This window comes from Manacus vitellinus, unplaced genomic scaffold, assembly GCF_001715985.3.
Source record: "Manacus vitellinus isolate BGI_N305 unplaced genomic scaffold, ASM171598v3 scaffold_2_pilon, whole genome shotgun sequence".
Taxonomy (NCBI): Eukaryota; Metazoa; Chordata; class Aves; order Passeriformes; family Pipridae; genus Manacus; species Manacus vitellinus.
In genome coordinates, this window is record NW_021940208.1 from 31,433,931 (window position 1) to 31,506,019 (window position 72,089).

The 72,089-nt window shown below is 39.6% G+C and overlaps 2 protein-coding genes and 1 long non-coding RNA gene across 4 annotated transcripts in view; 2 read left to right on the top strand and 1 right to left on the bottom strand.

Annotated features, from left to right (window-relative positions):
- Positions 1-20,823: 20,823 nt before the first annotated feature.
- TRIM13 (tripartite motif containing 13) lies at positions 20,824-32,070 on the top strand. The gene is made up of 2 exons (XM_008929088.3): positions 20,824-20,970; positions 30,897-32,070. Exon 2 carries the CDS (start codon positions 30,900-30,902, stop codon positions 32,049-32,051), a length of 1,152 nt encoding a protein of 383 aa, XP_008927336.1. The 5' UTR covers positions 20,824-20,970; positions 30,897-30,899; the 3' UTR covers positions 32,052-32,070.
- A 1,063-nt stretch (positions 32,071-33,133) lies between these two features.
- Positions 33,134-37,151, top strand: KCNRG (potassium channel regulator). Its single transcript, XM_008929087.3, has 2 exons — positions 33,134-34,265; positions 36,118-37,151. Exons 1-2 carry the CDS (start codon positions 33,688-33,690, stop codon positions 36,368-36,370), a joined length of 831 nt encoding a protein of 276 aa, XP_008927335.1. The 5' UTR covers positions 33,134-33,687; the 3' UTR covers positions 36,371-37,151.
- A 26,579-nt stretch (positions 37,152-63,730) lies between these two features.
- LOC108639415 overlaps positions 63,731-72,089 on the bottom strand; it is a 35,572-nt gene continuing 27,213 nt past the window's right edge. For both annotated transcript variants that reach the window (XR_003915904.1, XR_001920453.1), the window contains exons 2-3: positions 71,161-71,251; positions 63,731-63,965 (exon numbers count right to left, since the gene is read on the bottom strand). This is a non-coding gene — a long non-coding RNA (uncharacterized LOC108639415). The remainder of the gene's footprint in view (positions 63,966-71,160; positions 71,252-72,089) is intronic.

The following is a 72,089-nucleotide window of genomic DNA, read 5'->3' on the forward strand; positions in this document are numbered from 1 at the left end:
AGGCTCATTGTGGAGCGACGGATGCAGAGCTGAATTGACAGCCAAACATGGGGGATCTGGCTGTTGCCCCGGGATGGATCTGACATCCCTGGCTCTTAGGGAGAAGACAAGGCATGAGGGAGCAGAAATATGATTGCCATTCTGAAGGGGAGAAGGAGTAGCAGCAGTGTTAGGGCTATCTGCACGACAGGGCAGCTTTATCAGCACCGGAATAGCAGTGTGCTCTCCTGCAAAGCACGTCTAGCAAGGACAGAGCTATTTCAGTAAAACTGGAATATTTTTTTTTTAGCAGCGTAAAACCCTCCTGAATGCAGTGAGGAGCGATGCAGCTACAAGCAACATTTTTGACAGTTTAACACTCACTAGCCCAGAAGCTCCTTCCCACTTGCACAGCTGTGTTAGCAGGGAATATCAGCCCTTCCCTCTCCTCACAGACAGACCTGGCCTGGTTCACCTGATTCAGCGTTTCTGTGTGAGCCGTGACAAAATATTTAGGGTAGAGCTGTACAAGAGCCCTGATGGAATGGGAGAGGTGTACTTTTCCACCAGTTACAGCCACTGCCTCTTTCTTTCCCACCCCTCTGCAAATGCAGAGGATTTTGGTTTTGCCCTCACTGTTTGGTCCAGGTCTGGCTCCTCTCCCTGGGGCCCCAACTTTCAATGTGCTGATGCTGTTGAGAAGTGTCCAGCAAGCTCTGGTTTTTTCCTTATTCCAACCAGCAAGAAAAGCTAAAAAGGCCATCTGTCACTACTGCTCACTCTGTCTGAGGAAATAATTCAAGCAGCAGCAGCAGAGATCTTTTGCTGTGTGACATGCATCCCCCACAGGGGCTTTAGCTGACAGGATTATGTTGACCATTGCTTTTTAAGTAGAGACTAAGTTTCCCAGAATTTGGAATTGTCAGCCTGCAACAAAAAAATGACTGGCGCATCACTTGTTTTAATACTAGTGGGAAAATTGGCATTTAGGGCAGATGAAAAAAAGATCATGAATTGGGTGAGAAGTGAATTGAGTGAGAAGTGAACAGGCTATAAGCAGTCCAATCCTCTTCTCAAGAAATCTCTGGGAAAATACAGACTCTTAAATAATTAGATGGCCCTCCCTTTACTGTAACTTCTGAAGGCGTGTTCACACTCCCTACTCAGGGAGCTTAATTTAGGAGTTATAACTACTACATTCAAATTAGTCATGAGTGATTCAGACTGCTCAGACTTGATTCCTCAGACAATGGAGAGATGGAGTTGTGACAGGCACTAGGGTACAAGCAGTCTGAGCATGGTCTTGGCTGCCTCACGTTCCTTCCATGCGTTCTCCTGACATCGCTTCATAGTGGGAAACACTGTTTCCATCCTACACACAGGAAAAGATGACTTTGTCTGGAACAAGCTACCAAGCTACCAACTTGCATGAAAAATGCCTGTTTCACCAGCTTATCTCAATTTTGCCAGTGTTTGCTTTGGCCAGGAGTAGCACTTTTTCCATACAAAATCCTCACTGAATTACTGCAGTCATTATTCACTTATGAAAAGGTCATGAGTCCTCTTATACTGAGTGCAGATATTTTAAGGCAAAAGGGAATTTAGATTTCTCAACAATGGGGATTTTAACATGTACTGCTTGCCAATATAATGAGCACATCCAAGAAAAATGACTCAAGTCTTCATGTTTCCTGAAGCTAGGAAGTGTCTTATCTGCTAAACATGCCAGAGTTTTCCATGGATGTGACTTGGCTTCTATTTTTGCTCTCCTTATATTATTTTGAATTAAATTGCAGGCACAATGCAACCTAAATACTTATACACAAAGATATAAACCTTTTTCTTGACATGTTCTGGAATTAAGGAATAGTGATCTTAGTTTTATTTATGCACTTCATACTGAATTTCTGGCATTTTAGCAATGACTCTCCACAAGAACGTTCTTTCAATCTCATTTAATCCCCAGCCCACCTCTCTGGCTGCAGCAAAGGAAATTCCAGTGTCTAAGAAATTATTCCTCTTCCCAGGAAGTGTCAGTTGTTTGGACTGTGTGGAGGGATAAAGAGCTCTTCTGCTGACTCATCTTGGCAGCCAGGTCAGGTGAGCTTTCTTAGGACCAACACAGGGCTAGAAAAAGAGCTTGGAAAAGCTAAAATGTCCAGGTGAGGAAACTAAAAAGAAGTAAATAAATAAAGGGCTCTAACACAAGCCAGGTGGGGTAGGAATTCATCCTTCCAATTCTTGATTCTCACAAATATTCAACACATAAAAATTCAACATTCAAGCCACCAAGATTTGCCTCAACAGAGAGCTTACATGAAAGACTCAAGGAAAGCAAAGGTCTGACACAGTACATCTGAGAGCTGTCCCTAATCCTTTGCATTTTGTCTAGAAATCTGTATCAGTGAGGAGCTGGGATGTGTCCAAAGAAGGGCAGGTGACAAAGCTAGCGAAGGGTCTAGAGCACAAGGCTTATGAGGAGCATCTAAGGCAGCTGGGGTTGTTTAGCCTGGAGAAAAATAGGCTAATGGGAGTCCTTACCATTCTCTTGGAACTACCTGAAAGGAGGTTGTAGCCAGGAGGGGGTTGGCTTCTCCTAGGTAACAAGTCATAGGACAAGAGGAAATGGCCCCCAGTTGGGTCAGGGAAGGTATAGATTGGATATTAAGAAAAATTTCTTCACTGAAAGGACTGTCAAGCATTTGAAAAGGCTGCCCAGGGAAGTGACTGAATTTCCACGCCTAGAGGTATTTAAAAGACGTGTAGATGTGGCACTTAGGGGCATGATTTAGGGGTGGACTTGGCAATGATTAGACTTGAGGATCTCAGAGTTCTTTTCCAACCTAAGTAATTCTATAATTCTATGACATCCAAGATGTCTATAACCTGAGAAGTATTTTATTGAGGAACCATGCAAGGGAAGGAACAGTGGAAAGAAGTGAAGAGCCACTTAGATTTGTTCCAAATCTTCTGTCACAGGCTTCCTGCAAATACCTTAGTGGCATAGTTTTGGAAACGTTTATGCAAGCAGTTCCTCACTAAGCAAGAGGTAATAGTTAATCCCATTTTGATATGCAACAGTGGAACAGTGGCTCTGAATACCTTAAGTATCCTGGGGGGCTGGATCCTTGAGCCTTAAACCTGGATTCAGAGAGACAGGTAAGAAAAAATGTTTTGCTGATTCACTTGTGGATCTTTGTGAAACCTTATCTCAGCCATGAGCTTGACTGGTTGTCAGTATGCAAAGCAGCATCGACACAAACTGATAACAAAGATGAGTGAGTGTGCAACAATAATCTAAGAACTCAGATAAAGTTAAGAAATTCCCATCAATTACTAGAATCTGGTTCCTCCTTTTGTTTTTGCACACAGCTGAATGCATGGCAGTGCACTCACAAGAAAGCCCACAGAAAGGAAAAACAGTGTGAATACTCATGGAAGTCTGTATTCTCATGAACATTTGCACCTGAATAGCATGTCCTGCCATCTCTGAATGCTCTTTGCAGCCTGGGATTAGAACTGGGCTGAATAGCATTTAAGGGATCCAATGCACACCATGAAGTTTCTCTTTGCTGAGCATCTATGGTACTGTATTCTGATTCTTTTGTGGAAGAGCACCTTTTCAGGCAACTCTTGACAGGTGTTTCTAGCCTTTCAGTATCTAATTAGGATTTTAATCTTGCTGGAATAGTACCACCTGATTTCATCTATCCCTGATGCACCATAAACACTTCCAGTAATATAAAATAACAACTCTACTGATCTATATGCAACTGGTATTATGTGCCCTGCTACTTCTATCAATTTGTGGATGTGAAAATGAAGTCTGGTTTAGACTTCATATCTTGCTGCCACAGTATAATGTGAAAAGGACTCAGAAAACGTACATATTTAGTCAATACAAAGTTTTGCAATCAAGGACACAGGGTCAAAACTGTAACATCCAAAGACTAAGAAAACATTTAGGTACAATTAGTGGAAATACCTCAACCATTTCACTGGGAAGTATGATTCATTCTCATTAAAATGAATTTGCTACTAGTAAATATATTGCCGAATTTTAACTGAAAATTACGTTCTAATGCAATTTTTCGAAATGAGTATTGCATCTCATTTCTTTGGGCAAAGTTGGGACTAGGAACACATCTGGGAAAACATCTAGATTTATTGCCAGATGCTGAAGTGAAGTGCCGAGACACAGGTTAACTCACATTCTATTTCTGTGGCCAAGGGATTTAACCGTACTCTTGCTTCTCTTATGAACTATCACCACAAAACTTACTTTCATTTCACTCCTTCCATTTTTTGTCCCGGTTCTGGCCAGGACAGAGTTCATTTTTTACAGTAGCTGTGAGAGGGCAGAGCCTGAAGCTGTGTGGGCATGGCAAATAGGTTATTCTATACCACCTCAGTTCATTGCCAGGGATGGGAGTAAGGGATTTTCTCAATTCTGCAAAGAAGGGTGTTCCTTCTGGTGGGGAGAAAATGTGGTGGGGAAGAGCCGATCCCAATTGGTATTGTTGCAGACTTTCTGTGTAAATTAATTTTTTGTGTTATACCTTTTGTCTTACACATTTTGTTACTAATATTGTTGCTGTTATCATTCATTTTCTTATCTCATTGGTGTTTCCAGTAAATTGTTTTTATCTCAATCTGCAATCTTTGCCTTTTGTGCTTCCAATTGGAGGAGGAGAGGGAAGTGAGCAGTGCTGTGGTTTTAGTGGGACTACTAAACTCCTAACCCATGACATTTTAATAAATAGATTATAATAGTCTTTTATTTATCCCTCCCTTATTTTGTAGTTTCCCTGTGTCACTTACTATAAAACAAGAAGTTTTCTGATTTTTAAAGAAGAGATGTAGTTACATTGCACAGTATTACAAATGCATCTTACTCGGTTTAAGATGAGAAATGAGTAACTTTGAGTTATAAAAGCAGGTTCTTTCCATATTTTTGGTGAATGTAGCAGCTATTTTGAGTATTTTATATTTACCAAAATGTTTTCCATTTCAAACATCAGCTTTGATGAAGATAGCCTTCTCTGTATTTGAAATCAAGTCTACATTAAGCTCAAGGTGTCAGCTTTTACTGTTAAATATTCTTAATCACAGCAGTCTTCAAAAAAAGTTGTTTGCTGGATGCAATTAGATAGAGTGATAAGAATTCTTTTAAATACTTCCTCCTTTCCCCATGAAGGTGAGAAATATAATTCCATAAGAAGCACTTTCATCTCAGCAGTCTTTCATGGTAAAGAACCTCTGTTGAAGGCATTATTGAAAGATATCAAAAGGAAAAAGGACACATGCCTTCCCTTTCCTTTTAGCCTTCCCTTTCCTTTTATTTATATGTATATATATATATAATCAAGTTTCAAGAGCTGACAAACTTCATTACAGAAACATTATCATATGTGTCAACTAGCATAGCAGTGTCACCTATGTCACCTCAGGGAAGAGTCACAGAATGGTTGAGTTGGGAAGGGACTTCCAGTTGTCATCTGCTCCAACCCTTCTGCTCAAGCAGGGCCACCTGGACCCAGTTTCCCAGGAGCACAACCAGTTGGCTTTTGAGTATCTCCAAGGATGGAGACTCTACAACCAGTCTGGCCAAGCTGTGCCACTGCTCAGTCACCCTGACTAAAAAAAATGTTCCCTGATATTCAGAGGGCACCTCCTGCATTTTTTTCTGCCCATTGCCTCTAGTCCTGGGAACCTCCTGCATTTCAGGTTTGTGCCCATTGCCTCTAGTCTTGTCACTGTGCGACACTGGAGAGAGCCTGGCTCCACATTCTTTTCACTCTCCCTTCAGGTATCTAAATGCATTGGTCAGACTCTCCTGAGCCTTCTCTTCTCCAGGCTAAAGTCCAACCTTTCCCAGCCTTTCCTCATAGCAGAGATACTTCAGTCCCTTGATCATTTGTGGCAATTCTTCAATCTCTCTCCAGTATGTCCATGTCTCTCTTGTACCGAAAAGCCCAGAACTGAACACAGCACTCCGAGTGTGGCCTCACCAGGGCTGAGGAGAGACTAAGGATCAACTCCTGCTGGCAATATTTTGTCTAATGCAGCCCAGGATACCATTTGCTTTCTTTGCTGCAAGGGCACATTGCTGTCTCATGTTCAAATCGTTGTCCACCAGAGCCCATAGGTCCTTTTCTGCCAAGCTGCTTCCCAGATGGATAGCCCTCAGTATGTACTGGTGCCTGGGGTTGTTTCTCCCCAAATGCAGGACTTTGCACTTCTTGTTGAACTTCACAAGGTTCCTGTCAGCCCATTTCTCCAGCCTGCTGTGGTCCCTCTGAATGGCAGGACAACCCTCTGGAATAACAGCCAATCCTCCCAGGTCTGTGTCCTCTGCAAACTTGCTGAGGGTACGCTCTGCTTCATCTTCCAGAACGTTAATGAGGTTGTTAAAGAGGACGGGTCCCAGTACTGACCCTGGGGTACACCACTAGTTACTGGACTCCAACTCAACTTTATGCCAGTGACCACCCTCTGGGCCTGGCCTTCAGACAGTTTTCAGTCCACCTCACTGTCTGCTTTTCCAGCAACTTGCCTATAAGGATCTTATGGCACGTTGTCCACACTAGTTCTGCAGTCACTTATTGACTTGTCCTATTTGTCCCCTCTCCTTCTTACTCCCTTCCCTCACTGGCAAGACTGAGTTCACCACCTGTGCCCCCATGCCTGTGACTACTGCCCTCACAGCTCTGTAGTCATTTCTGATACCGTACAGGTTCTTTGCTTGAGGGCTCATCCAGCTCCTTTTCAACTAAGAAGGCAGTGAACCTGTTTTGCAGCTGTAAGCCCTTAGGTGTGGCAGGAACTTTCTTCTTAGTGCCAGAAGTCACCAGCTTCTATCCAGCCCCTTCTCCAGAGGTTTTGGTTACCTTGATAGTGTGAGATAGTAATTTCTGTCTTCCCTGTTGCAGATGGGGCCTGAGGCTCTTCAAGCTGTTAAGTCTCAGAGAAGATCCTATCTGTCTCCCTTTCATGTTCTCTGATGTGCAACCTGCTCACAGTCCTGAACTCCTCCAGTTGGCCGCACAAGTTCTCCAAGACAGCACATCTCTGAAAGGGCAGAGGGCAATTCTTCCCAGCCTCAGAGAGAGGTCCCAGGCAATCTCTGTAACCTAGGACTTAGAGGGCTGCATCAGACATCTGAAGCTCAGGCTGTGTGGAAGCTGTATTGGGTTTACAAGCTTTTGGTAGCAGGGAGCTACAGGGGTGGCTGCCATGGGAAGATGCCAGAAGTTTCCCCTGTCTGACACAGCCAATGCCAGCTGGCACCAAGACAAACACACCGCTGTCCAAGGCCGAGCCTAGCAGGGACAGTGGTAGTGCCTCTGGGATAACAGATTAAGAAGGTGGGAGGGAAAAAACTGCACCAGTTCTGCCAGAGAGAGGAGTGAGAATATGTGAGAGCAACAGCCCTGCAGACACCAAGGTCAGTGAAGAAGGAGGGGCAGGAGATGCTCCAAAAGCCAGAGCAGAGATTCCCCTGCAGCCTGTGGTGCAGACCATGGTGAGGCAGCTGTGCCCCTGCAGTCCATGGGGGTCCATGGTGGAGAAGAGATCCACCTGCAGCCTGTGGAGAAGCCCGCTGTGGAGCAGGTCGATGCCCAAAGGAGGTTATGACCCAGAACAAGCTCCTGGCAGGGCCTATGGACCCAGTGCTGGAGCAGTCTGCTCCTGAAGGACTGTACCCTGTGGAAGGTACTCACACTGCAGCAGTTCATGAAGAACTGCAGCCCATGGGAAGGACTCACGTTGGAGAAGTTTGTCGAGAACTGTCTCCCATGGGAGGGACCCACGCTGGTGCATGGGAGGAGTATGAGGAGTCCTCTCCATGAGAAGGAAGGCGCAGCAGAGACATGTCTGACCACAGCCTCCGTTCCCCGTCCCTCTGTGCCGCTGGAGGTAGAGCAAATAGGGAATAAATTTAAGCCTAGGAAGAAGGGAGGGGTAGGGGGAAGGTGTTTTAGGATTTAGGTTTTATTTCTCATTCTCTACTCTGATTTGAGTAGATTTCAAGGGGAGTGATAAAACTGCAGCCTAATCTCCTGAGCTTTTTATCATAATGCTGACAAGGGCATCATTCCTTTCAGGCTGAAAAGTTCTACTCAACACTGTCATGTGACAGCAAGGCTAAAAGGAAGGAGAACATGGGCCACAGAATTAAGAACAGATGCAGTAAATCCTAAGGTGAAAGGCTTTGAGAAAGCCGTTTGTATTTGAAAATTTCAGAATAAGGTAATTTCTAAAAATATTTAAATAAAATTATTTATGCAAATGCATTAACCCAGGAAGAGCCAAACCCAAAACACAAACATTCAGTATGAAGATTTTTTTTTTTACAATAAAAATTCTTTTAGGAAGTATATTAAACATGACAAGAGCGGAAGAAAAGCATCTCACAATGTATATTCAAGGGCATCACATTTTAGAACAATGTCTTAGCCATTTATAAATGATTCACAAAGAAATTAAATATGCTATTCCAGAAAAGAATAATCTAATTTACAGTTCAGATGTAAGGCTTCACCATAACATCTCATACCCTTCACCTGGCTCTTTGCATACCCAAGTTGAGTTGATCTGTACTTATACTCTCCTACCAGAGTAACCACAGCATGGTGGTCCTCAAAAACACAGGTAGTGTTTAGGTTTACTTTTTAAGGTTCAACAAAAAAGTATTACTAGAAAATATTCTAATTTTTTTTTTTGTCAGAATAAAAGCAAATTAAAAGCTAGGAGAAATAGGTAAATTGTATTTGCTGGTCTAAGATTGAGGGAATGGATTAATCTATACCTTGCAAAACAAAAGTATCTAGCTGCTAGTTATGCCATTGTATTATTAGTCATTATGCACAACTGGGACACTCCAGATCACAGGCTAGAAACACAGTGTGTCCTTTAAACAGATTACATAATTTCTGTGAGAAAAAAGTTGGCGGAAAAACGAATCATGAGAACTATACATCTCCGTAGCTATCATATGCATAAGAACTATTTGTCTTACAGAGCTCCAGTTCATTCAAAATGCCAAATGTAATATTGACGACAGTAATATCCCTTAGTATCCTTATGCATCAAGTACAAATCGGAGAAAAACCCTGCCCCAAAACACTCATTTTCAATCACGAAACATTGCCAGCAAACTCACATTTGCAACACATTTACCTGGTGTTGCAGTTAACATATTTATTCTGCAGACAACAGTCACAAATATTTACTAAAAATACAGATATGTTTCCAGAAAGTAAAGTGGAGCTTTAAGATGACAAAGCTTTTGTAACAGTGCAGGGTGCAAATTTTCAGTATGAAGACATTCAGAAGATTTGCTGCTCAAAGAGGATCTTCTCAAACCCTGGTGGAGGTGTATGATAAAATTCACTGAACTGACAATCCAGAATGGCACTGTCATCAACTGCAGAAAAGAACCAAAAAGAAGGAATTAGGGAAGGAACACTTACAGTTTGATCCTCTATTACACCATCTTATTAGATTGTATCCTGAGAATTTCTTCAATACATTCATTCCATATGTACAACTGAAAGAAATCTCTTCAATGAATTTGCTAGAGCCCTACACATATCCCAGGAGAACAAACCATCTCTTTTTTCTGTTGTTTACTTTAGTCTGTAATGGTCCTTGGTGAAGTCAACAAGAATGCTATGTCTGATTTCACTGGGAGTGTTAGCAGGACTTCAGGCTACTCTTTCCAAATTTTCTACTCTATTTCTCCAGAAGTCTACAGAGTAAGGACACTACCAGATACATGCTGCAGGGATGTCATCTCATCAGGTGCATATTTTTCTCTCCACTTCCTGATTCTGCTGGAGTTTCAGTTGTCTACAGTGGCGTTTTTGGAGGTTTACAAGGTTTCAGATGTCTGCAGTGGTTGGTGTTAGACCACCTGTTTTAACATGTGATCCAAAGAGAGCTTCTTCAACTGCTTCTTAAAAGCTGGAAGTTAATGTTTTTTTTTTACAAAACTTCTCCTAGCTTTGGACTCCCTGCAAAATCTATCTATCTGCAACATTACTTTCAACGTAGAATATAAAAAAGAAGCGGATGAGAATTTTCAGAGCAAAGCTTTGCTGTATTTCAACAGCAAACTGAAATAGTCAGAAAAGCAAGATCCCTTTCAAAGACAACTTCTGAGATGAACCTGGCACACTAGCAACATTAGTTCAAAGCAGAAAAGCTTCATCTCTATATTTTGGAATTTAGCTATCTCAGAGCCAAGGTCAGAATTTTTCCCTCCTAGACTCAGTTAAAATTCATCTCTGAATATTTGTACAGTTCTGTAGTACTTACACAGTGTTGGCATCTTGCTTCCATGAAAGTGCCTGAGGTACAGCAGCATAACCTTTAAGTCCATTTTTCTGTTTTACATGCTCAAGCTCGACGCCGCCTTTGCCTGATCTACCATGTTTCTTTTAAAAACGTATTTATAGCTCTAGTCTGAATAGGGTAAATGCTTCTCTATGGCCAAATCCTTTCATGTGACTAGAAGCTGTTCATTCACATTAAATTAAGGACATTTATAGTTAAAGTAAGTACTGCACAAAGGCAATCTGCAGGCTTCAGTTGTTACAGCTATACGTAGGACATATGATAATTATGATGAAATTATGTCCACTTGTGCAAGATGATAATAAGAGTCTGGCAATAAAAGGTCACTGTATTCCCCAGGCATGGAACTTCCTTAGTCTGAGGGAAAAAAGTTTACAGCAGGCTAAACCTACATACTACCAAATGTTTTCTGAAAGCAACCTTCATTCTTCATGCTGTGTAACACCCCTACCAAAATACAGGGAAGATGCAATAATCAGTTGCAACACAGCAACTCTCCTGCTGCTCGTGAAGATTTTGCACAAGGAGATCCGGCAGAGCTGCCACAGCATTTTAGCAGCGCCATCACGTGGCTTAAGAAAACATCACAACATGACCACATAAAACAATTTCCACTCTAATGGCTTGGAAATAATTGGTCAGCTACATTTATAGACTTCAAAGGCTCTACAATGCATCTGGAGTATTTTCTTCCTGTTCAAAAAATTCAGCATTACAAATGTATCAAGATGTAAATGGGAACAAGCCAACAGTTCATTAGAAAGGCACCATGAAATTAAAAAATTATCCCCAGCACATAGCTAATGGTATGTCAATAACAAAATTATTTTGGAAGAGGTTACTACTTAGATGAAACTCCCACAGGAATAAAGATAAACTGAAGATGCAGCTCCTGGAGTGGGTCCAGCAGAGGCCTATGAAGAGGATTAAGGGCCTGGAGTGTCTCTTACAGGGAAAGGCTGAGGGAGCTGGGCCTGTTCAGCCTCAAGAAGAGACAACTGAGAGGACCTCATCAATGTCTGTAAGTATTTGAAGGGAGGGTGCCAGGAGGATGAAGCCAGGCTTTTCTCAGTTGTGCCAAGCAATAGGAGAAGAGACAAGAAGAAACTGATGCAGAGGAAGTTCCACCTGGACATGAGGAAGAACTTTACTGTGTGGGTGACTGAGCACTGGAACAGGTTGCCCAGAGAGATTGTGGAGTCTCCCTCACTGAAGATATTCAAGAGCCGTCTGGACACAATCCTGAGTAATGTGCTCTAGGGGACCCTACTGAGCAGAGAGGCTGGATCAGACGACCTCCAGTGAGATCCCTTCCAACCTGACCCATTCTGTAACTCTGTCATGGCTGTAGGTGTAATAGAGGGAACATGGTGAGCAATTATCAGTTTCTGTAACTTACATGTCAACCCGGAGTGTAGCACTGATTATGCACTGAGCTAAGGGAAGTGCTGCCTTCCAGGTGAGATGTTAAATTCTGACTGCTTGGGAACTACAAAATCACCACCAGCTTCTGGAAGAGTAAAATTTTAATATGACTTCGCCAAATTCCAGCTTCCATCATTTATAATTTTTTTTAAAGTGCCTAGGCAGTGATTAATTGGGTATGGTATTTGTTTCCTGTTCTAAATTGCTGTGTTATATTCATGGTTGCTTGCAAAACAGCTACCATAAGTTGCTCACTAATTGCTGGATTTCAAAACTGGGCATCAATTTGGTGTAGCAGCAAAGAGCTGCACCACCACACAGCAAGCAGCTGTACCAGCACTACATTAAAGTTATTACTGTTGTAAGAAAATACAACCAGCAATTCTATTCCTATGTAACACTGAATGCATTTATAAAGTATGTGAAATTAAAAGGGACAAATGACAAGCTTCAGAGATAAATCAGATTAAACCACAAGTCTATATTAGTTCAAATTTGTTGTTTTTCTTTTTTTTTAAATCCGCTTCACAGTTTTTTTTACCTGGCAACTTTTAGACTGAGTGCAGCAACTCCCCAGCTTGCTGAATGTGGACACTCTAAGTGCTTTTTTCCCTATTAAGCAGTGCATTTTTTCCTATTAAGCAGCATTAAGAATGAGGTGCAAATATACTTTTCTAATTTCCTAGGTTTGCATTTTCATGTAATTAATTGCTGTCATTGCCAAGAATAAACAATCGATGTGTGTGTTCCACTGAAGTGAGAAGAAGACATGGCTCAGAAGACAGAATACTGTCCATACTGTGAAACAGATTGAAAATCTCTGACTTACCATAGACCACTGGATAGACAGTCCCCCTGATTCCTGAAGCTGGACAATGCATGTTCTTCCCATTTAAATACACATTTAATTCTACATGGTCATATGTAATGCCCTACAAAATAAAGAAAATGAACAAAAAAAAAAAAGCATCAACAAGTTTATATGCATAAGACTGCTACTTAATTTAGCTATCTTAGCCACAGGCAAATCTTAACACCGTTATGAAAGCCACAGCATCCTAGAAAATCTCACTTCATTCCTGCAAACAATTAGAAGTTAATAAATGACTTATAACATTTGTATTTTCAAATACTCGGGATTCCTTAACACCCATTCAATTTGGAGGCAGCACAGTACTGCACACTGCACATTGCATCTTACTAGGTTTACAAAACACATTTCTAAAGTGTTCTTCATCATGTTAGAGAAACACAAGATTTTCAATGATTTTGAATATTAGGCAGTTTGTTTATATCTTCTCATGGAAATAACTTTAAGAAATAGTGATGCTATGAGTCAAGTTTATCTTTTCATGTTTCCATATAGAAACATCTCTCAGATCATTTACTCTGCTGGCAGCAACAGACCCTGTTTTCATACACAACACTATAAATATGCTGACTACAGAGCAGCATGCAAACACTAACAAGGTAATAACTTACTTATCTGTTAGCTAAAGGATTTTTCTCACTGCTTTGGTATGGCTGAGTGTGACAATTTGTGCTGTCATTCAGAACTTCAGAAATCTATTTTCGTGACAGAAAATAAATTATAAATAAAATAAATTGAAATTTATGGAAACTGGGGAGTTAGCAGTAACACATCAGCTACTTTTCTGTGATTAGTTGAAGCTACACAAGTTGACCAAACCCTGAAGCAGTACGCAACCCTCCAAAAAACAATTTCAGAAGGGGATTAAAAGAACAGTATAGTGTCTGAGGGTAAAGCATGGGGATGTCAACCTTAGCTGTTTGGGGTTTCTAAAGATGACATTTCTAACCATTGCTACATAGAGGCAAGGCTACACAGCACAAAAAAGTAGTGGTGATAAATGGTCTAAATTTCACTGCATTGCTCCCATGTACTTTTGAAAATAGTCACTTTAAGATTTTTTTTTAATAGTAAGGTACAAAAAAAAAAAAAAGGATTCTCCATTTTCCCTCATTTTTAATAATTTTCCCAGTGAACATTACCATCCTCCCCATTTAATATCTCTTTTATCCCTACAAAAGTTTGGCTAAAAAAACCAATCTCTGCTCTGTCCTTCTAATCATTAACCAGTTAGCTATGAGTTCAGCTGGGCATGGTGCATAGCCATGTAATGCATTCCAGCACAGTACTTGTTCAGGGAGGTCCTGTCTCAAACACTACAGGATCCTTGTGATGGGAGTCATCTGTCAGTAGATACTGCAAATGAGCATTAAAGGCTACTTCTCAAACCCTGGTCAAGTCCATCCCTCACTCAGAACATATCAGTACCAACAAATCAATCAGTGAAGTCCACCAATATCCAGGCAGCTGCCCCACTCAAAGACAACGGGAGTTTATATCGGCACTTTCCAAACGGAGAGATGCAAGCTGAACAGTTTGACTGAAACAGTCAGTATGATCACAGAGCTGTAAATAAGAGGCATTTAGTAGCAGCTGAGGAAGTAACAAAGCCTTAAGAAACTCACCACCACATCGCCCTCCTGAGGAAGGTTGTTTGCTGGTAGCCTATTTTTCTCCTCATTGTTATAGTAGAGAGCTCCATCATTTCTCATCACCAGGCTGTGGACATCCCGACCAAGCGGAATTTGATTCAAGTTTGCTTTCTGGGTTGCAACTCCAATACCCCAAATCCCTAAAATGTGACATTAACACGATAAGGAAAAAACAAAATCCTTTTGAAGACTGTCTGATTGAAGCAGGACACCATAAAGAATTTAACCAGTATGATGGTACTACCAGTAAGTATCTCCTGGAAATACCAGAACTGTTGTGGGTTAGCCCTGGTAGGCAGCTAAGCACCACCCAGCCAGTCATTCCCTTCTCCCCACAGGCCCCGGTGGAACGAAGGAAGAGGAAAGGAAGAGTAAAAGTGAGAAAATTTATCGCTAAAGATAAAAACTGTTTAATAAGCAAAAGAAAAAGAAATCAAAACAAAGCGATGCTATGGCAATCACTCACTACCTCCCACGGGTAGACCAATGCCTAGCCAATTCCCAAGCAAAAGATGGCTAGCCTCCCTAAATTCCCTTCTCTCCCATTTTTATCTGAGCATGACAGTACCTGGGATGGAATATCTCTTTGGCTAGTTTGGGCCATCAGCCTACTTATGTCCCCTCTCAACCTCTTGTGCAATCCTAATCTTATTCACTGGAGGGGCAGGGTGAGAAACAGAGAGAAACAGCCTTGATGCTGTGCAAACACTGCTCAGCAATAGCTGGTGTGTTATCAGCATTGTTTTGGTCACAGATCTAGAACACAGCACCACAGCAGCTGCTATGAAGAAAATTAACTCCATCCTGGCCAGACCCAGTACAAGGTGGCCACAAGGGTGGCATCTATCCTGAAAAAGAAGGATCCAGAGAACTGCAGCTAGCTAGCTAGACCAGTCTTACAGAAAAAGAAGAAAGTGTTAGAAAGTATGATAGATCTCAATTTGGTAATGTTTTTGAAACTCATACAACACTGAAATAGTCAAATGACGAAAATATGGTCTAGACAGTTACAGCAATATAAAGGCACGAGTGGTTAGAAAACTATTCCAGGATTACTCATCAGTAGCACCCTGTCAAATCAAAAATGATGACTCAAGTGGGGTTTGAGGTTTTGCATTGAATGCACAAGGTCAGATAGTGTTGTGTATTCACACCAATTACTTGGATAACATAACGATGTGCTTATTAAAGATGCTGCCAATCCCAATCTGACAGGACTTCAAGCTCTTCAGAGGACCCTCAAATTTAAAATGATCCTGACGAAGTGGTTAAGAGGCCTGAAATAAGGGAAGTGCATCAGCTTTTTATGAATTACGAAGAAGAGCAGGTAAGTAGGAACAGTAAGTGGCACAAATACAGCAGTGGCTTGGCAACCAGTTCACAGAATATGGTTTGGGGGTTATCATAGAGCATGTGCTGAGCATGAGTCTGGGCCCTACCGCCACGAAAAACTGGATGTGTGGCACATGCAAAGCAGACGTATTGTATGTATAGCAGATCAAGGACATCAACTGCTGCTGCAGCTGGAGCAGAGCATCCATTTTAAGCATCATATCTCAAGACAAATTAGGGCAATTAGAGATATTGCAGAAGAAACAACAAAACCACTCAAAAGTGTAAAAATTTCATCTAGAAGATGACAACGAAAAAACCCAACAAACTGGAACTGTTTAATCTACAGAAGACTAAAATGAAGCAAAAATGTAAGAAAATTAATTTAAAAAGACAAAAATTGCAGAACAATTTATTCTAACACTTATATGCCCAGAATGAAAAGGACAAGAGTGTGATTATCCTTCAGAAAATTTTCCAGTAGTCAGAGTGACCCCACAGACAATCCCTAGTAGATTCAGGGACATTTCTGGAAATCAAAGATTTTCATTAAGTCATCTACAGTTCTCCTGCCTTGGGCTACAGGAATAGATGAGACATGGCTCACAGTGACCAGGAGAGTTTATTGCCCATGTTTCTCAAGTGTAAGAACATGGATACTGTATCTGTGTGGATAAAGACCATATACGAACAACAGCTGCAATGGATTCTTCCCCTGACATAAAGGATCTAAAAATTGCCAAGTTAATACTGATATGGGGTTACATGTAGCTTAACACTAAACAACTCATTTGATTGCAAGTTGTTGTGGACAGACTTGTGTTCATGCTGCCTGCACCCTAATCCCAACTGAATGTAAACAACGCTTACCCAAAATGTGTCGGCATCAAGCTCTAGCTGGTATCAAAAGGCCTGCCTCTGGACTAACATTTCTCTTTTTCTTCCCTCCCACTACATACTTAGGGAGAGAACAGCTTCGTTTTCATGCTGCCTGTTGTTTTTAAAAATACAGACTGATTTTTAATGCTAGAGTACAGGCAAGCCTGCAATGCTCTCTATACTAGTGAGGCTGACTGCATTAGTAAAAGGAAAAAGAAACAGAGTGCTGAAAGGCTCCTCTGGATAAGGCAGTGTTGGAACAAGTGTTGCACATTTGATTTGAAGAGCAAAGGGTAGCACAAAGAGTGTTACCCTTGCTCGGGCAAACGCAGAGCATGTTAAAAGCAAAGGAAGGTAGACAAATAGCTGCAAAATGCTGGGTAAAACGCACTATTTAAAAAAACCAACTTCACAGCTACAGTGTTTTATGGGGTCATAAGCATATACCTAGCAAAAAACATTGCTAAAATACGCCAACTGAAAAACATGCATATAACAGCATACAAAACAATGTGGGGATTTAGTATTTGCACTTTAGTAATATACTTACCATTCTTTCTAGTATTTCAGAGTCATGGTTTAAAAAAAAATAAATTTCCTTTTATGCCACGACAATAAAAGGAAATAACACGCTCCAATGCTCACAAGTTCAAGGATAAAATTAAAAAGATGCATGTGTTGAGCATTTGAGATTTGGCCACCAGCAGGCTGTGTGACATACCTTCCAAGTTTAAGGTTGTATATTTTTTGCTGACTAACCTGTGGACTGGATTTTAAACTCGAAATAGCTCTTGTTCTGATGCAAAGGTGCATTGGCTAAGCAGCCTCCTGTGCCACATATTCTTCTGCCATTTTTAACAATGACAACATCTGTTCCTGCAAGAAAAACAAACACCACAAAACTTCAAAACATTTTTAGAAGTCTGGAAGCAGCCCTCAAAGCCCTAAACATTGAAAACAGTTTTTGTTCTTTCTGCCCCAAGTAAAAGCTTCATTAGTCTGTAAGAATTATGATGACGGGCCACACTTTGAAGTAAGAGAAGGAAGGCTGTTTACAGGCTAGTTCATCTTTCCACTAGGGTTTATTTATTTAAAATCTATACACTGATCTAATTTTCACCTCCTGGGCTTTACAGCACCCTGCTGATTACAACTTTTGCTTAACCACATCAGAAGCATAACTTACAATTTAGTCAGAAAGGGTTCACTGTGAGACCAAAGCCCTGTACTCTGTCTCTAACATCGGAGAAAAAACATTCTGCAACAAGAAGGAAAAGCATATTGGATAGAAATGATTGATGGAATTGCAAGGTGTTTAGTCATTCTATGAAATAATCCTTTTATTCAAAACATGCCTGTCAATACAGAAAGAAAAAAATGAAGTTTTCCTTCTCCATTGGAAGACTTTATCTTTGGGCACTGTGGTCAAGTACACGGCAGGCAGTTGCTAATAATGGTGCTCAAGCACTGGACTCATCTATTCCTCTTAGCTCTCTCCCCAGCTGTGGTGCTGCTGGCCCAGACCACTTCTCTCCTCAACAAAGGCCGGGCATGGTTTTGTGGCTAGCTCATCCTAAGGACAACGTTTAAACGAGCGGCATGGACAAGATTCTGCAAGGCCTGGCTCCTTCAGCATCTTCACTGCCATAACTGGAAGTGGAGTCACCGTCCCTGGAGATGTTTAAGGTAAGACTGGACGTGGCACTGTTCGGTCATAGGTTGGACTTGATCTCAGAGGTCTTTTCCAACCCGGTTGATTCTGTGATTCTGTGAACTCGTCCCCTCGGCTCTGACCCGGACCACCCTTGTCGGGCTGCCTGTCCCCCTCGGACACCCCCAGAGACCGAGGCGCACCCCGACATATTCATCGTGCTGATCACCTTCAGTTTAAGCCAAAGCGAGGCTTTCTTTTTCTTTTTTTTTTTTTCTCCCTAAAAACTGCCAAATCCTGCCTAAACAAGCGCCAGAAAGCGACTTTCCCAGCGGTTACCCCGTGCCGCGCCCGAAGGCTGCGGCCCTGCCCGCCGGGGAGCCGCCCACCGCCGAGCACCGGGCCTGTCCCGCCGCGCTCACCATGCGCTGCGTGTCCAGGGTGCACCGCCGGCATCTTCCTTGAGCGGGATGTGACCGGCGCCGCCATCCCGCAGCCAAGGAGAAGCCAGCCAGAACACGGGAGGCGGCCATGACCGGCCGCACCCGCCACGCCGCGCAGGCGCAACGGCCACCGCCGCCCCGCCCTTCCCGCCCCGCGCAACACATGGTGGGAGGGGAGCGGGAGAGGAAATGCGGGTTAAAAAGCAGCAAACCCAGCTTTAAAGCTCCGTCTTTCCTCTGGAGGAGAAAATTTAATGGAAAACGAGCGCAGGCGATAGCCTGCTGCTCTTCCTTCGCAGCTGTGGCGGTGGCGTGAGAAGACCGGCGCAGTCTCCTAAGGGGCAGTTTGTACGTGTATACGTGTACATGAGGGACAATTCATGCAAACGGGGAACACTGATCGTGGTGGGCAGGTGGTAGGTATCGTGTCAGTGAAGTTCACACGCGGGAAGGGACTCCTTCGTGGAAGTCTACTGGTTAGTTATTCCCGGCGCCAAGTCACAAGAATCCCAGTTCTCTTATTTCGCCTCCCCCCCCTTCATTTTTTAATTCTTTCTTAGCAAAGTCAAAAGAGACAGGGCTCCCTGAAGTGAAAGGTTCGCACAGCCGGGCCTGGCAGGTGCACCTCTGAGTTGCCCTTTCTCCTCACCTTCCAGATCTGTCCAGCTATAGTGAGTCTTAACCCTGAGTGTTCTGGGCACTATTTGCTTCTAGAGGACTTTCTCATCTGTTCAAAAGCTTTGATAGAGTGTATTTCATTTTTTACGTGGTTAAACTCTACTGTAAAGACTGCCACAGTGAAAAGCCCACGTGCTAGCGTTGCACTTAGCATCTTTTTGCAAAGCACAGTTTGGGACCAGATTTGTGTCCCTTTCACAGAGGCAGAATGCCATGTAATTTAAAAAGCTGTAGCTTGTGGCCTTTGGATTATTCAAGCATTTCTACATCCATTTCTGCATCCCTACGTCACCCGCAGCATTCAGAACGGGGGCTATAACAAACACAGTAAATATTGATAACATGGCTATAGAAGCCCACCTGTGCCTACTTCACATTTTTATTTCTCTACAGAAAAATATCCAATAAATGTTGTGCCATGAGCTGCTGATCTAGAATGTTTTGCAGACAGCAGGTATTTTCAATACTTACATTTGAAAGGTTATTTATCTCCAGACCAGTTTGGAATGAAATTGTTTCTCATTATTTTCAGCTGGTGTGTTATTTTGTGGCATTTCACCTAGAAAGCTCCCTTAGCATTTTATTATAGTATAAAGCATGATGCAACTAATGTAAGCCATGTGGTACAATGTTATCTGCCTTGAGGAGGGCAGGCGGTTAACACAGATATTCAAAAACCCTTGTTAAAAGAAATCTTCATAGCGAGAAATAATCTTACTGGTCTGGATGGGCTGTATCAGTCTCACCTCCTTTACTTGAAACATGAGGTGAAGTGCTGTCTTTCTCAAAATTGTGCCTAAAATCAATCTGATTTTAAGAGCAGCTTTAATATATACTTCCTTTCTTTTATTGGACGTACTGTTACAGCCCATAAAAATTTGGGGTCAAGAACTCACTTCCTTAAAATATGCCAAATGGGATTAATCTTGAACTTCCAAGAAGTAAATATTAGGTGGAAACTGATGTTTATTTATTTCGTATGGAGGGCATCGGAATTCTCACTGGTAGCTTGTTGTTCACATAATTTAAATCACTGTGGGATTTTTATTGCCTGTCACTCATTGTGGGTTTGTTACAGTAAATGCTAAATGACAAATGTTAATATAGCTTTTAAACAAAAAGGAAAACCAATTTAGAAAGAGACTCAACCTCCAAATGATTCCCTGTCCCATTTTTTTCTGTGTGCCCCAGTAAGTCCTTTCTTCTCCAAAATGAGCACTGGGAGTACAAACACATCTTGCCACATGAAGTCAGTATTGCCAAATGTGTTTGACTCAAGGGCGTGAGGCTTTGGGAAGCAGTGGCTGGCTATGCCTTCCTGCCAGTTTCCTGCTCTGCTGCTTTCTTAACTTGAGAGGCTGGTTTTACAGGCCAGCAGGCTGCAGCTGGGGCAAAGTACATGCCACAGCTCAGAAAAGTTGCTGGTGCTGCTTTGGAGCACATTGACTCCAGTGCCTGTGCGCTCAGCAGGCAGGAAGTCCCAGGAGACCAACTCATCCCTGCATCTCCCTGTCTCCCTCCAGATGCAGAGCCCAGCTCCTGAGCACCCTGGCACCAGATGGTGACGGCTTGGTGTCACAATGTGCAGGAACAGCAGCAGAGATGTACATGTGCCCTGAGTGAAGGCTCTGGTACTGGACACAAGCAGATAACAACCGTGGTGTGGTGGAACTAAGGCAAAAGTCAGCTGGTCAGCTGGTAAGAAACATGGCTTATTCATATGGCTTTCTTGAAGGATGAGGTGAGCGATACCAGCAGGACAGTACTGTATTTGTAAATGTGCTTGTCAGCTTGTTTAGAGTGTATTTGAACACCAACATTTTTACAGTGCATAAAGAACTTCCCCAAGGAAATGAAGATCTGGCCTTCAATATTTAGAAGTATAACTGTGTTTGGTAATCAAGGGTTAATTCAGCTTCTGCCTTCCTTGAATGTGCATTTTTTCACTGGGGAGGCCAAGTATTTAGGACCCTCCCATACTGGAAGCAAAATTGTGCTCAGCATGCCTAAACATGCTTGTTGCTTGCAGGATTTTGACTTTATTTCCTTGAACAGTAGCAGCAGAGACATTTTGTCTGGGAACCATGTTAGTAGAACAGGAATACAACCACTCCCATCCGTTTCACAAAGGCAGAAAGAAAATTATGGTCACTGACTTGTTTTATTCTCTAGCTCAGAGCTTCATTCACAAAATACAACTGTCTCTCATTAGCCCTGCAAAGTACATCTACTGGCTGCAGACAAGTATGTTTCAGAAAGGTTCTCTGATATGCCAAATTTGTGGGAGAGAGGGCAGCTCTCTCCTGTTGTGGCAGCACATAATACAACAATGTAATACCACATGACTAATCAGTTCTCAGAAAAATAATTCCTCTTCACCCTGTTAGTAAAACCACTGGGACTTGCTTCTCCATTGTCACAAGCTTTGTGGAGGCATTTGCACCTGTGAAAACCAATGAAAAAAAGTAGTTATTATGTGGGCTGGGGTAGATTTGGTAATGTCTCTGTGCAGCTTGCACAGAAGTAAATGATGGTGCAGGACTGGAAAATCAAGGTTTGTTTATTGAAAGCAGTCCTTCCACTCCCAGGGTCAGGCCTGTGGTTTGGAAGATGATACAGACGAAGTCTCAGATGAAAAACAGGTTGTGCTTGTACTTTTGAAATCTTCATTATAATGTGTGCTTGTACTTTTGAAATCTTCATTATAATGTGTTCTTGTGAGGATCGACATTCCGTAGGAAGTCCTCTGTTTTATACAGTTAATCTGACACTTGGCAAATCATAGAAGAAATTACATATGAAAATTAGTTTGGTTCCTTGTTGTTCTATTTACTTTGGAGGTCACTTCTCCTTTCCTCTTTATAAGCAAACCCACCAGGGCAGAGCTTTGATCTATAGGCAGTCACAAACCTCATTAAAACTGACAGGCACTCTGGCCATGCTTTGTTCAGGAAGGAGCAATTAAGTTCTTTCAGGGCATAAGATAGCTAAAACCTAGAAACCGCTGCCCACGGTACAGGGCTACATAGGCAACTGCTAAGATGAGCTGACTCGTATGAGCAAGCACCAATTTGGAGAAAGTCAGAGAGACTTTTCTAGGGACTGCTTGCGAACGCAGCAGCTAGAGCACAGATTGGTTGCAGCTGTGTTTGCCTGTGTGCATGTCTGAGACCGGAAACACCACGCAAGAGCCAGCAGACAGTGGGAGAAGCAGTGGTGTATGGCCCTGAGAAAAAGCCAAGGGACAGCTTCTGGGCAAGCATCCTGGCTAGAGCAGCAAACTTGGACTGCCGCACAGTACTCCCTCCCATTTGCTTCCTCTGCGTGCAAGGAAATGGGACGTGGCTGTACATTCTTTGTAAATAAATAAGATTTTGCTAAGGAGCTAACTGAAATCGTCATCGATCCCCTCCACCCCCCTCTGCAGGAAAATTTGGTAAAGTGCTGAATATTAGTTAGCTGTGTGGTCAAAGTTCCATAAGTAAAACTAGAGAACTTCTTATTACTGCTAAAATAGTCACCAGAGACCCTGCAGATATCAAGGCAGTCTCTGAAATTCAGACCTCAAAACAGTAGTTGATAATTTCAATCGCTGATGATCCTTCATGGATTTTAATGCCTGGTATTTCTACAACACATATTAAAAGTAGCTTTTATGGAACAATAACAAGAAATTGCTTTCTCTGATCCCTCATTTGGAATGTTTAATGAAGTCCAGATGTATCTGTTGAAAAGAAAGGTAGTCAGATGTGATATAGCTATGAAATGTTTATATATTAGTAAGGTATTTGATACACAGAGCTGTTTTGAATAGTTTCTTTATTTGTGTTATTTTACAGTGTCTTCTTATTGTGCTGCTATTGGCATCAAAGCTCTTGCAGATTTATGTTCATTTTTAGGTACCCACAGCAACTACATTGTCTACCTCAAATTGAGGGTATGCTCCCCCCAGCACAGCTGAATAAAGCAGCGTCCTTCCAGAAGTCTCTGTCCTGACACTGGAGTGTACTGTCTGTGTGCTCTGATACCTCTGTAACAGGACATGAAGCCTTAGCCTCCTTCAGTGGGAAGTAAAAGGCAGGTTCACAGCCAAGAATAAGACTGTAAAATTCCCTCAACTCACCTCCTTTCCTTGGAGTTTCACCCTAGGAGACACTTGAAATCTGACAGGTCTTCGGTAGCATGGCTTCAGAGGTGCCTTACTGATGGGGAATACAAACTTGGGAGAAAGAGAAGGCAGCTTTTAATTCCAGCTACATTTATCAATCAGTTCTTCTCCAGCACAGCAGAGCAGGTACCTGGGGCCTGGAATGAGCAGCTGGTGTGGGCAAAGGGCAAGGCTGTGTTACTTTTGGCAGTAGCGCTGGCAATAGCTGGCTGGAAGCATTTGGGAAATTATGGCCTGTGGGTACACTTCTGGTTTATGTGTATGCAGGCTGCCACCAAAACAGGCCCACTTTGTGGCTCATCCTGGTGTTTGTTTGGCCGTGGGATCAGCTGGCTGCCAAAATTGATCCTCCTGAAAACTTTTTTTTTTTTTTGGTAAACTGGATTAGCTTTCAGCTCTGTTGGCAAGTGTATCTGGCCTAACATGTGGCTGCACAAATGTTGGAGCCAGCAGAGAGGAGGCATCAGGAAAGCATGACTAAGGGAAGGGGAAAGGATGGAATGATCACTTTTGCCAGTAGCACAGTCTCATCTTGGCTTAACCTGGCAAGAATCTGCCTGTCAGGGTAGAATTACCTGTTACAGCTTGAGTCACGTTAATGGCTTGCTTCCATGGAAAGGGAAAAATCTTGTTCCTCTTTTCCCTACTCCTCTGATGTTAGACCTGATGATTGTCTAATCTTGCACTGAACTGGTTTAACTCGTTGAATCAGCAGAAAACTCACCTTGGGAAAGAAAAGGGAATAGTGTTCTGCTTGGCTTAGTGGGTAGAATCAGCTCAGTGGAGCATCTGTGGAGCCTGGCAAAGCTGGTCCAGGCAAGGAGAGCAGGAGCTGTCAGCTCTAAAGTTGCTGACTGAACCACAGCACAGAGCTTCAATCTCAGAAATATCCTGTTACAACACTTACTAGAAGAGCTGTGATCTGGGTTCTCTGTAATTTAAAGATGACAATAGGCAATATCACTTTGTCTTACAACAAACATGGTGTTTGTCTTGAAAAGCTGGAAGTTGACACTATTTTATAATTCATTCCAAATTCCTGCCCCTGTATTTTCAACGCTCCCATGGCTAAGTGACATTTATCCTAACACTTCCCTTCAAGCTGGGCCTCTCCTTTGAGCTTAGCTTTCGCTTGGGTTTGTTTCTGTATTAGATAGGGAAATACTGCCACAGATATACTAATGCTCTTTTCCATCAGCCAGAACTTTTCTCTGAAGTTTCAACAAATGGCCTTTGATGCTGCTGTGGGAAGACACTGTGCTCTCAAATGCAGGAATGCAAGCTTATAAACAAGCTGCTATTGAAACTGCTGCTATTGAAGCAACAAAGAGTTCAGAGGAGGACACTTAAGTATGGTGCTGGCTAGACAGTGTTTCTGTGCACCAAGCACAGAAATCCTGTGCTGTGTTTGCCCAGAAGTTTAAGCTTTCATCTTTGACAGAAGAAATCCCAGACCATTTTATAGGTGCACCTAATGAAGAGGAGATATCCCAGGTGGGCTGGTGTCTGCTCTTACATTCATACAGCTCCTTCTTCATTTACCAGGAGACAGAGTAGGACCAGCCCAAAGAATTATGGAGAATAAAATGTACTTTAAAAAAAATCAGGAAAAAAGTTATATATGAAATATATGAACTTAATAATGAGTGAGAAATCTAAAATGCCATGTTGTTGTTAGTCTTTAACCTTATGATTAATCCTTAACCATAAAATTACAGAGAAGATTAGTAAAACTCAGGAATTCTTGATATAAAAGTGGCTGTTAGGAAGGTGTAGACAAGGGATTACTCGGCAAACATAAGTGTGCAAGCATTGGGATGCAAACTTGAATGCAATTTGGGTGGCTGAGGAATGGATTGAGCTATCACTTTTCAGAAACTATCTGGAATTACTTGTTTTTAATAAACGGCAAATAAGATGCTGGACAGTTAAGAAGGCATAAGGAGGACACTGAAATGTGCCTGAAGGTCTTGATTGCTTTTGTGTAGCAACTCTACGTCCTGGGGCCGTTCTCCAGTAGATAGTGGGTGAAATGCCCAAGTGTGTGAGCCCTCTGAAGGAGATTTTCAAAAATGCTTGTCCTTGGTCAAACTGTTCCCAGTGAGTCCAGCTGAGCAGGCAGGCCAGCTTGGGTGGAGGCAGCAAGGAGGGAAGTGAGGAGGAGATCTTCTGGCTGCAGTAAACTGGGGAAGCATAGCCTCGGCATGTTATTGAATGGCTTTTAAGATATGGATTCCTAAATAATCAGAAGAAAGATGTCAGATGCACAAGGAAGCTTTATTTGATAGAAGTACAGTCTGGCCTGTGATGTCACTTGTGCGGGTAGTCATTGAGGGGAATGCTCTCCCCTGTGCTGATGAGTGATGTGACTGCAGTGGGTGCAGAGTAGGGGAGTGAAGGGATGCAGCAGGCAAAGTACATGCATTTTGGAACAGTTTTGATGTAGACTTTGTCACAAAGTCCAACTTGAAAGTAAGTTCAGTTTGGCTTTGATGTGAGACCTGTTATATTGACTGAGAACTAACGGAAGGACTGCAAAAAAGATACAAATCAAAAAGGTTCTCTGCAGTTTCAGTACTTTCAGACACAGTTTTGTAGTCCTGTAACTAGAAGGTCCTCCCCAGGTGGAGGTGGGATCCCTCCTGCTCCCTCTCCCTGGGGCTGGTCAGAAGACCTGCAGAGGTTTGACAGGCCACATTACTCTCCAACAGATTCACCGGCAGGAAATGGTACAACCAGTGCGTTAAAGCAAAAAGAAATGAGTCTCCGTCCTATTACGAAGCACATAAGGAAATCTGTCTGAAGTAATTGTTATTTTAATAAGTGCTTTCAGGAGGTGGAAGATGCTCAGCGGGATTGCCACCCAGCAGCGCCCTTCCTTAGGCTGTGCAACGTGTGCCTGTGAGAAGCATCCTGAAGTCTAATTAGAGAGTTAATAAACATCTGACACCCGTATATATCTCGGCGGAGGAACAGGCTGCAGCCTCGGCAAGCGGCATCTCCCCGCCAGCCCCCTCTCCTGGCAGCCCCGGGGGCTTTCCGCGCCGGCTCGCGGGCAAGCCAAGGGGGAAGAGCGCAGCGAGCTCCTGCCCCGGGTGATGGCGGCCTTGGGCCAAGGTGGGTGAACGGCGGGCAGCAGTCCGACCGATCGCTCCGGGCCGAGAGGCCGGGCGGCGGAGGGCGGCCCGGAAGAGGGGAGCGGCGCCGGGCGGGGCGGGGGCCGAGGCGGCCGCTGCCCCACCTGTCCGCGACCCCGGCCGGCATGGTGAGTAGTGGGGCCCGGGAAGCAGGACGGGCGGGCGGCGGCCGGGGGCGCGCAGGCCGCGGCTTTGTGAGAGCGGCGGCAGCGCCCGGCCCGGGCCGCGCCGCGATCGGCGGCCGTTCCGCTCGCAGCGCCCCCCCGACCCCGCTGTGTTTTCGGACCCCCAGGGCCGCCCCCTCGGCTGCCGGCGGCCGGCGGAGCGCTGGGAGCCCCAGGGAGGGCAGGGCCGGCGGCCGCTGGAGCGCCATGGCTAAGGGGGATTCCCCGATGGGATCGGAGGGGGTGTAACCAGAAGCAGCGAGGGAACCTCTGCCTGGTCAGAGGCACGGGGAGGTAAGCGCGGGCAGCCCCCGCGCTCGGCACGTTGTCAAGCCCTGTGGGTGAAGCGGTGTTCGTGGGACTGTAGCTGCACTCCTGTTTCTCCAGGCCTTTCTCGCTCTCTTGAAACTGCATTGAACCGAAATTGCTTATTTCTCCAGGCCTCTCTAGCTTTCTAGAGGCTGCACGCATTGGATCTGCCTGGTGCTCCTGGAAAAATTTTTGGCCGTGAAATAACACTTAACATGCCATTGCAGGAAACTTGTAATTCAGGACTTGTCTTTCTGTTTTGTTTGAAGCTTGGTGAAATTTTGGTTTTGCTTTCAGTATGCTGCTGGCTGATAAACCCGACTTCTGTGCTGAGAAGCATACTAAATTAATTTCTCTTTGGAGCGTGGGAAAAAGCTACTGTGGTTGGTTTTGCATTTATGGTTTGATGTGTTTTGCCATTCTTTTTCCTAATGATAAAACTGTGCAAATTGCTTTTTCTGATGGATGACATCTGTTGGGTTTGTACCCAGAGATGCTTTTGGTTTATGTGCTACAAGTGGGAAATTCCAGGGCCATCCAAACCTGGATCAGAAGTTACACAGAGAAGTTCCCAATGGAGAAGTTGAAATGTTGCTGTAGTTCTTCACACAAATACCAGGTTGCTAAGGGATGTGTCAATCCACAGACAATTTATTCTCTGAAATGTATGTCCTAAAGAAGATGGAAGTTCATCTGACCCAACCAGTCGTACAAGTCTTCACTACTTTGGGTTTGGTGTTTTTGGTGTTGTTGGGGGTGGGGGGGAAGCTCATAAACTTACCTTTTTTTTTTTTTAATCCAGCGTTTTTAATAATGTTGTATAAAGGTGTTGAAATTCGGTTATATTTATAAAGCATAATTATTTAATTGGATAAGTGGAGTTGGAGTGCAACAGGACAGTTTTATTTGGATCATGAAGCCTTTCTGTGTATGTTTTTTGTATTTTTTAGTAGTGCGAAAGTCTTCAGTGTTTGTCCTGCACTTTTGATGGGATCTGTTGTAGTAAGCATTTTCTGCAGTGGTTTGCAGTCCTTGCTGTCAGGCATTCAAAGCTGCTTTTCCAGCTCCCTAACTGGGATGTAAAATCCTCCCTGGTAAAGGAGATGAACCAGAGCAAATACTTTCTGCACTGTGAATTTCCATTTACTAAAAGATGGAGAAGTGTCATTTTGGTTTTGTAGTTATTATCCTCTTAACACATGAGCAAAACTGATCTTTGTGCTGCTAAAGCTGTGGCTAAAAGCTGTGACTACAAGTTGGAAAGAGAGGGGTATTCATGAAGAGGAAGACTTGAGTATATGGACAAAATCATCATCTTCCTGTGATCCCATTATTTTTAGCAGTCGGAAGAAGATGGAATAGAAATGTTGCTTGTTTGAGCATCAAGAGGTGCTTCAAAACCAGATTCTTCTTGCAGAAAATGAGGTTTCTGAGTGGGACCTGTGGGCTTACAGGAAACAACCTTAAGTGGTAAATGGAGTCATTAGACCTTTTATCTGGGGCTTTGTCCCTCCTCCTGGTGGTGGCTTCTTCTGCCTGATGACCTTAGTCCTGAGTAGGAAAGCTGGCAACTTTTTCAAAGTCTCCTTTTTCTAACAAGCACAGAGAATACCCCTGTGGAGGGCCAGGCACAAGCATGTAAGCATGTTTGTCTCAAACATTCTGCCTGTTGTGCTGTGACAGGAAAGTCACAGCAGTTTGAAGGGAGGGTGCCACGGAGGCAGGGCAGCGCTGCTCTGAGCCGACTTCCCTTTCGTTCCCAGACTTGCAAGTCAGCCTGGAGACTTGGGCTCAGTGTGCCTGTGGCAAGAGAAGGGTCAAGTCCCGGGCATCTCACTAAAGGGGGCTCCTGGACCACCACAGACCCCCAACCTCTCAGTTCCTCATTTCCTTACTCATTTCCTGGAGGGCTTGAAAGGGCTCACTGTGCAAACAGTAGCACGTGGCGCGAAAAGTAAGGACACCTAAACTAGGGAAACTGTAAAAGGAAGTGGATCGGCCCTGAGCTTCTGTTGACCCCGGATCTGGACCATCTACAGTGGCAGGACCGACGTGGGATCTTTTCCCTTCACTTTCTCTCTTTTCCATACTCATTCTCTCCTTTCTTGTTTTGTCCTGGCAAGTGTGGCAATCGTATTCTACCTCTACTCCCTATGGAAGTTCACTGCGAGAATTGGGAGCTTGTTAGCTAACACTCCTACGCCTAAATAGTGGGCTAGTTCTTGGAATTAAGGTGGCTATATAACAAAGGATCAGAGTTCCCTGACTCTGGACTGGTGTCTTTGTTCAGACCTATGAGAATTTATAATGAAGATCGTGCCCGCTTCTGGGTCATGACAACCCCTCCTCCTCACTTGAAAAGCATAGGAGGTTTGCTTATGCCTCTCAAGAATGGCTTTTAATGTAAAGTCTCACTGGAACTATTGGGCCTTTTGTGAAAGAAAGTCAGGACTGACCTCGCCTTTCTTCTCTGTAGTGAACTGAACTTTCTTTGGATCAGTGGTATTGATTTTATTGCTCTTCTTGTCCTGTGCAGCATGGATCTTCCTTTGCAGCTCTCCTCTTGGCTCCCACATTTTCTATTTTATATTTCTTTGAGGGGACAGAAACTTTAGTATTTACATCAAAACTTATTAAGAGCTCATACACATGCCTTGTAGTCACAGCAATATTTGATGCACTTTTTTGTGATACATCTTTCAATTTATAAAAGGAATTTTATTACGTATGTATGAATATGTGCTGTATAATATGGAAGGAATTTATGCAGGGGAAGCATCTTTCTAATTATAGCTCAAAACTAAATGTTTGAGAGCTTTGGCTAATACAAACTGTCACCTATTTTGGCATTTATTAGCTTTTTGTTTTCTAAGAGCGTGCTGTAAGCTACAAGGTGTCTGCGTCTGAAAACTTGTCTTTGGTTAGAGGCAAGGGAAGGGCATGCGCTGGGTCCCTTTACTGAGACTTTCCAGTTGGAAGGATTACATGATAAACCTTCCTGTAGGTCCTCTCCACAGAAAGAAATTGCTGAGGCATGGATGCTGGTGGTGGAGAGAATGGAATTGGAAATAGTGATTGCAGATGAGTAAAAATGGTTAACAGTTTTGTTTCATGATGGATTATCAAGGATTATTGGCAGCTGTTATTTGAAGTATTTTAACTTCATGCTGAATAGCTCAACAGTAACACATTCCCTTGGTTATTTAAAAATACTGCAGGAGCAAGAGAAAACTTAATTTTTAAAGTGAGTGGTGACTCTCCTTTGGCCTTGCAAGTAGAGCAAAGAAACACATCAGACATTCTGTATCAGCAGAAATACTGAAACTGAGCTTTTTCAGTCACTTTTAGTATTGTCTACAGTAGCAGTGCGTGGGGTTTGAAACTGGAAACTTTGGATGAGTTAAGCAAGTATGGAGTAATCAAATCTTAGCAGGGCATGTTGGCTGGGTATCTTTTGTGCAAATCTGGTTTCTCTGTATTGTATCAGTGAGGAAAGATGTAAGTCTTGAATTGTTATTATGAGTATGTGAATTATTTTCTTTCAGAGTCCTTGGTGGGATTGGCAAGCCTTTTTTTTCCAGTTTTTCTAGTTGAAAGTGCAAAAAAAAAATGTTCTGCTTGAACACTGCACCATTCTTGTGCCTGCCATCTGCTGGCCAGATACCACAGCTATGGGGGACTGGCTGCAAAAACCCAGCTGAGGCTCTGTCTTAAGGATACTGGAGAAAAAAACCAGATCCTTTTCTCACCAAGATGTTTCTCAGATGGAGATGGGTTTTTGCATAGCCTCCCTGAGGGAGACATAAGTTTTGTAAGTTCTGTTACCATCTTTCTTCTCTTTCCTAGGATATGATGGAACTCCTAGAGGAAGATCTCACCTGTCCCATTTGCTGTAGCCTGTTCGATGATCCTCGAGTCCTGCCCTGTTCCCACAATTTCTGCAGAAAGTGTCTGGAAGGAATTCTTGAGGGAAATGTGCGGAATGTGCTTTGGAGGCCGTCTCCTTTCAAGTGCCCCACATGCAGGAAGGAGACTCCTGTTGCTGGAGTCAACAGCTTGCAGGTCAACTATTCCCTGAAAGGTATCGTGGAGAAGTACAACAAAATCAAAGTAACTCCAAAAATGCCTGTGTGCAAAGTGCACAGCGGACAGCCCCTTAACATTTTTTGCCGGACAGACATGCAGCTGATCTGTGGTGTTTGTGCCACCCGTGGTGACCACACAAAGCACGTTTTCTGTTCCATTGAAGAAGCTTACTCCCAGGAGAAGCGGGCTTTTGAAACCCTGTTTCAGGGCTTTGAAACTTGGCGTTGTGGAGATGCCCTCTCACGGTTGGATACCTTGGAAACCAGTAAGAGGAAAGCTCTGCAGATGCTGACCAAAGATTCTGACAAAGTGAAAGAGTTCTTTGAGAAGCTGCAGCACACGCTGGAGCAGAAGAGAAATGAGATTCTTTCCGACTTTGAGACCATGAAGCTTGCAGTGATGCAGGCCTATGATCCAGAGATCAATAAACTGAACACAATTCTGCAAGAGCAGCGGATGGCTTTTAACATTGCAGAGGCCTTCAAAGATGTGTCTGAACCCATTATATTTCTGCAACAGATGCAGGAGTTCAGGGAAAAAATCAAGGTGCTCAAAGAAACCCCTTTACCTTGTTCCACTGTGGACATCAGCCCCACAATGAAGAGCTTCGACACCAGCCAGTGGAATGGAATAAAACTAGTTGATGTGGACAAACTTTCTTTGCCTCAGGAAAACAATACTGGCAAATTCAAGATTTCCTCAGTCTTTTCGCGCAGATTTATACTGAACTGTCTTATTTTCTTTACAATTATCTTGTCCTATTTGGCAGATAACGTGGAGATAGCAGATCATGCAGTCTTTTACTGGGAACAGATGACAGATGGAGCTTCACTTTTAAGAGAAAAGTGTAAAAACTATACGTTGGTTGTACTGGATAATGTTGCAGAGTTTGTGTGCAAATATAAACTGTTGTGAAATCCCTGCTGAAATATAAGAACTAAGAGAGATCTGGGGAAGAAAATATAGAACTTCTTAAAATAATTGGTCCTTTAAGACTTCTCGTGAAAACATTCAAAGATTCAAAATGTTGCCAAAACATTCATACTGTTCACATAGTTTGAGCACTGATAAACCAGAAGATGAAACGGGGCTTTGAAAAACACTTAACTTCTGGATTCTTCTTTCAGTCGTGATTATGGGAATATTATTCACTGTAAATCATTTTTCTTACCAAAATACAGGGCTGAACTGTGTACTTAGTTCAATGTTAATGTAATTGTAGAATAAGATAAAAGATCTTAGTTTAAAATATATTTTTTTCTAACTTGGAGGTCATTTGGTAAGAGGAAGAGCAGTTGTGGTTGAGGTCGGTGCTGTATTGACAGGCTTGCTGAGGGCTGCCCTTCCTCTGCAAAATGCAGCATGTGTCATTCACAGTCTAGAGCCACTTTGTGTCTGACAATGTATTTCACTTCTCACTGAAATAGCTGTTTGGTGGGGGTTTTTTGTATAACCAAATGTTGTAATTATCTTGTGCATTCAAATTATGCGTTCTATACAAAAATGTGTCTTCAGGGCAAGCGTAAGTTCTAGAGGTAACGAGAAATCACTTGAGGTTAAGAACAAGCTGCAAGATAGTATGTACTTCGCAGATAGTACGTACTTTGCAGTTTACTTTTCCAGCATGGAATTGTTGGGGTAACTGAGCTGTTTTCTGAGATCCATGTTTCTCTGAAGCCCCACTTTCTTAAAAAGTGGCCTTAATGTAAACAGTTTAGTGCAGTGAAAGGCACACAGGGGTCTGCCTCAGGAAGGCAGCTTGAGCTTTAGCCCTGCAGAGGTGGCAGGTAGAGCAGTTTCTCTCCTGTCTCTCTCTTTCTCCCCTGATCGTAATTCCAAAAGCCAGGAAAAATGATTGGATGATTCCTTGAACAAGTTGTGTCATGTAACAAGTGTATGGATATCGCTGATCTTTGAAGTGCTTTAGCATTGGAACTTAGATAGGTTCTTCTGCTGTTACTGTATTTTTGTGTATCTTGTTTCAGGAGTTAATTGAATTTTCTGGGTGTATTGACTTGGCCTTAGGATGACAGTGATTTAAAGTGAACCTTAAGCTTGAGTTCTCTGAAGTGCCCTTCTTTAGGAGCATACAATACTGAAATGTCTTGCTTGAAGCACATCTAACCTCTTTTTGCAGTGGTCTTATGAACAGCAGTGTATGGAATGAACTATTGAGTTGACATTTACAGAAAACAAACCCAACGTGTGCCATATTTTGGGAATAGTCATTTGCCTCTCTGAAGGTTTAATAAGTTGTGACGGTCTATTCACTGTATTCCAGTAGTCCTTTCAAGCTGTTCATTTCAAAAATAAAACATTAAATTCCAGGAATCAAAGTTTCCAAGCAACCAAACCCAGCAAACAGAACTATTGTACATGATATTTACGTCTTTGTTGCCTGGGAATCCTGTTGCTGCTCCACACCTCACTCTAAACACTTGCAAAACCCACTCACTGGTTCTTGCAGCTGCAGTTGCCTTGCAGTTTAGGAAAGATCAAGTCACAAACATGTAGATCAGAGAGTTGTGATTCCTGAGTGGCTGAGGCAGCGATGAGTAATCAAGAGGTGGTCGTTCTGAGTGTGGGAGGTGTGAGATATGTAACCCGCGCTTCTACCTTGCAGCAGTTCCCTGAGTCCAGGCTGGCACGGATGTTGAACCATGATGACGGGGAATTCAAACTGGTGAATGGGGAATTTTTTGTGGACAGAGATGGAGCTTTGTTTAGTTACATCATGGACTTCTTGAGGACTCTACAAGTCTCCTTACCGACTGATTTCTCAGACTATCAGAGGCTGCGGAGAGAAGCAGAATTCTATGGACTCCACCCCCTGGCTGACCTCTTGAGCCAGGAACACTTGCTAAAGCCGAGGCTGGAGATCTTGGAAGTGCGTTTTTCTCTCCAAGAAATGCAGGCCTTTTTCCGGATCTTTGGTTCCTGCAGTACCACCGTGGAGGCACTAGCTGAGCAGATCACTGTGTTTACAGGGCAGCAGTCAGGACAGAGCTGGAGCAGCCCTTTTCCTTCTCAGAAAACACTCGTTCCACTCCCTTTGGAAAGGCCTTCTCATCACGACATGGTTTTTCAGTGTGGTACTGAGTTCTCTGCTGGGGACCAGTTTGTGGCGAGGTACTCTCCTAGTGTGACTTCTCGTTATGGCGATGTCTTTGTGACTTCTGGTTCGGGTAGCGCACCCTATGTGCTAGCAAAGCTCGTTTTAAAGAAACAGAGAGAAAAGAATTATGTTTCCTTGTTTCTCCTAGTTTGATGTTATCTTTTTCTAGTTTTGAAACACCCGGTTTAATTTCTGTTACACTGATTTGCCTGTTCTTCAGCTTTCTAAAATATTGCTGATGTTTGTTTATGAGTTCTCTTGGGTCTTTCTGTCTGCCCTTTCCTCCTCACTTGCTTTAAAATTTCACAGCATCAATTACCTTTAAGAGGACATGAAGAACGGAGTAAAATGAAGCAAAGGAGACAAAGTAAAGGAGCGCAGTACTGGGGGGAAGCCTAAAATCTCCACTAGCTCATGGTCCAAAAGGCTTTCATATGGAAAAGAGGAAAAAGAGAATGTCTAAACAGGGTTAAAAACATCAGTGAAACCAAGATAGCATTTCAGGGACTGGAGAGCTTTTGTAGAGCCTTTTACTGGGGGAAGGGAGAAGGGGTAGATTATTAACTATATGCTACATAGTGGGTTTTCTTTGAATTCAGAGCCAGGTTCTGTTTTTATTAAGATTACTGTATATCAGTAACTTTTGTGATAGCAGTATCATATTCTAATGACAACTTACGTTTTTAAACAAGCTTTTGCTGGATGTCTCTACTGTATGGAGGCATGTTCTTGCTATATATGAAAATGTAACCTAATTTGTCCTCTGTGGCTGTTAGAACATCTGGAATTTTATGGAAATTTCATTGAAATAGTTCCAAAAGGGTTATTCTATCTGGCTATATGAACCAACACAGCAGTTTTTTGATTATTTTTAAAAGAAAATAAACTTTTCCTTTCTTCCAGCTTTCTTTGGCTAAGCAAGTAGAAGAAAAACTACTCTGCATTCATGAAGCAGCATATATTTGTGTGCCAAACCTTAACTTTGTAATGTATTACTAATTTTAGTGGACTAACAATTGTTTGAGTAGGTTATGGCAACTTAAATAGTGAGGAAAATATTTCTGTTTGTTTCTTTTATTTCTTCAGACTTGGTAAAAATTTTCCTCTGCAGATCAATAGAAAAGCTTATCTTGAGTGATGAAACAAGTCAAGTTTGATTATGTTGATTGCTGAATTTCTGTCTTAATCTTTGTGGTGACATGGATTCTCTTGCCTTTTTTTGTGCTTTCCACAAATATTTGGTGTACTTCCCTGTGACCTGTGAAACAGTTTCACCCCTGTCAGCTTATATATTTTGTAATAGTATCTTTACCTGGCTTCTCTTCCTCAAAATGTCTGGGTAGATTCTTACACTGTACTTTATATCAAGTAGAATTTTATGCAATGTGAAAATGATTTTCATACTTGTTGCCACAAGACCTGCTGTACCAGGTAACTTTGCAATAAATGTCACTGTTTGTAGAGAGAGATCCCGTGTGCTGGAAAGTGATGCTCTTGGGGTGAACGGGGATTCACTGACCATCATTTACTCTTACCTGAAAAACAGTTGCAGCATTAAATAGAGCCTGCCACTCCCCTCTCCTCCATTAAGTGAAACCAGATGGAGGTTGTCACAGCTATTTTCTTAAGAAAGTAAGTTTTGGGAGAGGATAGGAAGGGTGTGTCAAAGAGAAGTGCTTCTTCCTTTACATGTAATTGGATGGACTGAGAATTACTGCTAATGAAGGAAGGAGTTCAGTTGTCCTTAAAGGAGTTAAAAAATATCCAGAACCTTGGTTGCTGTAAACACGTGGAGCTGTGCTGACCTGCACTGTCAAGAAGTGTTAATGTGTGTTGTAACTACCTTTTTTTGTTTTCTGATTTTAGGTATGTTTCCATAAAGCCTGATAATAGGAAGCTGATTAATGGTACTAATGTGCTAGGCCTGCTGTTTCACACTTTACTCAAAGATGGATTTCGTCTCATAAGTGCCAGGACAGTGGCCAGTGAAGAAAAGGTTGAATGCTACAGTTTTGAAAGGATGAAGAGGCCATCAGGCCTTACTGTCACGGTGAACCAAACCCCAGGGAGCTCTGGGGTAGCACAGGCAAGGAGAGGCCAAATGCAGAAGGGGAAATAAAGGCTTTTCCTTTCATCTTTTGAGGTGGAAGAGGGGTGTGTCAGCGCTAGCGGCATTTTTTTTGTTGGCTTGTTTGAAACTGCAACTATTGAGGGAAGTAACAAACAAGCAATTTTTTTTTTCAAGTACTCGGAAAAAAATTGCTTTCCTGCCTTTCACTGCTCCACCCTCTTCAACTCTAAATAAAAGAACCACAGATTAAATACTGGGTTTGTGGACCAGATTCCAGCATTTTCAAGGGTTGTTTTTGTTTTTCTCTGTGGCTAAGATTTACATAGGGACTCGAAAAGCATCAGCTATTTCTTCTTGAAAATAATTTTTATATTCTGTGCTAATCTGTAAGTAGATTTTAAAAACATTGTAATACATGAAGAAGTAACAGCTTGACACAACTGTCATCCCAACAGTTTGGAGAAGTGGCTGGAGGAGGAATTCAAACCTCAATGATTGATGATTGCTCCTCCTTCTCACTGAATCTCTTGCAATTAGCTGAGAGCAGAGTAACGGGAAGATCCGAGTTGTACTGCTGTGTGGCTTTGTGAAGCCATTGCCGGGCTCTGTGAAATAACACATTACTGTCTCTTGTAGAATACTCCTCTGTCCTCCTCCCACTCCGAAGGCATTAAGCGGTTCTTCAGTGCTGAGAATTAAATGATAAAGGTCTTTGTGAGCAAAGGGTCAGCTAGTTTCTAGAGCTTTAACTATAAAAAGGATGAGAATGCGATAACCAGTCCTTCAGATGGAAGAGTTAGTACAGTTTTAAATAAAATAGTACAAAGGATTTCTTAATGCTTGTTAAATGCAACACAGTTAGAAGGAAGGCTTGGCAGCAGTGGCTTTAAAAATGTTGAGAATCTTAGCCCTGTACAAAGATTTGTAAAGATGCCAAAATTAGCTCAGGTACTGGGAGAAGTAAGTTAACAAGGCTTTATAAATTAAGAATCTTTTACCTTCCCTTCAAGACAGGGAAAGAAGATAGTGGTAGCTTCAGGGATCAATTATTTGCATCTGGCTTTTGTTGTTGGTAAAACACCATCTTTCCAAAGCTATAAACAGCCCAGTAGAGCTTGTTTGGGCTATCTTGGCTGACCATAGAATCACAGAATATGCTGAGTTTGAAGGGACCCCTCAGGGTCATCAAGTCCAATTCCTGCCGCTGTGCAGGACACCCCAAGGATCCCACCATGTCCCTGACAGCATTGTCCAAATGCTTCTGCCTGCAGAACTCTGTCAGGCTTGGTGCTGTGACCACTGCCCTGGGGAGCCTGTTTCAGTGCCCATCCACTCTCTGGGTGAAGAACCTTTTCCTGATATTTAACCTAAACCTCCCCCGACTCAGCTTCATGCCGTTCCCTCAGGTCCTGTCACTGGTCACCACAGAGAAGAGATCAGGGCCTGCCCCTCCTCTTCCTCTCATGAAGTAGACTGCAATGAGGTGTCCCCTCAGGCTCCTCCAGGCTGAACAGACCAAGTTCCTCACATGACTTCCCCTCAAGGCGCTTCACCATCTTCACTGCCCTCTTTTGGACACTCTCTAATATCTTAATATCTTTCTTATATTGTGGTGCCCAGAACTGCACACAATATTCAAGGTGAGACTGATTAGGTCTGGCTTTTCATTAGCTTTAAAATGTGAATGCATTTAAAATGTGAATTTGCAACACTTAATAATGAGGGTGGGTGGTAGGACTTGCCCATATATTTCTTGCCCTGAGGAGTTTCAATTAAATGGATCTTCCCAGACTGGTAGCACCACTGCCAGATGTCTCTTTTCTTGGGCTATCACTGTAGGGCATTTTAGCTTGACAAGTTCAGAAGTTCAGTGGAAACAGTGAGGTCCTCTTTGCTTGTTTTAGAGCTTTCTGTGTTGAGATTATGGGACTACATCTCCTAAGATGCTTATGGGTTATATAATGTAATAAATTTTGAGGAATGTAAGAGTGAATGCTTTCACTTCAAATGGGATTTTTTTTTGTCAATAATGTCAATATGTTAATATTTGTCTTGAAGTAAGACGTTTCTTACAGTGAGAACCATCATTCACTGGAACAACCTCCCCACAGATGCAGTGGAGTCTCCAAATGCTGGAAATTTTGAAGAGGATGCTAAATGATTCCATCGGGGCTCCCTTCCCCATGAAAGGCTGGACCAGATGATCTTTTGAATTCCCTTCCAGCCTGGCCTGTTCTATGATTCTGTGGAGACCTTCTCTGAAGGTCTGTGTCAGAAAGCCTGTCGTGGTGGGCTTTGAAGTCAGCCTGCTGATGGCAGCATTCAGGTGACACAGCTGTGTGGGTGACTGTCCCCACAGGTTGCTTTGCTACAGAGATGACACTCCTTGTATGAAAACAATAATGTTGAGTATTGAGTGAGTCATTGACTGTGAATATTGTTGGTGGAGAAACTTGCCAATAATAATGAGAAACACAAGACAAAAAGTGATAACTTTTTCTGGAAAAAGTTAAAAAAATAGACTTGAGGCTGTATTTAGACACCGTGCCCTAAATGATCGATGATAGTAGCGATGTAAACTAAGTGAGACTAGTTTCTGAACCTCTCATAGTAACAGTTACACTATTTCATCTACCACAAGAATACTGACTTTATTTTCCTTGCTGTAGCAGCCACTAGGAAAATTGAGTTTTGGATTACTTTTTTTATAAATAAAGTGAAAGAAAATATGAAATATTTCCATTTTTAAAAAGCCCTGGAGTTTTAACCTATGGCATCACCCATGGTCCATGGCTTTGGCAAAATGAATATTTGGTACAACCATTTCAGTAACAACTTACGATGGGCTAATGCTGAACACTTTTTTGTTCCCCTCAGGGATTAATTTTTATTCAGCACAAACATCATTCTATGAATGCATTATTTCGGCTCTGGAAAAATATACCAGTGCAATTTCCTGTCATATAAAGGACTGTATGTGCTTTACCTCGACCTTGGGTAATGGCATACTGCGAGACTGCACGTCTTTTTGAAGTGAAACATGACTGTCAGCTAGCTTGGATTCCCAGAGTTCTCCTAGCATTTACTCTTACTTAGCAATGAACTGTGAATTGTCACCTTCTGTCACTTGTGTGCCTGCAGAGAACATGACTAGGCTCTTATACAACACTTCCATTTTGTTGTTGTTGTTTTTTTTAACTGAGAGTCGCTTAAATAAGTTTGAGAGCATGTGTGTATGTGTGTGAAGAACCTCATAGAAATGTGTTGTGACCTATACTAGTAGGATAACTATGACTTTAATTGAAGATGAATTGAATTAATTAATTTAACTGAAGCTGGTTCTTCAATGGAGTGCACCTTCCTGGATTTCTTTTTACAGAAAATGAAAGCAGTGATGGTAGAGCTACAGGTGTTGTGTAGCTTCAAGCTACAAATAAATAACAGTAATCATGGAGGAAGGGGTGAAATTATGTTCATTTGCAGACAAGTTAATATAGAAGTAGCATCGATTTACTAGGAGGATCAGCTGGCCTCCACCTTGCGTGATCATTTATGCTACTGCAAAGCATTGCTGAGCCAGGATGACAGTTTTTCTGTGCCCTCTTTGAAGTGGTATGCAGTGTAACCTGCTGGCACTAGGGCAGGAATTTAGTAGTGGCCAGTGTTGTTACTGCTCTTTCTGTTCTGAGGTCCCAAAAAGCAGGGATGCAGCAGAGAGCAGACCATGTGGTATGCACTCAGCAGAGCGGTTCACACTGGTACATTTGCAGAGAAGGGAACAGCTGTACAAGTAGAAGTGAGTTTGGCTGATGGGAACTACAAGTCTGAGCGATTCTAAAAGCCTCTTGGTCAAAACCAGATTATATGCTGAACGTATTGTGAAATACGTTTTTGTTCTTTGAGTATTGATTTCAATATGACAGTTCATGGGGGTTTTTGTTTCTTTGGGAAGTGCAGTCAGTGCATTCTTACAGGTTCTGCAGCCAGTGTTCATGTGAATGTATAATTGATTAAGAATAGATGTTTAAATAAAGCTATTAAAATTGATACTATAGACTGAGATACTATTTAGATTAAGACCGATCTCTTTGCTCTGGCCACAGCACTGGGAAATTTTCCCCTTAACTAAATAATTCCAAACCACTGACTTTCATGGAAATAGTAGAAGACTACTCCTTAAGATGCTGTATATGAGGAATAATGGCCACAGGGTGAAAGAATGATGCTGGAGTAATTGTACCACGCCCAGGGGTAGTTACTTCTGTTAACTTTGGAGAAACTTTTCTGCACACTGGGCTGTTCTTACTTTCTACCTGTTTTGGTTGTTTTCTAGCTTTCCAACACTCAACAGTAACTCCATTAATCTGAGCAGAGCAAGGCTGATGTGCTTTTATCTGTTTCTGAAGTGGATAAGTCTAAGGTATATTCCAATTCAGTACCAGAAAGCCACCAAAGTGGATCAGAAGCCCTGTCTGAGTCCACAACGAAACATTCATAACTTTGAATATTTTTTTTTTTTAAATTTGTTCTCAGATTGCTGGAAAGTGTTACTGAATAGTCACTGAGAAACAAGCTGGGAGTTATCCAAGAGGAGAAGGGAGGCTCATTGCTTCTTACTCCTTCTCTCTGATTTGTGCTGAACCATTGCCAGGCTTTAACTTTACAAGGTTTATTTTTATCGATTTTCAACAATAAACAGAGGGAGTATCTTCAGTAAAAGATTTACAGTGCATCATGAGGAAATAAAACTCCCTACCAAATATTATATTGATCTATTCCCAGATGCTACTGAAACAGCAAATAAAAGCTCAAATGAAGTCCAGTGATGGAGAACTTCCTCTCTTTAGTGACAGATGCATATGACTGTTATGTCTTCAGAAAACAATAAAAAGGAAGGGAATGACTCTGCTTCTTTGACCATATCTTCAACAGCCCAGTTAAATCTGTCAACTCAATGTAATCCACATAAATAACAAATTTGGGAACCAAAGGAACTGCTAGTGTGTCTGAAGATTCCCATTCTTTGAAGCTGCCTCTCCTGCTGCAGTCAGGCCATAATTAGTCACAGAAGGCCTTGTTGTGACTAGCAAATGGATGGACCAACAATGATTTGAATAGTCTGGTTCTGGCTGGAGATATGCCTGGAGCCCTGAATATTCTCAAATGGGTGGGTGAAATGTAAATCACTAGTCATCATATAAAATACAAATAAATCTGACTTCTATTAAAAAAAAAAAAAGGGAATGTCAGTTTTCTAGACCGTCATGTAGTTTCTGCTGAAATAACACCCTGAAGTGTGATCTGATGTGTAAATTTTTCCAAGAATCCTTCCTCCATTTCTACTCTGTTTTCATTCTAATGGAATGGTTCAATAATTGGTAGCTTCTTTCTGGTCAGAAGGATAATGAATGTAGCCCTAAAGGTTGGAAACAGTAATGTGTACAAGTCTGCTGAAGAAAATTAATTTAGGGCTTTGCTTTCTAAGCAAGTTACTGTTACAGCAGTCAGCTGAGTGCTTGCTGAAACTGTGAAGAATTAAACATTGCAACATTGTTCCATCCTGATTCTCCACTGGAAAAAAAAAAGGCAATAGATGGGAAACATCAAGTCTGGGGTTTTACTAGTACTTTGGAGTCAAGAACTGAGTTTTCTTTGAATTTCAAAGGCAGTTTGTAGCTTTCATTGAGGGCCTTCTGAAAAGACTGGTTTATGGTTTTTGGTTTTGTTCCCCAGTGATATCTAAACTGAGTAATAAAATAATTGCTGACATACCGGTTTATTTGCAATGTTGTATTCAACAATAAACAGAAGGCATGCTCATCCTTCTATCCTTTAATCTTCTTGTTTTTAATATGCCTTCAGCCCACTCCTCAGCCTGGTACTGGTGGAACAGAGGAAAAGGCTACGTGATGAGGGCAGGCAGAGATCCACAGAAGGTGGCCAACACTTCTTTCCTATTACAAAGAGGGTGTTAAGGAATAAAATTAGACTGGAAAGAGTCACAGCTTTTTTGGGACCAAAGAGACACAACTTATTGTATTGAAGGCAGGACAGTTAACAGAACTGTCAGAAATTTCAATTCCACTGGATAAGGAAAAGCAGATCTCATAGAGGTGAATGAACGGGTGGGTGATAGCTGCTATTTGAATGTGGAAATGGCACAGAATAATCTAGACAGGAGACTTAAATGTGCATGAGACTATAGGGACTTTTTATTTTTTCCAATGTGTTAGGTTAATGCATCTGCAGAACATCTTACATCAATCGTTTGCATACCTGAAGAAGAGAATTTTTCTCTAGGAGGTAATTTCTGCATATGTGCTGTGAAGTGAAACATTGCAGGATCCAGACATCAGATGGATTAATCATGTTGATACCCCACATCTGCAAACAGAAGCTAAGCTTTCAGAGGTCAAATAGACAAACCCTGAAGATCAGAATAACAGCACTGTTTTGGCAGCACTGGGGTGATAAGCCTGCTGGATATTTACTGGATATTTCCTGTTGGTGGACTTTGTTTCAATTCCAGTTGCAGTATGGTGAGCACTAACCCTATTAGTAAGTTCCTAATTTTCCATAAATTGGAAATGTATCTCCTGGAACAGACTGGTTTACATTGTTTTCCCCATTTGCAACTTGATCCTTAAACCATATAATATTCTTTTGCTACCTATGATCATTCAAAACATTATCTTCTGAAGATGACTCAGTAAACTGTGAATCTCTGGAACACATTAATAGCTTAAATGATTAACTATGGCCACATCAGGAATGTAAATAAAAAATTGTATTTGCATGGCCCTTAATTTAACTGAGATACTACTCCCATCTTGATTAGGCCAATGGTGCTTTCTGCTTTTATGGAGTTTTCTTTGACATTTGAAGTGTGATAGTGTAATCTAGAATTCCCTGGTGTCCATACGCAGTCCCCAAATCTCTCTGGATACATTTGGAAGAAGGATGGACAAAAGGCGATCCATTTGCAAGACTCACCTTTTAGAGATTCCCTGCAGAACTTGGCTGGAAAATGCTCTCACAGGCACAGGAACATTTGTGTGACTCCTCTGTTGGCTACAGTTTGTATTCATAAGCTGTGCTGTAGTAGTGTCTTGTGGATGGCTACTGAAAGTCAGACCCACAGAATCATAGACTGGTTTGGGTCAGAAGAGATCTTGGAGATCATCTAATTCCAGCCTCCCTGCCATGGGCAAGGACACCTTCCACCAGACCAGGTTGCTCAAGCCCCATCTAACCTGTCCTTGAACAGTTCCAGGGATGGGGCATCCACAGATTCTCTGGACAACCTGTCCCAGTGCCTCACTGTCCTCTGACTCATGACCCATGCTCTCACTGAGCTTCTGAGGTAGGCTCTGAGACTGAATAGAAAAGCTGATCATGTGAAGTCACAGAAGGCTAGTGGAACATCAGGTGGCTGTGGTTTGGATCATCTCTATTCTTTGGAGATGATCTTCTTGGTCTACCCTCAACACCAAGATAAAGCCATGGAGGATCTGTGAAGGATCTAATGCCAGTTCTTAGATCACGTATGAAGTGTTCAGGACAGGCATATGTGAGTTTTTGCTCTTCTGAAACAAGTGGTGACAAGCATACAGGTCTACTGGAGGCAAAGCCTTGCGCTGCTTTCCCAGAGGGCATGAAGGTCTGCATGGTTGGAAAACCTGTTCTCTGTGATACCTGTGCTTGGAAACTGGTGTTTACTTGTCTTGGGGATCTAAGAACTGTGTGTACAACCTTGTCTATAAAAAGAGAATGCAAAGCCTGTGCTTCAGAAAACCCATAAAGAAATAGTTTATATTTATAAAGATGTCTGTCTCCAGAAATGTTGTTACTGCCATCAATGCTCTCTTCTGCACCATATCTAAATTCCTCTCTAGATGTCTGTGGCAATTCTTACAATTTTGAATTAGTATGTGCAATATGAATTAATCATATGCTATTTGAGACTCATTTTCAGAAGGTAGCTCCTTCTGCAGCAGAGATAAAACTTCAGTTTCCTTTTGCTCTAGTTATCAGTATTTGCTGTTATTGGAGGCAGCTTTCACGGAATGAATTTGGTTGGAAAGGACCTCTGAGATCATCAAGTCCAACCTATGACCAACCAAACGCCACCATGTCAACTAGACCATGGCACTGAGTGCCTCATTCAGTCTTCTCTTAAACACCTCCACAGACAGTAACTCCACCACCTCCCTGGGCAGTCCATTCCCATATCTAATCACTCTTTTGAGAAGAAATTCCTCCTAATGTCCAACCTAAACTTCCTCTGGGTACAGTCTGAGGCCATTTCCTCTTGTTCTGTTGCTGGCTGCCTAGGACAACAAAGAAGTTCTCTACAACTACCTGAAAGGAGGTTGTAGCAAAGTGGGGGTCAGTCTTTTCTTGTGCATAAAGATGCTGCATCACGTCGGCTTTGCAAGAAATGCATGCTAAACACTCAGGATTTTCTGCTTGCAAAGGCATAGGATTGTGAAAACCCTTCTTGTCTGGCCCCAAAGTTATCCTGTCTAATGGGATAGCAGAATAAGCAAGCAGAACAAGCAAGCAGAAGTGTTGAAGGATTTACTTGCTGAGCCAAAAAAGCCTGTAAGTAGTTAACAAGTGCTTAGCCTTGCTGAACATTCATAACACTGCCATCCAAAAGTGATTCGACCTTGCCATAAATAATTTTGGTGTCATTGTTACTGATAATTTCTGCTCTAGAATCATGGCTGCCAAGGGATCCAAGAACTGTAGACGACGTACCAGGAAAATTCCAATTCTGCATCACTGGACTGCCTGGTGTTCCCAGGTTTGAGCTATGCTTAACTTCCTCAGAATTTATGTAGAAGAAAATCAGGATCCCTTTTGCAAATGTTCTGTTCCTTGTCACCCTCTAATCAAGGTCTAGCCATGTTAGGAGACTTGCTGACAGCCTACGACAAGAAGTGGGAAAAGCAAAAAGTTCTGGTCTTTCTCAAGTGTTTCTGCTCAGGCAAACTAGAACCAGAGGCCAGGTGTCTGCCTGTATCACTTGTGACATCTTGAGGCAAGATATTTTGCTTGCTCAGCCTTCTTAGAAGATCCATGTGATGCTCATCAAGTCAAGTAAAATGTATCTTATGCAGATAGTCTTTAATGACACCACTACATCACACAGTAAGTGTCTGAACACCAGGGAGGTTGTGCTCATTCATGGGGTATGCATTGACAAGGAATTCTTCATAGGCTAAAGCAGCTTCTCCAGCCAAAGAGAAAATAAAAAACCAACAAACCAGAAGTGCTAGTTTCTAAACTAAACCACATCTTAACATCTATTTAAATGTTAATATAAATTAGTGAATAAGAAAACACTAATAAAGATTAGCGAAAAAGAAAATTGCTACTATCATTGGCTAATGAAAAGCTCTCTTTGTAGCCACTGGTAGTCCAAAAAATGAGGGGTGGCAGGATTAACACTGCTCTTGCACAAGGAAACAGTTGTTGCTTTCACGAGTGCTGCTGAACAGCGTTGTCCCACTCAAAGAGTTCCAGATGCACAGGTACGAATGGCTGCAAGCAGCGCCTGTGTATCAATGCACAGCAGACACAGACAGACACGAGAATTCCAAGTACTTTTAAAGATAATAGAATTCTGAAGGGCTTTTTTTGGCTTTATCTATGTAATAGCAAGAGGCAGATGAAAGAAAATTACAAAAGTAAGGAAGCACAATATAAATTATTTGGTTTCAACATACAGGGTGACAAAGAAATTCCTATCTCAAGGATAAGCCTTATGGGGATTCAGAGTAGTTTCCTCAGGCCTAAGTGTCTCAAAAGAGCCTGTTGGCAGCCTGAGAAACTCAAACACTATATATTACCAGGACCAGGTGCTATTTTTAAAAGAACTCTGCAATAAATATGAAAAAAACCCCAACAAAACCAAAAACGGAGATACAGTTAGGATTTTGTTAATTACCATTAAAAATGTCCACTGCTCTGGAAAACTGCTCACAGCTAAACTGCAGCCTCTAAAAGCTGCAGTTTCAGATGAAACTGAGATACATTCATAGAGTAAGGCAGTGCCTTTCTCAGGCTGCTTTATGCCTGAGTAAGCATAAAATAGTGGGATCACAATGTAAGAGTTCTGCAAGTTACCTGTATGTTCTAAGCTACTAGAATTGCTCAAACAAAATAAAAATTAAAGATACTCCAAGAACCATGAGGAAGTCCTAAAGTTTAATCCTGATTTGGAAATGGAGTATGTAACCACTCCTCATAAGAGGAAGAATGTAGTAATTTTTCTGAGCATGAGAAGTTATTTGAATCTTCTTCAACCTAGAACAGGCTCTTACCTATGCTGCTAATTTGTGTGGAGAATTGTAAACTCTCCTGTAAAACAAACAAACAAACCCCCCCTGAAACTCAAAAAGCTTCTTCAAATATAACAAAAAGAAAACAGTTTGAGGTAGATTGCAGGAGAGAAGAGGTGAATCCCCTTGCTGGCTGTTGAACAGCCATGCAGTTGCTCCCTGCTTTCTGTCTTCAGCAGATTTAGAGAATGTAGGAGCATAAAGCAGTTTAAAGCCACCTTTACTGGTGCTCTCTTTAGCAATAAAAACCAGAACTTTGGCATAATAGAGATCTGTGATGCAATTCAGAAACACTTCGTTATCTCAGTGTTCATCTGCTGGAAACATAAGGTATTCCTTTAGTGTGCTTTAATGGGTACTTATATTTATTGTATGCTCATTTTACCATTACTTCAGGAAACATCTTAGGAAAAAATATGGAACTTGCAAGGAACTGCACAGTTAGTCCAATAAAAGCAAATTCCACTACCCTTTGAAATTCTACCTGCAGCTTGCTTTCATCTGCTAAGAGTAATAGCTATCACTGCCAACAATCTTTGAACAAAACCATTTTGTGATTTCTTTTTTGTACATATCCTTGATTTAGCAAGAAAGATGGGCAACATCTGTGGCAACTTCCATGGAGTACTTTTTCAGAAGAGATGTGAACTTCGATCTCCTCAGGCTTCTGAAAACCAGGTTTTCTGTTTCATGGAAGAGTACCCTCACCTTGTTTCAGATTGTTTCAGCCAGTTTCTTAAACTCTTCTGATAGATTTTAGCAAGTCATGACAATTTTAAACCAGCTCTTTGGTCTGACCCTATCTTTCCCGTTCCCCCTTTTCAATCACAGCATGTATCCTTACCCTCTGTTGTTTCTGTCAGCAGTTTAAAGATATCTGATTACAATAGATTTTTTAACATGTTTTGAGGGGCAGAAAGATTCCTTAAGGCTTTCTTGGCATCATGCTACATCTTCTGTACTGTAGCAGAAGATTAACTCTCACATCAGTTTCCCTAACACTGTTGCAGCTGTGGATTTTCAGCCACAAATCCAGTTCCTCAGATGAAGATGAGCTGTTATAACCTTGGCCTTATCTGATGAAGAAAGAGATCACCTCTGTATTGTTTATGTCAGAGCAGAAGACCCTGTGCCCCTGAGACAGAGTTTTTTCTGGAAACTTTCCTGGCTACCTCATACAGTACCTACAGCATTCCATTACCACATGGATATACAGTAACCAATACAAGGGAGATTCTAGGTTCTCTTTACAAACACTTTGAATTAAAAAAAAACCACCAAAATACCTAATTTGTGTCCTTTAATTTTCCAATATATTAGACATCTATTTCATTTGAAGAACAAGGTTTTTAGTTTCTCAGCACAGGGGAAAACACAAACTGGAAGTATACAGCTACTTGCATTGGTAGCAACTTAAAACACATACAAAGAACAGATTAAAGCAAAGGAAACTATTAAAAAAAACCAAACCCAAGCCTCTTGCTAAATAGCAGAAGCTCTCATAGATGTGCCTGCAAGAGAGTCTCAGTCATTAAATAAAGCTGGAGCATGTATCAGGCTAGTTCACTGCCAGCTTACAAACTTTTATGTTTTAAAATCTATTACTTGCATTCTTGACAGCAGTTTATCTAAGTACTTTGCATTAGTAAGACTATAAATGTGATATTAAGGTATGCTAGTCTTAAGTTTTATCACAAGGACAAAGTACTGCTCTAAATTTCCACTACAGCGCTTTGAAAATAAGCTTCTATAAAGGCGTTAAGAAACTGTGGAGATACTCTATTTAACCAGGTTTTAACATTTGTCTTATACAAGAGATAAAACTCCATTCAGAGGTAGTTTTCACAAGCACACACATTTTTTGCCCCTCCATTTTCTCTATTTGTGATATGGGAATGAAAAAAACAGCTTGTTGAAAGCAATGAATAGCTGAATTCAAGCACGATTCCTTTCTGGAACCTCCACAACAATACAACCAACAGGGGGCTGTCTGGCTACACGATGTTATTGCATCTGCAGTGAAATCCTTTTTCTGACTGTGCCACCTACTATCCACAGACACTTCCTAAAACTGGTTGTCACACAGGCCATTTAACAGATTTCATACCTGCAAAACATTAGAGCTCTTGTCCATCTTTGTCTCATATTACTGAAAATTTCTTATTTTTGAGTCAGAAGTTCCATTATACATAGATGGATAGTATAGTTTTAACGTATTTTTTGATGTGTCTAAAAAACCAGATATTGCTTGTTGGAAAAGACAGACACTTTCACATTGTCTTCATGACAGGAAAGGTGTGTCACAGCTGTTTAGCTATAAAGCTATATATATATATATGTATATATCTTCTTATAGCTAAGAAGCTATATATATCTATATAAGCATTTTTGTGTTGGTTTCACATGTAGATACCAATCTTCTGCAGAAGAGAGAGATGAAGGTGTCTTTAGACTCTTTAATACTGATTTAAAGAGCAGATAGGCAAAGCCTCTCTGTAGGAGTATGAAGAAAGGAAGAATAAGGCCCTGAGTATTCCTTACAGTGATTTAAGCAATTAACTTTAAATTAACTTTAAAGCTGGATTGCCATTCTTGAGAGTGGAAGGTGCTTTTCTTGGTGCCAACACTGTTGCTCACACAGCAAACACATTCAGCTGGCTGAGCTTACCAAAACCTAACCTAAAGTTATTTAGTGAAACCACCATGGAAATATCAGAGGCAGGCTCATGTTGAAGGTAACAGGAAGGCTCTCAATCCCAAAACTTGTGTGGCTCGAGAATCACAGGACTGTGGAACCATAATCATATATTATTGTTGATTATTCTAACTGGTCCAATAATGTGACCCCTGAAGCTTTTAATTTGCCTTTCTTTCAATAAAAGATTAAAATGTATACATCTGAGATTTTATATGCTATAATTTATGCCTTATATACTTCAAATTTTGTAATACTTAAAGTTTTTCTGTGTATTTGTTGAGAAATTCCCAAATATTTTACTTTTAAAACCACTTGAAAGTGTAAAAGCTGTATAAAGTTCCTTTATAGGTAATAAAGCCACTGCTTGCCCTGCAGAAACATAGGGAAATGTGAACCTTTCAGTCATGTCTGTCTCCTATGGCTATAAACAGCAGAAAAGAACAATATGGATATATTGTTCCCATCTCTCAACAGAAACTAAGTCAGCCTTTAGCTACTCAGCACTGTATACTTTAGATGGAAGATACAAACTGGATAAATGCTGCTATAATTAATTTTTTAATTTCAGAACTTTCAAACATAAGGTTCAAATTTTACATTAAGAGACAGAAGCAATATTAGATAAATTCAAATTTGATTTATTAACAAATACAGAGCTATTATAAGTGAATAAAATGTGGAAAAAAACTGCACCTGAAAGCCATTAAATAAATTCTAACAGAAATAAACTATGTAGTGAAAAATACACCAAACATTATTATCCCCCTCACAGAAAGATGAGCATTGTCACTCGTGCTACTGCATTTTTTCCATAATTCTTTCTTATTTCTCTTTATAGGTAAACATTTTATTCTGATACACGCAACTTCCACCTTAGAAAGGAGATTCACATATATCTCAGACATAGTGTTTTCCTTCAAATACATTTTAAACTTTTTGTTTACTTGTTTCTTACATGAAGAATTGCTGCTCAGCTTCAAGTTACACTGTGGTAAAATAGCAGCTCACCACTTTGGATATATTTCTATAATTTCTTGTGATTTCTGTGACAGGCTGTGATGAAGAAGATAAAGGAAGTCTAAACATTTCAAATTTCCATCATTACTGTTAGTATTGCTACCTGTCTAGGACAGACTTCCCTCAATACTTAACAAGATACCATGACTAAGGGAAAAGCTGAAACATTTTCAGATCTCTGTATCCAAACACTCAGTACAGGCCACTCTCACTCAGCAAAGTGTGCCATGTGCAGTACCAAGAAAACTGCTTTTGAAATTTGAAGAACAATGGCCTGTAGAAGTGCTAAATACACAGGTCTAAGTCACTTTACATTTTCAACAATGCACTGCTTACCACTGTACAACTAGTTCATTCTTTCTGCAAAATAGGTCTTCACAGGTAAATTTATTGTCAAACATGATGAAGCTGAAACATGAACATTACCTTCAGTGTATAGAATATTTTACAGAATATTGAAGATGTTACTTTTGAAATGACATTCAAAAATGGTACAAGTATTTAATAATAAGAGTTACATTTGCAAAATGAATCAGTGACAAGAGGACAAAAATCAGAGTATTTTGGAGTTCACAGGACTGCACAAATGGACCATGAATAAACAACATGGAAACTCTGCTTCTCAACTTGAGCTGGCAACAAGAAAAGTTGATTGCAGATCTTGTCTTTAAAAGATGCACAATACTCACCTCTTCCTCCAAAATCAGAATTGAAGAATGCCATAGAAAATTCCATAAGGAAATGTACTCTAGTACAGCTCCTAAAGTGTTTTGTTTTTTTAAACAACCAAACCCCAACAGCCCTTCAGCTAAGTTTCTATTATCCCTATTTTAAATATGACATGGAGGTGTAGAAACTATCATAGTATGCCACAGTTTGAGGTATGCTTTAACAAGATAGGAGGCTGTTGGGAGACATAACATTACAGAATATTTTAATTCAAATGACAACTCCCAAGAAACTCACCTACAAATGTAAACTGCCAGTGTTTCCCTCAGACATAAGAGTCTTAAGTTAGACACCTCTAAATTAAAGAGGAATACAAGTATTACAGAAGCCAAGGCCCAGTAACTTGTTTAGCACCATATAAGAATAAAGGCAGAAAAAACAAACACCTCATCCAATTCTTAGGAATTCTCACTTGACGTGACCACAAAGGCATGGTTTCCTCTACTTGTAGCAGTTATTCCATTGCCTACAGAATTTTCTACTAATCTGCAGCACCTATAGCAGCATTAAGCTTCTTGCTGGCACTGCCCAAAAACATCTTCCCTGGCCCAGCACCCACACCCGGCCAGTCCTATCATTAGGTTGAATATTCTGTGTGATCACAAAGATTGCTTCATAGTACACTGACACAAGGGGGCAAATGAAGATTGCAGAATCTTAAAGTAGGAGTTACCTAACCTCTTACCTTTTCATTTTGTGATCTTCATGTTCTTTTCACAGTTATCAGGTTGTGTTTTGTTTATTTTCCCCACAAAAACATTTCCCCCTTTGAATTTTAATTCCCCTTATTAGTTGAAGTATTTTATTTACTTCCACAAAGATGATGAGAGAACTGAACAATCTTTCACACGAAGAAAGGCCGAGAGAGCTGAGACTCCAGCCTGGAGAAGAAAAAGCTTGTGTTTGTGTGATCTTATCAAAGTTTCTAAACACCTGCTGATGGAGGAAAGGGACAGTAAAGAAGACATAGGCAGGCTCTTCTCCGTTGTGTCCAGTGAAAGGACAGAAGGCAACAGGTACAAAGTGAACTGCATGAAATTCTGTCTCAACAGGACAGGTTGCAGAGTCTCCATCCTTGAAGATATTCAAAAGTTGACTGGACACAGCCCTAAAGAAGCTGCTCTGCCCGACCCTGCTTGAACTAGATGATCTCCAGAGGTCCTTTCCTACCTTAACTACTCTGTTATTTTGAGATTCCTTTTCAGGACCAAAATCCACAAAGTAGTAGCTGAGGGTACTAATAAGCTTGCTCTTTTCTATGTGGAATATGATGAGGGGAATGAAATTGACAGTCATTTTGCAGATGACAGCAAAAGCTACTACTTAACAGTCTACATTCCCTTCTGGATCTCAAGTGCAGAATACCCCAGTGAATGTTAGGAATGACCTGAAGTGTGCGAGCCCTTTCCCCCAAGCCTGACTTGTTCTCTTTGCTTCAAGCCAGATCCCTTCTGTCAGGCTGCTGCTTCTTCCAATTTCAAGAAACAAACCCCAAATCTTTGCCTAAACTACTTCAATCCTTCAGATTTTCCAGTTTTTCAGATCTGTCTTTCCCCTATTAGTTCTCAGCTCAAATCTTTCAATATCAGATTTTCAGACATGCTCCTCTCACTAGACATCTTCACACCTATATAGCTACTAGTCTCAGTTTATTTTCAAGTAGGCCTTCCTTTTCTTTCTCTTTTATGTGAATTAGGCATCTTTTTCCTGTGCAGTTCCTAAGCCTAGCAGAAAATAAGCACCTGAACCAAAAACAGTGAGCCTTCCTTTCTCACATCAGGCACAATCCTTAGGATCCCAGAGTTGCAAGGCAGAGGGGGTTTGATTTGGTCACAGCCTATGGCACCATCCATGCAGGCAAACCTCTGGAAAATATAACTGCTAATATTATTTAAGTCACCTGTGAACCATGCGAGAAATACAACATCTTTTCCAAAAGTTTAGGATCCAAATAATTTGAGTAGGCCTTCATAAGCACTTCAAGCCATTTTCTCAATCTTGACAGGAACTTTGGTTCCTCAGTTGTACCCTGGTTCTGCAAGTGCTCAAATTGTGTTTTCGTCCTGTCACTGAACTGTTCGAAGTTGCTGGGGCCAACAGACAAGGTGGTCCAACCTTTGTCCTTCTGTTTCTTCTCATTCCCTGCCATCTCCTGCTTTGTGCCAGTGATACGGGTTTGCATGGTGAACCAGAAGGAAGCAGTCTGTTCCTTTAAAGGCCTACATGGGCACAATGATGTAGTCAGGAACACACGGTTTGGCCACTGGACTTTGACAAAGCCATGCAAATAGACTTGTTGCATGCTTTCAAGTCTTTCTGATCAGCTCCTTAGATGCATATCTACTCATACAAGTCCCTGGGAAAAATCCTGGATATATTAAAATACCAGATCTACAAGTGCAACAGGATGGATGGCCCCCTGCAAGCAGAAGTCTGCAGTGGGCTGACAAAAATCAGTGATCTTTAAAGGACGTGGCATAGTAGAAGAATAACATCTTTTTCTTTTATAACTCACAGAATCTGGTCTAGCCAAGCAATTCTAAGATTTCAAATGGCTGAAATGTATGTGCAGGTCTTCAATGTTAAGCAGTTAAAGATAAGTAAATATAGTGCTACTTCAAGAAATTCAGTGAGAAAGCTATTCACCTTTGAGCCAGATAGCATATTTTTTCTAAATAATCAACCTCAGTTTGGTCACGTATATTAAGAGAGCTGTAATAGGTAAGATAAAAGAACACATGGAAGTGTTCTTTATGAAAAGACGTAGGCTATCTAATTATGCATAGGTTTGCTGCTGAGAACTGCTCAGGTCTGAACTAAGTTGGAAATTTTAGCCATTAGTAGTTTCAACAGTTCAAATCCATTGCAGTAGCAAACAAGAAAAGCGTAATTTTTAGCAGCACATACACCAGGCTGAAATTCTATACAGTCAAATAATGCAAATTTATGAATTATAAAAACTTGGATTCATATTCATCTACATCATGTTTCTACCTGTGCAACTGCACCAGTAGCAGGCTTGTGAAGGCTGAAGTGAAAACAAATCCCCAGTGCAGATAAGCTTTTTTCCTCCTTTTAAAACATCTACATGATATATAAACTTGACTCTGTGAGCATTTAATTGAAGAAGGCATGTGTATTTTAAATGGTAAAATACAACAGGGCTAATAAAATTAGATTAGCAAGTGATACTGAGTCATGATAGTGAAGAAAATAAAATCTTAAAAGGAAACACACTTTCAGATCTGTATCTAAAATTAGTGACATTTACATAACCATTAGTCTACATTTGACTCACCACACAGTTCTTGCATGCAGCTTTTAAAAGGAAAGGAGCCCAAGTAATTTCCATTCTCACTGCAGCGATTTCAATCATCTCAATGAAAGATTCTCCTGCAAGAGAAAAATCTTAGTGGAAGATGAGAAAAAAAATTAGTAAATTCACAGTCAGATCCACAGTTTAAACTTCTAACCATAAAACAGTTATGGATCTATAGTCAAGTAGTTTAAGAAATGAAGTGTTTAATAGGTTTTGTTAAAAAATTTGTAAGACAATTTTGCTTTGTGAGTTCTCTTTGCTAAAAGCATGATCAAAAATTTCCCAGTTCCATTCATTTAGAAAATGCTGTAAAAATGAATAACCAGTTTTAAGAGTTTTAATAAAGAAATACTGACAATTAAAGTAACATAATTTTTATAGTTTTAAAAAATATAAACAAACACACTTACCAAAGCATTGTTAGACAGGTGTAGCTTGAGATGGCTTCTTTAAAAAGCTTAGTTTTCAGGTAAACCAACACAAAGTTATATATGTCTATCCTATATTTACCATCATACACTATGAAGTTCTAAATATTGTTTCTGAATAGATGAAAATACAAACAAAAGCCAAGAAAATGTTTATAAACAGACAATATACAAATTTGTGGCAACAAAAAGGCGAAGGAAATACACAAAATGTCCTTTTCCATGACTCCTGTGCAGAAGTGGAAAGCCTTACTTCAGCAGCACAGTTAATACTGGAGATATTTACAGTCTTAACACCAATATTTACGTGCTGCTAAAGTATGACAGACATCAGCATCACAAGATTGACTAATTCATAAGTGGTATGTCTCTTCAGGGTGATGAAATCCTTGTATTTTTGAGGCAGCACAATATGGCCTGCACCTTTTCAAAACCCACAAACCATTATGTGCTGCTACGTTATGCCAAGGTGTCTACCATGCTTCAAGGAAATAGAAACATACACTGAGAGCTTAATGCAGAATTTTCTTACTGAATGTTAGCTTTCATGTAGTAACATCAGTTGTATTAATAAACTACAAAATGTTTATAAAACATCTGTCCATTGCCAAGCTGACTGTTTATTTACAGTGCTCTAGACTTTATTGTCAACTGTGCATAAAACCTTAATGGGACATGAACCAGTAACTGGACAAATTGTGTCTGATTAGAGGAACTAAAGATTATACAGATGTTTACTTCAAAAGAAAACAAAAAAGTCTGGGTTATTTTCTAATCTAACTTTTGGTCATCTGGAGATTGATGTGAAAAAAAACCCCCAACAACTTTCATATATAACAGAATAAGAGCCAAACTCAAAATAAGCTTCTATCAACTACTACATCAGTCCTCAAGACCTTTGTTACCTCTGCAGCTTACTCTCACTGCAATTTTTGGACAGACAGATTTACAAGTGCTTCTTAATTAATTTCAAGGGAAAGATTTAAAAAAATCCACAACAGATTGTTAGCAAGAATAGTAACTTATCTCTTATTAGGAGTAGGGGTTCATTGGCTCCCAGCCTAGAATGACCATGCTACTTTTACTTGAAGAAGTAGGCAAGAGACTTGGAGTTCACATGCCTGCCAGGTATCATTTTCTTAGACTAAAGTATGCCAGAGATTTAAGGGTGTGCAGTACTTTTACTAGTTCCCTAGATAACATGAATTATGCTTTCTTTAAAGTTTTTATACCAAACTATTAAGACAAAAGCTACTTACACAGCATGGACCCAAGCACTCCACTTCATTACAATAAGCCTTCTAGTCAGTTCACGATAAACAACTTCTGCAAACTAACAGGGCTATCTGTAAGCACAAAAAAAAAGGTTTGGCAGGCCACATGGGGAAAAGATTAGTGAGTTTTTCTTTTTTTCCTATTTTTGCTCCTGCAATAATAAAGCAGGATAATATCTGTTAGAATTCTGAGTGCATGGCCACAACCATGCCAATTAAAGTGAAATTGCCAGTGTAAACCTATAGGTAGCTGTAGCAACACTGTTTTTATATAGCTATCCAGGTAGGAATGCTAACTTTAGGAACTGTATCAAAGAGCCATTTCCAGTGTATTTTATACACGTGCAGCTATATTTATAGTTACACTACCCTCCCTCCGGCTTACTACCTGTTTGATATTTAAATCAGACAGCTAAAGTAGGCAAACTAGATTGAATTAAGGCCCAACTTACCCAGTACCATGGCAAATTAAAACTTGTGTGCAAAGTCAAAATAAACCTAACTGTAAATGCTGTGACAGTCAGTGTCCCCCTGATGGAACTGTGCTAGGCACAAGCCAAGAGAAGAAAAGGTAAAGACAAAATCTCCACCACATATAGATAATTTGGAAAGTAACGATAGATGTGAGCAAAAGTGCTAGCCAGTAGTAAGAGATTTATTTCAACTGTCATGGGAAAAGAATATGAAAAATGTCCCCCAGCAAGAGAAAATGCTGCTTTGTACTTGTAGATTTACCTTAAAAGATCGAAAGAAAATTATTTAAATGAGACAGCTGCAACATTCAATACCTTTGGAAGTACATTTCTCATTTGTACATTCAAGCCAAATTCTTCATTTGTAAACTGTGTGTTTAACTAGATGCTGTTTTCTTTCAATTGCCTATTTGTTTTCAGCTTCTAGCTTAAGCACGGAGAGCGTTTTTCTGTTGCATGAGTAAATCCCTCTAAAATTAAACTGTACACACCATGAAATGAAGACTTGGCAGAACTATTATGGTATTTTCTACAGTAAGTACATTAGTAAGAAAACTTGCAGGTAATTCCACCCACCCATACAAAATGTGAATAAAAACCTTACATGAATTACAGGATTCTAGGTTGGGGTTTTTTTTTTATGATTTTGAGGGGTGGGTTTTGTTTTCTTTTTTTAAACTTTACTACAAAATGCCCCCAAACAAACCAACCAACCAAGTAAAAATCCAACACAACACGACTATATGTTTTCTACACTGCTATTAAAATATACTTTATCTGTAAGGAGAATAAGAAAATTTTCACATAAAATTGAAGGCCGTGTATGTGAGAAAAGGGGATGAGGAACACAAAAAGAATGAAAAGAAGTCTAAGATAAGAAGTATACTAACAGCTAAGCCAGAAATCTACTGCAATTCAGGAGCATCTGCACAAAGCTGTGTACCTCTATGCTTTGATCATAAAGCTAATATAGTCGTGCTATTGAGAGTGCTTCTCCTACCTCCATCCTTGTGTCTTAAGAAGATCTTGATGAAAGCTGGGAATCATGTATGCAGGCAGAACTGTTAGATTCTTCCGAACCCCTGAAAGCAAGAGCTCTGCTGAAGATGCACAACAGAAATTCCATAGGAGCAGGCTCTCCACACATACACAGAAGTCAGGAATGCTGTTCGAAAAAACAACTGAAACTGTTAAAAAAAAAAAAGAAAAAAGAAAAAAAGAGGACCAAAAAAAGGTGTGTGCGCATGTTTGTGCTTTTTTTAACAACTGGAGTGTTCCCAAGGAAGGAGCTTTTCCTTGATTTCAGTGTTTCTTATTTGATTTATCAAAGACCAAGCCCAACATAAAATATAATTTTCAGGTTTTGTTGTTTATAGTTAAGAGCTTATGACAACACCAAGCCAAACTCAATCTCTTTCTGACACTATGAAAACCAGCTACAAGTGAATTTCTGGCTACTGTAACTACTAATAAGCTCTTCAAACAATACTATAACTACCAATAAACTTCTTAAATCTCTGTGTAACATATTGTATCCAAAAAGCTACCACTAGGCCTGCAATCTGACAGACAGGTCAGTTATTTGGAGTGAAACATATAAAGGCCTTTGTATTAAATACTTTATGTTGTCTTAAATGCCCAAGAACATGATATAAGACTAAAAATTTACCTCATGCCTTTTGCTTATACAATAAAAACACTCTCCTGATACTTCTCGGCCAAAACATTTTCCTCACTGATAGAGTTAAACACCATTTGCATACAACCATATTCCATTGCTTTTGTTACTTACTCATTAATGCAAAGCAACACAGATCCACTATGAAAGCAAAGCTATTGCTTCACTGTTTGTTGTGACCCTTTCTCAACCTTATTTCAGTTTAAAATTAGAAATCTGAACATGAAAGACTCCTGGTGTTCCACAGTCTAAAGCATTATATTATTTGTCCAGCAGTGCTACTCTCCTCCATAACACTGACAATAGAAATTACATTTCCATATCTCAGTTTCCCCAGTTTAGCAAAGTTTAAACTAGAAATGAGACAGGGTTTACACTGAGATGGCACAGCATGAAGTAGAGCATCTTTGACAAGTGTGTCCTGCTCTATGCGTTCCATGCAGAGAGTATGTTACTCATGTTAGACAGCACATTTTGCAGTGTAGCTTTTTGGACAACTGCTGGTGAATTTGCCAAGCTTTCCTCTCACAGTTCAGTGAGACTAATACACCACTCAATATGAATAAACACACAGACAGTGTGACTCTTGCTGGAAATGCTTTTGATTTTTTATTAAAGTAATCTGGGCAAAAGACAGAAATCTCACTCTTCATTATCAAGAAATCTGAACACTTCCATTCTCTAACTTTAAGTCTAAGATCTGAAAGTGTATGTAGCTGTATCTTTCTAATACACTGTTTACACCCCTCTCTCCCAGTTTAAATAATAGTTTCATTTTATTTTTGTCATATGCTTACTCAACACTGCAATATTTATACTGCAAACACAGTAGAATTTACAACTCTTGCTCATTCTTAAAAGTTAGATTTAGAACTATATCCTTTTAATCCTGCCTTCTTGTTGTTTTGTTAAGGAACCATCTTTTCTCCCTAATTCGTAGTGTTAGCAGCCTTCAACGTAATATGCACGTATTTTTTAAAAGGAGAAAAAAGATTCAACAGAAATATTTCAAAACATTACTTTAAAGATATCAGTGTACTTTTGGCTACTATTACCTTATTATTTGCTTCAGGCATATTCAGTTAATTCACTCAACTCAGTTGAGGTTACTTTGTGGTCAGATGAAGAAGAATTAAGAGAATACACCTTGACTGCTCCTCTCTTGAAGTAACAGTTGCATTCATGTTTAAGACTGCAGTTCTAAAAAAAAGAAATAAATTCTTTGCTAGGGTTGCATGTGGGGTTTTTTTGGTTGCTGTTTTTTTGTTTGTTTGTTTGTTTGTTTTTTAATTAGGTGACAGTACTCCAGCAATAAATTTGCCTCACTTCATCTCAAAAAGGAACAGTCATTCAGGACCAAACTTATACACTCTCTATAACTTCTACCAAGTAGTTGAATATTTCTAAGAATATTACAAAGTTGTATTTAAAAAAATCACAGTTAATGCTTTAGATAATCTTCTGAACACAAAGATACATATTTGAACAAAGATAGCTAGCACTGATCTAGAGTTTTGTTAGTATAAACTAAGGGAAAAAAAAAGAGATTGTCTGTTAACTATTTCCTGATTATGTCAACAATATCCCCCATACAACCATGGCAAAAGCCTAGGAGAACTACATTGTTTGCAATGTAAAGTACTAATAATGAAAGTGAAGCAGATGACTGCTGATTACTGAAATTTACTGCTACTAAATTTGGAGAATCTATATCATGTGTCCAGCCATCTCTCCAAGGATCATGAACAAACAGATTTAGACTAGCTGGAGAACTACTGCATAAGATAAACATGAAATAACAAAGCCAGCTAAAAATAAAAACCAGGAAGCAAAACCATTGAGAAATTCAGAAGTATAAAAATACCTGGAAACTTAGAAGTGCAGTTAGGGACTCTCAGCATCAAGTTCTGGTTTACATCCTTTTTACTTAATCTAAGACACCAATTACTGCTTCTACTAGGTTGATTCGCATTTGTTCATATGAAGTGCACTCCCCCCCCCGCAGTCATGAAGACAAACCAAACCAAAGACAGTTGCTTGGTTCTGCAATATTGATGCTTCTATTGGAGTGATGAAGAGTAAGGAGAATGCAGTGAAAGGCAAGAAAATAAAGGTAGTCAGTTCTGACTTTAGCAAGCACAGTATGTCAATTTTTATAGCTGGTTAGCTAAAAAAAAAAAAAAAAAAGCAGAATTATGGGAAGCTGATATAGCACACAAAAACTACTAATGTCTATTTTGGTATATTATAAGTATATTTTAGAATAAACTCTAGCTTAGAAATAAAATTGTATAAGACTAACCCCTCCCACCTCTTTTACTGGCTTCTAAAAAGTGCTTTGTCAGATGCTGATGCATTAACTAGATTGCTCCATGAAATACTTTAAAGGGAACTTGTAAAGTGTATCAATCTCCAAGTTCTAACAGAGTTTGTAAAAGCTACATTTCATAAAAGCTTTCCAGATCCCTCTTGACTGCACTGGTATAGCTAGCACACAACTTTTAAAAATCTGTCTTCCCTGCACCTTTGGCAAGCACACAGGAAGAAAACTGTGTGAACACTTTCAATCTGTACCAGCATTCTTTCTGCTTGAAAGGACACATACAAAATTAAGAAAAACGAAGAAGCTATTTTCTAAGTTCTACAAAGTAAGTTTTATATTCCATTACACTAGTAATTAAAATGTTACTTAGCCCTCAATTTTATCACAAAATATATTAAAACTACATATAGTGGATCTACCAAAAAGAAAGCCAGATCACTCTTAAAATCTTCAGCTTCTGTATTAGCATTTTAAAAAAAAATTCTAACACCTCTTCAGATGAAAAAAAAAACCAAAAAAACAATACCGAGATACATTTTCTCATGGTCTCCAATAAACATATCCTTAGATTATTATCTTCAGCAAAGGTATCCTATTACAGTTCAAATTTACAAAACCTGAAGTATATAGAATCATTGCTGGTAAAAGAGAAAATGTAACAATCCTTCTCTGAACAACAATAACTGTACAATACAAACCAGCTAAAAATATGAAGTTATTAAGATAGGGAAGTAGTTTCTCCTCTTAAACACATTAGATTCTTAAAAAAATATATTAAAATTATATCAGCTATTAGTTTTCTATTAATTTCAAGCTTTCTTAAAAAAAAAATAATTAGTTTTATTAAATTCCCAGATGACTTGCTGATTTAGCCCAGGAAGCAGTCACAGGCCTAGTGTAAAATTCTGTGCTCTCCTAAGCTGTCACTGTCTTTTATGAAAGATGGCCATGCAGGTATTGCTGTTTAAATCTTCTAACTCCGTAATATACAGCAAAGCATTTCTTGTCCTCAACAGAATATTCAAGTAGATTTTGCAGGAACCCTGCTGGTCTGTGCACAGGATCAATTTCCAAGGTATTTCTGGGAAAGTGGAAAATACAGTGTTAACTAGACTGCCTACCTAATTACTGTCTTATCTGAAACTGGTAAATAGGAATAAATCATAGGACAGTAGTAGCGCAATATATTTTTTAAAAAATTGGCCTTATACGTAAATATTAACTATTTATACTATGCCAAACCACAAATCTTAAATTTAGATTTTGTTACATCTCAGTATTGTATGGGACTATAATACTTAAAGATAAAAAGCAGGCCCATAGCTCAGAATGAAACCCCACTTGTAAAGGGCTAAATTTGCTGCATGTCCGCTTTCAATGATTTAGGGTCAGAGTGACAATGCTATAAAATAAGGGTCAAAGCACAAAAAGACCAAGGCCACAGAACAAAGAGCTTTTCGTGTCCTGAAAGAAGTTGCTTTTTTGTAAGCCTGCCTTCTGGCTCAGACAGTAAATTTGTCTTTTTCTTAACATCATCCCTACATGACTTCTATAAAATGCCAGACAACAGTATGACTTATGAAAGGTGAGGCTGACTTGTTAGAAGAAATCAATTTAACTGTTAAGGGAATTCCCTAGTTAACGGCACAGGAACCTCCCAGTAACTGCTATAACTTTTCCAGTTGTTAGCTGTATTTCTACAACTTTGTTATTTAATTAATCACTTCAGCAGAAGTTTCAAGTGTCCTTAACACCTTTGGGGTGCAGATTCGTAGTCATATTATCTACTTAGATTATTGTTTATTAAATGGTAGCTGAGGAAATATGCAGGAGCAGCAATCTTTTCCCCACCTGACCATGAAATATTAATAGAATAATACTAATATTAACAGATACCATCTAACACACATATCTGTATACCCCCTTTCAGAAACATTCATGGTTTGGTTTCCTATTTCCCATCAATGGGAATCACTACTCACAGAACTGAGTTAATACAAAATAAAATGGTGCTTTCTGAGGCTGACACAGGTCGATAAGCAGTGAATTTAATTTTTTCAGCTAGAAAATGAGCTTCACTTAGGATATGCTTTTTCAAAACAACAACAACAGTTTTTCCAAATGAAAAGAACTTTATCCATTGAAAAAAAAAAAAAGACAAAGAGGATAAGGATGCCGGGTGTCTCTTACGGCTTTATATTAAGCTAGATTTTCAATATTTCACTAACAATCTTTAAGTAACACCATGCTGAATTAACTAGAAGTTAATATATTAAGAAAAAAGATTTATAATCCAATACCTAAAATACACCAATAGCTAAAAAGAAAAAAAAAATGTATTCTTAGCCCTATCAAACTGTCTAATAAATACTAACAACCAAAAAGACAACATTCATCTCTGAAAATTAGCATCTGACTTTTTTTTTTAATAAAAGGCTACTTGACAGTACACTCTTTGAGCAACTATCAGTATTGCAAAAAATACCTCTCCATCATAACGCAAACCCATATGAAAGAATAATTGGATTTATCACTAAGTTCTGCATTATCTTTTTTAGCAGGTCTAAAGCAAAACATTTTGCAAACTCAGACTTCAAATAATTATTTTCCCCTTCAAAACAGATGGCTTCTGCCTTCAAAGTTACTATTTTTATTTTTTTCAGTCCTACTAACTTACTTAAAAGCTCGAATTGGAGATTCAGATATGTGGAATTAAGTTAAAAAATATAAAAAAACCCCCTTACCTATTGACTGTGGAGATCTAAAACAGCTGAGTTTCAGTGCCAACAAAAAAGAAGTTTTATGAAAAAGATTCCTTTGCTTTTAATCTGCATTGTTATAATATCTGATTCCTATATTAATTCTCAAATGGAGCATTTAAGAAAATTATCTGTGCTTTTTTCTTTCTAAAAATTTAATACAATTGAAAAATATTTTAATATAGGAAAAGCCTAGTGTAACATATCAAAGGCCTACTCCAATCATTCTACACTTTCTGAAGGAAAAGATTACTCCTCATCTCTCAAGAAGCACTGGTGCAAGTATACTGATTCTCCTTGTGGTGAATAGCAGCCCACAAGTTAAGGAACTGATGCAAACTGGCAGATTTCCCCTTCTAATTCTGAGTCATATGCGTCATCTTTTTGTCAAAAGCTGGGAAGAAAAAGAGTCTCTCTTCCAGCCTGCCACATGAAACCACCTGCTTAACACAGAACAGACCGATATTGCAATATTGCTCTGCACATTGCTGGTACTTACACATTTGTTCTTGCTTTGTTAAAATAAACAGAACTCTGAAGACAGCTTTAATGTTAAAGACAGAACTTATTTCTTTGATTTAGGGCCAAAAATCAAGCTGGTAAAAGGAAAAAAAAAAGATAAGCCATGTTGGCATGAAAATGCTAATTCTTAAATTGGTAGTGTCTTACCTGCAAAAGACTAAGGATTCAGCTCCTTAAAAGCTTACATGTATGCTTGGCTTAACCACCTAGATTCAGATGGATTTGGTAGAAATTCTCAAAACCAGGAGTTCATGTGTGTGATTAAGAGCTCTTTATCACCACGCATGATTGCCAACTAATCCTTCAAACCCATTTCCCCAACAAAACCAAGTCTCCCCGAAACCCCAGAGAACCTAACAACTTCTGTGGGTTAAATTTCACGTGCTCCATTTTTTTTTCTGTTGTGTATTTTGCAAATTAAGAACCAAGAAAGCTATTTTCTCCTTTGACAGATCGATCAAGGTCAGTCATTGTTGGACTATATATGCTGTGTGATGACACAATCTCTCTTTCAAAAGCTCCAGCACCAATTAAGGTTGGGCACATCATTGCCAGCAGATTACATATTTTCAATTTGCACTGGAGCTGCCGAGCAGACCTGCAGAAAATAGGTGTAAACATTTACTGAAACAATGCATTGTAGTATTTCTATTGATCTGTGGCACTGCCAGAGTGATTTTAAGTAAGTACTCTTTATAAAAAAACCCTTGAAAGCAGTTAAAGCAAGTTCAGGACATTTATAGTAAGTTGTGCAAAAGAATGCAAAGATAATACAACATGACAAAAGAATGTAAAGATAATACAACGTGACAAACTGATAGAGTGGAGGAACAAACATGCTATTTTAATTACAGATTTTTTATATATAAGTACACATAAAATATATAATAATATATTATATGCATCCACATAAAATAAGGTAGAGGGACAGGTATAAACTCACACTCACTTATAAAATGCTCTTTGATTTGAAATTTGTACTGTGCCACAAGCATTTACATGGCTGGGTGCATACATTTCAATATAATGAGAAAATTTGCATTGCTGAAATGAGAATACTGGAATCCTTTTCAAGAACCATAACATCATCGTTTGCATTACAGGTTATTATTTACAAGTATTCAAGATGTTCTGTAAATCTATAATGAACATTGGAACTGTGAAAACTGTAATTTATTATGTAATGCACTGTTATATAAATTGTTTAAATTGTGCACAATACAAACAGATGATCCCTCCTACTTGGTTAAATATTAAATACAGCACCTGATTACTCATCTTCAACTGAATTTTTTTTGTTACATTCAATATAATATATTTTCTTTGATAAAATTACTGACACAAAGTACCCATCTGATGCCTTATCCTGGTTGTCAGGTGGTTTGTTTTTTCTTATTTATATGAAATTAATTATTCATACTGTCTTATTAATTTGAATAACTTCACAGTATTTTGAAAGAAAATATTTTACTCACCATGTATTCCATTCCATTTTCCTTAGCACTTAACGAAAGACATTTAAATTTCTGTGCAATGTTATCTTACCCCACAAATCCTAGTATTTTTCAAAGAGTTTGCTGTAGCACACGACAGCAAATTAAAACTGAACAAAACCCACCACTGAATAAGTTATGCCTTTTTGACATTGGCAAGAGTGAGTGGGGTAAGACTCTCTTGGAAGGCGTTTCTTAACTTGTAATTCAGCAAAGCATAAGAACTGGCTTAACTTCCTCCTCATTCAGTGGAGCACTCCAAGATATGAAAAGTGAGTTAAATAAACGATTTAGGAGGGTAATCACAAAGACCATCTTTTGCCTGGGGAGACCCTGGAAAAGTCTCCATAGCTTCCCTCTTTTTCAGCTCAGGGCCACAGGCACCCAAACCTGTTCTGGAGTACACTGCTGCTTTGAATTGCCCTCTAGTGTTAGCCTTCATTAATTCCTACCTCAATGACAAATTCTGTTCAGGTTTTTAATACTGGAAAATGGGTCAGCAACATAAGTTATATTCACATAAAAAAATAAAACAAAAAAACCTGAACAGCATTTCAAACTCATTTTCAGATCAGAAGACTGTGAGGTTGACAAATTAAGTATTACACACCAAAATACAAGAAGTTTGTGTATCTAAATGGCAAAAAAAATAATCAAGGACAATAAATTTAAGAGATAACTTATGAATATTCTTGTATTTTATATTTGTTAGTTTCTTATGCAGTTACACAAAAATATCAATTTCTGAAGCAAACACTCAATATTCACAGCCAAATTCACCATAATTATGATGATATAGCTGGGATCAAAGCCTTAACGAAAACAGAAGAGTTGCTGGTGTCAGAACAGAACACAGTCTAGCAGTACTAACACCCTGGAAGGAATTATTTTCTCACTGCTAATTCAAGAGTCTCCTAGTTATACCCCAAACCTAGATGCAAATGAAGATCTAGATTTTAAATCTGGTAATTCTAGAAAGAAAGGCAAACAATTTCCTGAGAGTTTATTTCAAACCATATTTTATCTACTCTTGAATTGATTAGAGAGGCCATGAATTTGGGACCTAAAGAAGTATAGTGAACATAGTGAATAAAACTTTCATATCATATAGGCTACAGATTTCCACACACATAGAATTAAAGATGTGACCCTTTGTTTAAAAAAATAGTCTGGTCATACAAAACTAAAATCCCTAACTCATACTGACTGACTGAGAGATGAAAAATTATTTTTAGATTTTAGGTGATAACACAGATGAAGAAAAGTACAGATTTGACTGCTGGTTTTATAACTCCTGTGCTTGGCATTAAAAGCATCATTACCCTCTCTCCTGAGAGCCTGGAAAAAAACCTTTTGGTTTTAGGGACAGGCTAATCAGTACATAACATTCTTTCGATCAGGAGTTCTTTTTGCCTGTGCAAAATGCTGACATAAGTGTTACAGTATCAAAAGAGAACTCTGTCTGCAACAAACTTTCTTGTAAGAGCCATTGCAACTTTTCGTAACAGATGGAGCATCTTCCTTGTCTAATTCTTGAACTTGACTAAAATACGGACTAGCTTGCAACAAGAGAAAGTAAAGTGTTTTCAGAATTACTAATGCAATAGCATGCTCAAGACCACAGTATCTACCCATTCTACTGACAGAAAATTTTGCTCCAAAAGAATACAGAAATTATAAAGTAATTTTTTTTGTTTATTAGATCCACTGGAAGTCCTGTCTAAATCTAAAAATTACTTAGATGATGCTATATCTATGCTGAAGTAGAAAATTATCAGCTAAAGTTCGGAAGATCATAATCATGTCCATAATCACAATACTTTCAAAATGTTTATGTTAACTTTCATATGAATGCTTAAATCCATTTCCTTCAGTGGGAAGAAAGGGAACTTTAAAAAACATTTCTTTATATTGCTCTTCATATCAACTAGGAAGTGGACACATAAAAATCAAGAAAATCTTTGACCTGAAGGCTTAAAAAAACCCCAAACCTCAATAAAACCCTCAAAACAAAAAAACCCCAAAGGACATTCACAGGAAATAAAAAGCAAGCTCTTGAAATTTAGTGGGTTAAAGGAAAGGTGTAAATACTGTAGAGGTATTTGCATATTACTAAGATTTTTCAGTACTGCACAAATTAAGAAACAAATATTGCTGATTTCTTGCTTTGAGTAGATTATCTTGCTAGTATTGTTTGAGAAAAAGCACTTATTTTCTCATAATACTGCTGTAAAAATTTAGAATAATAACAAAACAACTTGTTTTCAGAAAGAAAAAAAAAATCCTGCCCCCAAAAAAATCAGAAAAAAATTTACCATGAATATCCCTTTGTTTGAAATAAATTAAAAATTAACAAAGCTAGAAACAGTGGTTTATTCAAACACACTATTCAATAAGCAGTAGCATCTTCATACATGCCCTTTTTCATGTTAGTGTGCAAACAGCAGTCTAAACCAAGGTGCATTAAGAAGTCATCAATACAGTAGTTGAACATTTAAGAACTTTGATTACATTTCTCATTCCCCCACCCAAAGCTTAAATGTACAGGTCTACAAAAATTTCTACTTAGACTTTTGTTGAAATTAAACAAAAAAAAAATTAAAAAAAGGGGGGGCAATACCTTGCTTAATTAAATGTTTGCACTTGAGAAAAATAAGCACTTAAATATTCCAGTTAGCATATTTTAACTATTTTCCCTAAAGAATTTGCATAAATTTTGCTTTTCTTTTCCTATTGCCTTGCAAGCCCATTTTATCAAGAGACAAGGAAAAATGATGTGTAAGTATGCCAGTCTTAAATCCTTTCTATATACATGTTTCATTAAATACCTGATGCAATAATAAAAGTTAATGTCTATTTAAATCTAATAGTATACAAAACTCCATTTTAAAATAATGTTAGGGCTGGATTTAGTTTAAACTAACAAAATCCAGAAAATTCAGTTGCTTCAGATATCAAAACTTAAAACAGTCATGCCTAAGATATCACAGGATTTCAAACAATGGCTGATTTTGCATCTGTTGTAATAACTAGGCATGGGTTGCATTTATAGCTACATATCTCTTCCAGAAATATTATTTAAGTTGCCTTTGAAAAGCAAGAGAAGTCATTAAGGAAAGCAGAAATGAGTTGTCAAAGTAATCTGCAGCTCCTTTTGGATGAGCAATAAGCATGCATTGTCAGCTTTCAAATTATGATTCAGTCAACAAGGTTTGTAGAGCCTCAAGTGTTATACCTACAGCAGGAATAGTAAAAGTGGCCACACAAAGTTCCACGTCTGAAGAACTTCAACAAAGAAGGCTGTACATTTCAATCTTTTCAACTTCATTCCAATTAGATATTGCAAAACAATTTACAAAGTCAAGCACACAATTTGCAATAGCCACATCAGCAATTTTTAAGGGGCAAGCACTGCAGCCCTTATTTCAGGTTGAACTTCTAACAAAATCAATGGCAGTTTTGTTAAATAAGAACTATAATAGCAGAGGGTAAGAGTAGAAAAATAAAAGAAAATACACTCCATCATCTTTCTTGAAAGTTTCACCTACTCTTTGGGTCAAGGAACAGTCATGCTGACTACCAATTACAAAACAGCTCTAGAAAAAAAAAATTAACATGGGCCAAATTTCAGCACAAAAGTGTTCTAGAGCAAATCAACACTTAAAAAGTGGATTTTAATGATAACTGACAACTGCAACAGTCTTACAAGATATTTGACCTCATAAATAAGTAAGACTCAATTACTATATTACTGAAAAACTCTTTGCACCTTATAAAATCATTTAGACTTGTCCAAAGTTCAAAATACTTTAATATATATTAAATTTATTAAAGGAAAGAAAGTGTGCATCTAATGAGAATATGATTCTGCAAATCCTTATTCATGGTAGTGAGTTATTAGGACTACTTGTGTATTTTAAAGTTTGAAGGATTAGGCCCTAAATTTGAAATCCCTTTGATTTACAGTTGTGAACCAGAAACCACCTTTTTTTGCTGAATAAGAATCTATAAGAAATACTCTGAACTTGTGTCAGACCAAGGAACACTCCATCAAACTTTCACCTTTTAAATATCTCACAAGGGAGCCTTAGATACCTTTGCCTTGCAATATAATCCTGATTTTCATTAACAAGAATGTAACTGCTTTTGTACAGAAAAAAAAAAGAATTTTTACAGAAAAACTGTTAAGTGAAATCCTTATTTTTCTAAGAGAACCAGGAGAAAAACAGAGGGGAAAGAAAAAAAAAAAAGAAAAAAACCAACAGAAATGCAGTACATTCAGAGCAGTTTCTGGACAGACTGAAATATTTATTTTATTTGGGAGCACATTAGGCATGTTACCCAAACACCAGCACTAATAAAAGTACTTTCACTGTGTTTAAACACATAAAGAAAGGATTAAAAAATAAAGAATTACCTACTCACTAATTACAAACTTCAAAGCTTATATATAATCTTGTTTCACTTCCCATACTCAACTGATAATTTTCTGTAGGTGGTCTTAATTACCCTAAAATTATGGTATTTTATGAAAAATATATTCAGAATATGTCTGCCTTCAATACTTCTATAACAGGAGGTGTATTACTGGTAAATGCCAGCAATTCTTCAGTTCTATTAGCCCTTAGTTACAACAGTGAGGAAATATGAAATTTACACCTCACTGGATTTGCTTGGTAGAAATCAGCAGTTCAGGGATAATCTGAAATTTTGCTTTTTTAAAACTTCTCCTATTTTATGGTACAATTACTTCCTACAAAAAATGTGCTCTTGAAGACAGACAGAACTGATTAAGGATAAAAACTGAATTCCAGCTGAAAGTTTGAATTGCTAAAGTCACAACACGTTCATAGAATTTGTTGTACTAGAACATATTCTGCTGAAGATACACTCTTACAGTTTTTACTACTCCATTTAGTATTTAAACAAATTTACTCAATCCAAGACCAGTTACTATTTTAATTTCAGTTGTCTATGTAAATGGTTAGTTAAGACTATTCGTATATGAGCAGATAGGTTATGATTACTCTGAATGGATTTCTCAGTTTCAGCCAAATTAGTACTTTCAGTGCAAAGCAGGACTTGTAATATGAGTGTAGCATGGTCCGTATTAATTACTCTGACATGTTCACTGTTTTACTATAGAATATCTGTTTACCGACAAATAGATTAAACAAATGAAATTTCTGACTATTCTGGTACAGGTGGAGGGCTCTGAAGACCACTTTTCTTTCTCTTTTCTGCTTCTTTGTTTGTCAGGTAGCTAGCTTATTAATGTCTTTAAAATCAAATTTTACCCACTACGTGGAAATGCACTCAACTACCTCTCTACTCTATTCTATTCTTTAACACATCCTCCCAACAAAAAAAAAAAAAAAAAAGTTATTGGAAAATAATTTTTTTATTTCATTCATACTTTGTTTTTGGATTAGCAACATTTCAGTTGGAGTAATTCCCAAGACATGAATAGGAGAACAATACTATATGGAGAATTTATATAAATCAAATGGATCAAGGCTGTTGCAAACTCAGCTTTTTAGACATACTTTTGGCCACTTCATTTCCTTCTGAGCACAGCTTGTGTAAATACTTTTACTTAGTCTTTTATAATTTTACAGGAGAAGTGTAAAGAAGAATTATTTTAACAAATAATAAATTCGTGAATAAACCCAGCATAACTGGCCTATTTTGAAAAATCTGAATCAGTTATACTTGTGTATACATTTTTTAAAATAAAGAACATATGAAATAAGAGAAATGTTAATACAATATATACCAAGCTCATGCTCCATCAACCTTCCAGAGAGTTTTTCAATCACAGGAGTAAGTCGTTCTCCAAAATCAGCTCTCTATTGAAAGGTCAAAACCTGCAATAAAAATGTCATGTATTATAACATATTTCCAACACCCAGAGTTTCATGGTTGATCCCCAAACATAGACGTAGGTCATCAGCTTGACCCTCACATTGTCTATGTTACAGGAAATCCTAATTTTAAAAATACTTTTTTTTTTAAACCAAACTGACTTGATTAGGAACACCTGTGATATGCCTCTTTATTATCAGAAGCCTCCTGAAACAAATCAGATTAGCATGTTTCTGCTTTCATTCTTCCTGCAGCATTTTAAGATGAAAGTAAGATGAAAAAGGAAAAAAAAAAGGGGGGGGAGTAAGGGGCGTTGTTCTCCTTTCCTACCCACTACTAATCTCTCCCTCCACCCTCAAACAAGCAAATAAGTTTTTAAGTAAGTAAACTACTTAATGGATGTGTGATTATTACTGTTATATTTCCTAAAATATGCTACTGACTGTAAAGTATTTAAGTTCTTGTGTTTCTCTTTAAGGAGTTCTAATTTTTTTTTTTGCTCTTCAAGCTAGTAGCATTATTGCCTTTATGACAATGTAGCCTACAAATATTAGCTACTTAAAACATAATACTGGAAGAATTATTGTCATATAATACACTCTGAGAGACTAAAAAAAAAAGTAGCCATGATCAGGTAAGAACAAAGTATAACTTGAGAGAGGTAGTAACTATAGTCAAGTAACTGGAGGAAACATTGCATTCACACAGCCAAAATCTTAAATGTATTTTGACTTTATTTGGACTTTTTTACTGTAGGTACTATGACAAGATGCATCCTAGGCCTAATAAATGAGTAGCTGATGCCTAGATCAAGTCACCTGCTTACAAATATTTTCATAA

Coding starts and splice junctions, on each gene's coding strand:
- TRIM13 (XM_008929088.3), top strand. CDS start 30,900: ATGATGGAACTCCTAGAGGAAGATCTCACCTGTCCCATTTGCTGTAGC.
- KCNRG (XM_008929087.3), top strand. CDS start 33,688: ATGAGTAATCAAGAGGTGGTCGTTCTGAGTGTGGGAGGTGTGAGATAT. Junction 34,266..36,117: donor GGGGACCAGTTTGTGGCGAG/GTACTCTCCTAG, acceptor TTCTGATTTTAG/GTATGTTTCCATAAAGCCTG.